At 46.5% G+C, this 70821-nt stretch overlaps 2 protein-coding genes across 11 annotated transcripts; both read left to right on the forward strand.

Annotated features, from left to right (window-relative positions):
- Window positions 1–638: 638 nt before the first annotated feature.
- Window positions 639–8729, forward strand: LOC142017233 (scavenger receptor cysteine-rich domain-containing group B protein-like). The gene is made up of 4 exons (XM_075002022.1): window positions 639–1018; window positions 5346–5663; window positions 6178–6495; window positions 7276–8729. The coding sequence occupies exons 1-4, from the start codon at window positions 955–957 to the stop codon at window positions 7416–7418; spliced, it is 843 nt and encodes a 280-aa protein (XP_074858123.1). The 5' UTR covers window positions 639–954; the 3' UTR covers window positions 7419–8729.
- Window positions 8730–21466: 12737 nt separating this feature from the next.
- On the forward strand, window positions 21467–54904 carry KEL (Kell metallo-endopeptidase (Kell blood group)). 10 transcript variants are annotated; one of them, XM_075002046.1, is made up of 20 exons: window positions 21467–21692; window positions 21967–22138; window positions 31234–31375; window positions 32299–32358; window positions 32905–33105; window positions 34042–34166; window positions 35079–35210; window positions 37097–37162; window positions 39453–39662; window positions 39960–40105; window positions 40549–40678; window positions 41270–41380; window positions 43450–43548; window positions 44295–44372; window positions 44881–44984; window positions 45580–45690; window positions 50239–50306; window positions 50578–50744; window positions 51862–52041; window positions 53239–54904. In XM_075002046.1, the coding sequence occupies exons 2-20, from the start codon at window positions 22112–22114 to the stop codon at window positions 53413–53415; spliced, it is 2334 nt and encodes a 777-aa protein (XP_074858147.1). In that variant the 5' UTR covers window positions 21467–21692; window positions 21967–22111; the 3' UTR covers window positions 53416–54904. The 10 variants fall into 10 exon arrangements, with proteins under 10 accessions (XP_074858147.1, XP_074858137.1, XP_074858190.1 ...); XM_075002036.1 differs by having other exon boundaries at window positions 21467–21680; XM_075002089.1 differs by having other exon boundaries at window positions 21467–21680; window positions 39567–39662.
- The last annotated feature ends 15917 nt before the right edge of the window (window positions 54905–70821 follow it).

The following is a 70821-nucleotide window of genomic DNA, read 5'->3' on the forward strand; positions in this document are numbered from 1 at the left end:
GCAGCACTCTTGATTTCCACCAGCATGAAGAGAGAATCATGCCCCATACAAGGTGAATTCAATAATGACTGTAAAAATTCTGTGCAGTTCAAACTTCATGAGTTACTATAATTATTAGTAGTCCTTTTTTAATGCTAAGTTCCCAAGGCCTCCATAATTCTGTCAGCAGCCTAAGCTCCCACGGCTGAAGGCTGATCACCCAGCCAGATACCAGTAAATCAAGTTACTTCCATAGCCTGCACTTTGTATGAGATAATGACAAAGTGGGGATTGTGGCGATTTTATTTTCCTTGTTACATTGCATGTGTTTCTTATTGTCCTGTAGTAACCGGCAGTTTGTGCCTCAGTTTCTCTAGGCATTGCATCAATACCTAGCTGGCGATGGGAGTTTGGGGATCTGATGGTTTCTGCACATATACAATGGCCATACCTTCCTAATCTGAGCCGGGAATGGGGAGTGCAGACAGATCACACCTCTTGCCCAGAAGCAGCGGTAGGAGGAGGGGCCTTGTTGTTTGAGTTTGAACAGAGCAGCTGCCAGTGATGCAGTTTTTGACCATCTAGGGAAGCAGGAGCAAGGGTCAGGGCCCCAGCTCTAGCCCCCTCTCACCAAGATGCATTGTATTGTCAGTTTCTGCTTTCCTGTGCTGACAATTCTGTTCTAAGCTGTGTTCCCTTTGACTAATACACCTTCTGTTCCACCTGCTGGCTGAGAGTCAGATCTGGTTAGAGAGGGGGATGCAGGACTCTGTGACTCCTCTACGCACCATGAGAGAGACACTGGTTGTGGTCACAAGCCACTACACTGGGGTGACTGCAGAGCTGAATGGCAGGAAGTTTAGACAGAGTCCAGCATTCACACTCTGCGGAGGAGATATAAACTATGTTAACCATGGTCTGAAGTCCAGTGCTCACACAGCTTCTCTTCTGCGATAGCCTGAGTTAATTTGGAGAATGATGGCGATCTTGAGATTCCTCCTACTCTGCCTCATCTCTGAAGGAGGCCCCATGGCAATGGGTGAGTCAGCTGTTTTTGTCAGTCATTTACACAAAGTGGATGGCACCCTGCTTGTGATGGAAACATCTTGACTTCTCATGTTTCCTTTCAAAAAGTAGGGAGCTATAATCTGAGGGTGCGAATTCCCCTTGGGTGGGAAATGTGTAAGTAGGGAAGGGTCTGATCTTGTTTGTAAGAGAAACCTGCCTGGATTTAGCTGAAGGGATGATTTTAAACCGATTTAGTAAAACCAGTGCAAAGGGCTTTCATTTTAATTTAAAAGCGTCTTGTTTTACTTAATCTTAATTCTTGTTACTTGAAAACCAATATGTCAGTTTTGGAGCTTTTATCAAGAACGGCCTCTCCCCTGCAAAGTTGTAGCAAACTTTTGAAAAAAAAAGTGTATGTGTGTATATATATATATATATATATATATATATATATATATATATATATAAAACATTTCTCAATCAACTGTACTAGACATATTCCGGGGTGAATACTGACTTGCCGTATAAAGCTTTTTATTGAAAACAGAGATGTAACCATACGATTATGCTTCCTTACTCAGTTCTACTGCTTGCGTTATTTGGCCTATCTTTAAATGTGCACGCTCAAGACGTCATCGTCAGACACAATGGACTACCTGCTACTAAATAGTGGGGAATGTGTAGGAGTCAGAAAATGTGTGGAAAACTGGAAATTTTTCTAGGATATTATTTTGTGAAAACTCTTTTAATTAGTTTTTAAACACCTATACCATTAACAATTATTAGGATTTCAGTTTCAGTTGCTTTTCCTCTTATAAAAGGGATAAAGTGATTGATTATAACACCGTTTCAATTTTAAGATTGTCTTATTTCTCTAACTTTTATGACTCTTAAAATACGACAATGTTCACCAACCCCTCTCATGGCTGGCAATTCTTCCCACGAAACTTCTGGCACATTTGTCTGACTCTTAATTCTGAAGCTGAAAACTCAAGTGGTATTAAATCGAATCTGTTAGCTAAGTTAAAGTCAGAATGAAGCTAACATCCAGTGATTTGTTTGTTTCAAAGAACCAACTTTTTCCTATTATTGATTCAAAAAAGTCCATATAATATTTGCTTAGACCATTAAAAATTACAGGACTCTATCACCATTTTTAAAAAATTTCTATCCTTTAAAATATAAAAGAATCTGGCTTGATTCCAACAGCTACAATATTCAGAAACATCTTCAGTTTGCCAGAAATAACAATTTCCCAGATTCTTTTAAGAAGTTAGTTTATGCTTCAAAGGGACTATAAAAAAATGTGAAACGAGCGAAAGTTTGAACACCGAGTAGAAGTAACTTGTGTTTGTAATCACAAAGAAAAATTCAGCTCTAGTTTGGAGGTTGGTGACAATGAGCTTTAAGATAATTAAGGCAAGTATAAAGTCATTACTCCCACACAGGCTTGGCAGAGACAGTTCTCTGCCTTTTACAATGCTGTTTCATTTATTATTTCTTTGCCACAGTCTGTCTTGATGGACCTTATTTGTTGTTCTTTCCCAGAATGGGTGCCCCCCTATCTCTACCAGGTAGGTTATAATTTTTGATAAACTAGAATTGCCACAACCATGCCCCAGGAGAGGATTTCATCCCTGCAGAAGTTGTAAGGACCATACTGATAAGTGTGCACCTGGGTTAGCAATTTTTTTTATTAATATAAATAATAAAGGATTTTTCTTAATACAGGCGGTTTGCAGGTATTATTGTTTCATGCTATAAAACAGGTGACAGAAATGATTCTGAGAATTACTGCAATTAGCCTCTTACATGTAGTTTGTGTCAGTCCTTCTTTATGCAGCCAACATGGTTTTGCTCTTCCATACTCCCCTGAGCTTGCAGCTGTCTTAGAGGCCTTAGTGCTTTCTGTTCTGGGCATGCGAGCACACAAACTGTCAGAAGGCAGAAGTAATTGTCTTTGACAGTAGATTGTGGCTACACACTGACCATTATATTGCAAAGGCCCAGCTTTCCCTTTGTTTTTTGGTTTATATACGATGACTAATGGGACAATACACACATAAAGAAAAAAACTTTACATTCTATACAATCAGTGCTGTTTCAGAGGAGTGGCATGGTTAGTCTGTAGTTTCACAGAAAAAAAAACAAGCAGTCCCGTAGCGCCTTAAAGACGAACAATTTTTTAATTAGGGAGTGAGCTTTGGTGGGTAAAACCCACTTCAGATTGATCTGATGAAGTGGGTACTACCCAAGAAAACTCATTAACTAATAAATAAACTTGTTAATCTTCAAGGTGCTACAGGACTGCTTTTTGTTTTGGTGAAGCAGTACTGTGTTTCGCTCCGGCCTATGGGTCCATGGAGGCGAATCTGTCACTCCAGTTGTAGAGTTGTGATGGCTGAAGTCTGTGCTCAAGTATGATATATTTAGAAAGTTTGGAGTTGGAAGAATTTGAGGGAGTTAGGGAAAATGTAAGGAAATTGCCCAGCCTCCAAATTACACCTCCTCTGCTTTATTCAGGGCAAAGGTGTGGGGGTGTGTGTGTGTGTGAGAGAGAGAGAGAGAGAAAGAGAGAGAGGGAGAGAGAGAGAGGTTATGTCAGCCAAAACCCTTATATTAATTATCGGCCCTGCATTCATCGTATGAATTGACAGTGCCTTCCAATTTTATATTTAGTTCTCGAAGATACATATGTTAAACTTAACTTGGCTTTTTGCCAGTTCTCTGTTTCCTCCAGTCTTTGGGCTTTTCAGAACTTGACTGTAGGCAAAAGTACAGAAACCTTAAGCTCAAAGCAGAAGATGCCTGCAAATAACTTAAATGGCATTTGTTCATATAACAGATATAACCCATTTGTTCATTTGTTTTAGCATTTAAAGAATAACCAGAGTTTTGAGAAATACAAGGTTGGCCATCACTGGTGTCCATTTCCCAGCTATAGAGATGGCCAGTTTGAAAGGGAGGTGGATGCTAGTATTTAAAGAGAGAATTGTCTTGGACCACTTAGGTCTGGCCAAACTGAAGGCTTAACACTTTATATTGTCCTATAACCACTACTGCACCTGAGAAACAAGTGGCTATCTCGTTTCTTGGTCTAGATGTTTTCTATCCCATTATCAGAACCACCATATTTGCAGTGAAGTTGAAATGTTCCAGTTAAATGGGCTCTTTCCCTATTCTTCTGCTCAGCCAGAAAATAAGAACACAAAAATACAAAAGAGGAACTACTTTTGACAGAAGTAAAATAATGTACTCCTAGTTTTGTTTTATTTTGTGTGGGATTTTGAGGGGTTTTAAAGTGAAACTGACTTTAGGGAAGGGTTTAGCTTGTGTTTTGAATCTGTGTTTTTAAAACTGAAATATGTTTAAATGTTTTATTCATTATTTTTTATGCACTGGCCTACGGCTAAGGAACGATGTTAATAATTCCTAACAACCTTCGAGGGTCAGGTGATTGACAGGGATTTGGTTTCACTTTTTGCCCGCACTAAGCAATGCATTCTTTCTAACACGTAATATATAGGCATACAACATAGAGGGGAGAAACACTGAGAAAATTTTAAGCCTGCAAAAGTCAAAGGAATCCTCTGTCTCTTTGTGTAGTGTCTTTAAAGGATAATCTGTTGTCCAACAGCTTTCTCAGATGGTGTCAAATACCCATGTTGGAAAAGAAAGAGCCCCTTTTGGGTCTTCAGGTTCTGTTGTTATAGGCCGATCATAGGTCTTGAGACAAACACGCATGAAGCAGGTGAGAGATGAGACCAAAATAACAGAGGAAAGTGCAGATTCTGGCTCTAGTGTTTGTAGCTTGGTTTCTGGACGTTGCCCCATGCAGCACACCCAACAGATGCTGAAAAGCCAAGTTTGAGAAACTATTGGGCTAAAATGCTCTTCTTTTCATCTCACTGATCTGTGGGACACAATACTTTCTCTGTGTATTAGGCTGCTCACTACCACCTTTAACCTGGCATGCTGGTCACGTAGAATAACGCTTTGTAGTAGTAATGCTTTGCTCTTATGTAGGAGATTCTTTTACTATTCAAAACACTTTAGGGCTGTGGATAAATTTAATTATCCCCATTTCACAGATGCACAGAGAGGTTAAGTGATTTGTCCAAAATCACACAGTGAATCCTTTGAGGTATGTGAGAAAAAAGGATGTATTTGCCAGACACCAGGTGACCACATGGGGGCAGCAGACAGGAAATGAATGAGGAAAGGTGGTTGCCAGCCCTGAGAACTACTTCAGATCAGATCACCCCTATGCTTAAACTGACAGGGACATTGGAGAGTGTGAGAAATGCAGCCCTTGGACAGGTGCACACTAACTCATCTGATTGCCTCTCTTCCTATAGGTATTTCTAATGTGCGACTTGTTGGTGGGGACAACCCCTGCGCTGGGCGGCTGGAGGTGCTGCATGGAGTCACTTGGGGCACAGTGTGTAATAAGCACTGGGATGCTCACAACTCTGTGGTGGTGTGCAGACAGCTGGGGTGTGGCTCGGCATTGGAATCTGCAGGGCTCAGCTTTGGACCAGGCTCTGGTCCTGTGTTGCTGAGGGCAACATTCTGCCATGGTACTGAGCAAAATCTCTCTCAGTGTTTGAGCCGTGGGATGGAACAGGAGTCCTGCACTCATGCTCAGGATGTCGGAGTAACATGCTTGGGCTCAGGTAACCCCATTCTTGCCATTAACTGCTAGAGTGCAAGCAGTAATGAGACCATTCCCAATTCCTACTTAATCACTCTCCAGGGGCCACCAGTGTCATCTGTCACCTCCTAGGGGACAGAGCTGTGCATTGCCATGCAGGAGACACAGATCTGGATCACCTGTGCCAGATCTCTTGCTTTCCCTGGCCAGGGCCAATGGGGGTTGGGAGTGTCAAAGCAGACGAGTCTGGGGACCCTAGAGCTGAGCACCCTGAGGTGCCTTATGGGAGATCCAGATTCATTTAGCAATTTGAGAATCCTGCTGTCCTCCTACAGCTGCAGCAGGTGTTGGGGCAGCCTGACAGCTGAGTTGGCTGCTACCTAAAGGCTAGCACTCTCTGTCATCATGCTGGGGGTCTGGGCTCAGTTTTCAGCCCCGATTTCCCAATGGATTAAACTCTGCAGCTGCTCTCTACTCCAAGGCAGGGCCCCCTCAACCTGCAGCAGCTCTCCTCAGCCTTGCCTGTTCTTCTGCAGGTGTTTCTGGTGCACGCCTGGTGGGTGACCGAGGCCCCTGTGCAGGGCGTGTGGAAGTATATCTCCAGGGTCGATGGGGTGCTGTGTGCAGCCTGGGCTGGACCACCACATCCTCCTCCATCCTCTGTAACAGTCTGGGCTGTGGATCTCCCCTGGAGACATCAGCTACACCAGCACCAGTGTCGGGTCATTCGTTGGCACTCCATGGCCTGCTCTGTGGCCTTGCAGATCGCAACGTCTCTCAGTGTGGCTCGTGGCTGTCGGACAGGAAGCTCCACGCTGAGGCGAATGCTGTGGTGGTAGTCTGCTCAGCCACAGGTGTGACACAGGGACGTGTCTTGATCCCACGCTGAGCTCTGTGATTGAGGAACCCCTTAGTCTTCTCCCCAGTCCAACGGAGAGTAGGCTTGAGGAGGGCAATGGGGAAAGAGAGAGAAGGTGGGAATGAGTTCCTGAGTCATGTAGTCCCAAAGAGGAGAATATAACCAGGCTAGCAAACTTGTGCGACAGATGTGTCCCCCTCCTTCCTGCCTCTTAACAGTGGCAGTAAACCTTTGGGGTTAGCATGTGGGCGCTGCATGGTGCTGGTGGCCTGTGATACACAGGTGGTCCGAATAGATGATCTAGTGTTCCCATGACTCTATGGGAGGACTCCAGGGTAGCAGAATAAGCCTGGGAAAGGTGAGTTGTTGGGGAAGAAATCTGAGAGCTGAGAGGGGGTTTTGCATGTTTGGGAGAATGGCTTTAATATGGCTCTTCACAGTCCTGGAAACTGTAGTTTGGGTTCTTTGTGTGACATGCCAGAAGAAGGAGGGCTGCATTTGGGAGCTGAAGGTTTCCCAGGGCTGAATTTTGTGATGCAAGTTTTAAATTCAGTGAAGAGAGCCACAGGGCAGTTGAAATGTGAGGTGAAGGTTCTAGTTTTGGAGTGACAGGTTTGGCTTTGCTCACTTTTGTTTCCACTCTGTTCCTGCTGTCTTAGACGGAATTTTCAAAGTGAAATTCTTTAACCGGTGCTAATGTGCACAGAACACTGTTTGATGGCCCTTGCGTTTGTCCTCCTGACTCCTCTCTTCCTCGATCTTTCTATTTCCCCAGAGGGTTTGGCAATCAGTTCATCCCAGGACCTTGTCTTCTACTTCTGGAGCTCCTGGATTTTCCGGCTGTTGATCGCCACGGCTGTGTTTGTGTCCATTCATCTTGGAACCTGCTTCTTGCTTGTCTACCAGAAACAGACTTAAGTTCACAGTCAAAGTTCCTGGATGACTCAGAACAAATGGAGAATGGGACGTAGAGCTTTTTGTTTCTTGGGCCCCAGTTTCACAATAGCCCCAGATCAGGAAATCTTGACAGCTCAGTATGATTTCAGAAAGAAATAGCATTAAACCATTTTGCTTGGAGTCATGGGGTGCTAGTTTAGCAGAGCTGCACAGGAATTAGACTATTTTGCTCAGTGAAACATTTCAAAATTTGTTTTCTTTCTAAATAAGAATTTCTCACTAAACACAATTTTTTCAAAAACAAAAAAATCCAATCAACTGTAATGTTTCATTTCAATAAAATCAAAAAGTTTCATTCCAATTTAGACTTTTAAAATAAAAGAAAATACAGTTTGATACAATACGATGTTTAGAATTAAAAAGCCAAAACATTTCATTGTAAAAATGCCTTTGCAGGTTTTTGTTAAATTAAAATGTTGTACAAATCCACATGTAGCTATGGGAAGTTTCACTTTTGACGAAATAACATTTTCAGACACAAAAAAAAAATCTGTTGAATAATTTTTGACCTGCTCTAGTCATGGATAAATTCCCTCAGCAGCTATCAGACACCTTTACACCTAGGTACCATCGCATTAGTAAATGTGACATTTCTGGGTTTGGAGCGGCTAGAGGGAGCACAGGTGCAGAGAAGGTGGGATGTAGTTTCCAAAGATAAAGAGGGCTACTCCCAAGCCAGTAGATTATTGTGTGTTTATCTTGATTTGTAGAAAAGATGCAGGTTCTCAGAGCAAAGGGCATTGCAATTTTGTTCAGCATGGCCCCATAGCTCAGTATGCAGCACAACTCTGGGAATCCAGAATTCACCATTGCAAGAAATCATTTTACATTCTCAGCTGATCACCTAATTTCCATGCAACACCACAACTGCACATTTCTTCCGGCCCATTGAGGCTGGTCCATATATGCTCGGAAGCAAAAGAAATGGTGGCCTTGTAATTGTTATGCTAGCTAATTTAACTGCAAGTACTGTTCTTTCTAGCTAAACCTGTGTGGATTCTTCCTAAATTAATTGCCTCTCATGCTGTGGGTTCCTTAGGTGTGTTACGTTAAAAAATTATTTCCTTTTCCCATTTACAGTGTGTCTTTTTTTGTTGCCATTGGCCTCTTAGGGTACAAGTACACAGCAGCCTTATTCCAAAATAAGCTATACCAGAATAGCTATTCCTAAATAGCTTATTTCAAAATAATGCTGCTGCACACAAAAATACAGTTTGAAACAGCACTTAAGTATTTTGAAATACATCATCTAAATACATATGCAGTGTCTACACTAGCACCCTCCTTTCAGAGGGGGCATGTTAATGAGGGATTTCAGAATATGCTAATGAGGTGCTTCATGAATATGCCGAGCTTCATTAGCATAATGGCAGCTGCATGTGATTCGAAATTGCCACATTCAAAACGCACGCTGCCTGTATAGATGAAGACCTTTCAAAAGGATACCCTGATTTCAAAAGCCCATTCTTCCCATTTGGTTTTGGAAAAAAAAGGCTTTCAAAATCAGGGGGCCCTTTCAAAAGGCCCCCATTTACACGGGCAGCTTGCATTTTGAAAGTGACACTTTCGAATCATGCACAGCCACCATTATGCTAATGAGGCACTGCATATGTATGGCAGTGCCACATGAGCACCTTCAGAAATCCCTCATTAACATGCCCCCTCTGAAAGTAGGGGGCTAGTGTGGACATGGCTGTAGAACCGATTTCAAAATAGGGCCACTGGATGCCACCACAACTTGGGAGATGTTATGGTCCCCAACAACCAGGTGGGTGAGCAGGCACCTAAAACATGCCTTGAGGCATCCACATCCTGTCTTGGTTGAGGTGGGCATTGACAAGTTCATGGCTGGTGTCCAGCTGGCCTGTGTAGGGCTTCATGAGCCAGGGCTTGAGGGGGTAGGCTGTGTCCCCCAGCATGCAGAGTGGCAGCTGCATGTCCCCAACTGCCAGCTCATGGTAGAGCATGAATGTGCTTACCTCCATCCTCCGGCACAGGCCAAAGTTGCAGAACGCACAGGTGTTGTGTGCCTGGCCCGAACACCCGATGTAAATGTCCATGAACTGTCCACAGTGGTTGACCAGGGCCTGCAGCACCACTGAAAAATATCTCCTGCAGTTGACATACTTGGCCGTGCTATGCTCCAATGCACAGTTTGGGATGTGGGTCCCATCGATAGTCCCAACACAGTTCGGGAACCCCAGGGTGGCAAATCCAGCCACGACTGCATCCATGTCTCCCATATGGATGACCCTCCACAGCAGGATGGTGTTCATGGCCATCACAACCTGCAGAGGGAGGGGACTGAAGATACGTCTGGGACTGAGGGAGGGAGTCCCTGGGCCCCGGGGGTGGGCTCTGAACATTTCAGAGGGCACCAAACTGTGGGGTGCACCTCCACTGATGGGTGTAGAGGACCATACAAGGGTTACGGTGGTGCCCATGTCAGCTGGGTATAGGGTGCCACCCAGCCCATCCCTGCCCCCAGTTCTGCTCTAGTCATGCCCCCAGCAGCATCCATGGCTTCAGTCCCCACACCTGGCCCTGTCTCCAGTCACAACATAGCTCTGATCCTGGCCCCACACCATCCCCCAGCCTCAGTGGCTGGCTGTGGCTCTGTTCCCATCCCAAATCTGAGGCTGGGAGCAAAGCCAGAAACGGAGCCACACCTGGCTGCAGGTCTGTCTGCTGGCCCCCACAGTGTCCCTGGGTAGCTGCAGCTCTGAGCCTAGCCACAGCCTTGGCTTCTGGCTGCAGCCCAGCTTTCAGCCATCCCCAGCTGTGGCCTGAGCCTCTGCTCCCCCTTTCTCCTAACTGCCCCCTACCTCCCCTGGAGCCAAAGGCCCACTCTGTGCCCCCGCTTCAGAGGGTGGGGGGCAGCAACAGGGTAAGAGGAAGCAACCCTCAAAAGTTTGGGGACTGTTGTATTAGCCTCTTTGCAGCTGCATCTTGTAGTTCTAGCCAGAGCACAAACATCATGATACAAACTCTAAGCCTTACGATGAAGGTGAGTTTTTACAACGTTTTGTGGAATAGCTTCAGTGGCTCACTACCATGTTTGCGAATTCACCTATAAGCACGTGAATGCCTTGGATCTTGCCTGAAGTGATGTTATAATTAAGACAGATTTGCTCTTTGAAACCTTGCCCAATGCACCAGTAAAACCAGGAACTGAAGTTTTGAAAAGTTACGAAAGGCATTCTCTAGAGCCAAGAGCTATGCCCAGGGAAATGACAATAACAAAAAAAGATATGTGCTTTAAATTTTGTAACACCTTCTCCCTCTTCCTGTGCCTTTCATCTCCTCCCTTCCTCCTGGCTTTCATCTCCAACCCTCACTAATTTCCTGCTCTCCTTTCCCTGAGGCCCTGAACGTTCTTAATTTTCTTCCCTCCCCATCATTATCCACCCCTGCTCTTTTCCTGGTGGTCATATATCATCTGCTTTTTTCTCTCTGAATCACCTTCTTTTTTCCCTTCCTCCTGTTTCTCCCACATACACCCGGACTTTACCTTCCAATCCTGCTCCCCCCCACCCCTGTGCTTTCCCCTCTTTCCTGGTGTCTCCTGTTCTCCCAGCTCCTTTCCATTTGCACCCTTCTGGTTTCATTCCTTTCTATGGAGATCAGACTTCCTGGTTCCAGTCTCTGCACCTTTTAATTCACACTCAGCTTCCTGGCCCAAGTGTGATCTGGGTCCAGACTAGATTGGTTGGTTCCTTCTCTCCAAATAGTCCACAGAAATTACCCTATTCCACCCTCTCTGCCCTAGATCGATTGTAGGCTTGTCTGCCACCCCTTTGTTATGAGCTGGACTATCCTATGGTCATGCGTTCCTGACATGAATACTAGAGTTTCCTTTCCCTTTCCCCTGCTCTGGTGTCTGAGATTCCTGCCATTTGAAGGTGGGGCAGGGTGGGGAGCCTCATAGGCTTTCTGTCAATATACCTGGTTGGAGGTGAAGGAGCAGAGGGGGGAATGAAAGCAGAAGAGGTAAAGTACATAAAGAGGGAGGAGAAATATGGATGAGAGCAGGAGCAGAGGGCTGCCTGGATGTCTCACTGAGTCTCCACTGCCCCTGAAGGGCTCTGTTGCCCACTGGCTAGTTAGAATGGAGTGACAGAGCCTGAATGGCATCCTTGCTCCTAGTCTACAGATAAGAGGTGAACTTGCCCTGTTTCTAGGTGTCTCCCTTCCACCTGTCAGTGTGGAAGCTTCATGTCACCTGTGTTACCAACTCTCTTTCATCCCCATCTCCTCCTGTCTGCACTCTTGCCAGCTGTCTCCGTATTTGGTGTTCTGCTCTACGGGTTGATCTGTACTATAGCATTAGTTCAACATATGTCGCATTAGGCTGAATTTATAATATGCACGTGCATGCAACTGAGCCCTTTCCACTGAAGTAAAGGGCTTGTAACACCAATGGCTGTACTCCAGCTTCAGGAGCAGCATAACACAAGAGTCAACTGACCTGGGTTGGCTTACTGGTAATGTAGACAGAGCGGTGTGTAATTCAATTGGACTGGCCTGTAGGAGGTGTCCCAGCACGCTCCGATGGGACCACTCTGAACACCACTCTGAACTCCAGGGCCAGGTACGCAGGAAAAACCTTCGGAACTTTTTAATTTCATTTCTTGTCTGATCAGTGTGGAGCGCTCATCAGCACAGCTGACTGTATGTGCCCAGGGCTACCAATGTGCTCCAGCATGGAACCTGCAGGGAGACCCTGGATGTAACCGGTGTGTGGGAAGAAGAGTCTGTGCAGGCAGAGCTCTGAACCAGCAGAAGTAGTGTTGACCTCTATGCCAGAATAGCACAGGGAACGGAGGAGAAGGGCTGCACGAGGGACACATGGCAGTGCCAATCACTGCTGTCTCTTTTCCGTGTTGGTACGCATAATAAAAATGCACGGATTCAGGTTGAGAAGTTTTCAGTCCCTCGTCACACTTTGATTGGTGGGGGGTGTAGTTTGCAGGGCAGTACCCCTATACGTGGGAAAAAGAGGGCTGCTTGGTTAAGGACAACGCACCTGTCATATGGGGGTTGGGTCATTTTATGAAACTGGTTTTCAAAGTCTCTGGAGATGCAGTGCACCTTGATGGCATCTTTTTATTGTCCTGGTATCTGACTGGCTCATAATTGGTAACCAGGCCAACTGTCTCAACCCCCTACCCCACTAGAAACCTTTCCCCCTTAGTTTCAAACACACTGGCTACGTCTACACGTGCAGCCAACATCGAAATAGTCTATTTCGATGAATAACGTCTACACGTCCTCCAGGGCCAGCAACGTCGATGTTCAACTTCGACGTTGCTCAGCCCAACATCGAAATAGGCGCAGCGAGGGAACGTCTACATGTCAAAGTAGCACACATCGAAATAGGGATGCCAGGCACAGCTGCAGACAGGGTCACAAGGCGGACTCAACAGCAAGCCGCTCCCTTAAAGGGCCCCTCCCAGACACAGTTGCACTAAACAACACAAGATCCACAGAGCTGACAACTGGTTGCAGACCCTGTGCCTGCAGCATAGATCCCCAGCTGCCGCAGAAGCAGCCAGAAGCCCTGGGCTAAGGGCTGCTGCCCACGGTGACCATAGAGCCCCGCAGGGGCTGGAGAGAGAGCATCTCTCAACCCCCCAGCTGATGGCCGCCATGGAGAACCCAGCAATTTCGACGTTGCGGGATGCGGATCGTCTACACGGTCCCTACTTCGACGTTGAACGTCGAAGTAGGGCGCTATTCCTATCTCCTCATGAGGTTAGCGACTTCGACGTCTCGCCGCCTAACGTCGAAGTTAACTTCGAAATAGCGCCCGACGCGTGTAGACGTGACGGACGCTATTTCGAAGTTGGTGCCGCTACTTCGAAGTAGCGTGCACGTGTAGACGCAGCTACTATGAAGCACATAGTAAGCAGCAGCCATGGGAATATTGCTTTCACTGAGGTCTAATCTAGTGAGCAAACTGTAGCAAGGAGCCTTTCAATGTCCAAATGCACATTCTACCACCGTGACAATTTTACAGTTGGCAAGAAAGCCCCGTCGCACAGCTTGCTGAACAGACTGGAGTTCCTAACGATGCACCTCACGCACCTTTCCTGACCATCCCATGACGATGTCAGTGGAAAAACCATTGTGATCCACCTACACCTGCAACACCATTGAAAAGCACCTCTTGTGGTGTATGCGCTCTGTGGCAAGATGGTCTGGTGCCAAGATAAGGGATGAGCATTCCCTTTATTACCTCGCAGCAGTTAGGGAACCCCATCATGGCAAATTCATCATGAGAAATGTCCTGCTCATTTCCCAAAGTCACTGTCCTTCCTGGCAAAAGAGTATGGATAACTCTGACTCCTTGGATCACAGCCGCCCCGTGTGGTGAATTTACCCACTCCTTATTGATTCCCAACTAACTGGTAGCAGTCTGATGTGGCAAGCTTCCTCGGGGCTACCACCACTTCCTTAATTGTTAGACCAGGTCTCTTCTGGTATCGCTGTGTCTCAGGGCCGCAGAAAGCATTTCACACAGTTCCATGAATGTGCCTTTAAACATGTGGAAGTTCTGCAGCCACTCACGTTGGCAGACATATGTGGTCCCACCACTCACTGCTTGTTTCGTGGGTCCAGAAGCGGTCTTCCTCCCCCGTCAACGTTTGCATCTGGGTCGGTTTGCTCTGTAACACAGGCTGTTATCTGAATTTCTCTGTTCCATGGCTCCCAGAAGGCACGTGTGTGTGCCACCACAGCATTCTGTGCAGCAGTTCCTGATTAGGCTCTGCGAATATGGTAGGATAATGCAGGAGAGGTTTGTGATGCTCACAACAACAGGGGATAGCTGAGTGGGGTCCATGCTTGCTGTGCTATGGCAGCTGCACAGGTAACCCAGGCTTAGGGAAAAGGGCCTTTAAATTATTATTTACTGTGGTGTTTCAAGAGGGAGAGAGTCAAGTGCATCATGGTAACCTGACAAGATGTCCTTCCCTGAAAATGTTTTCATCCCATCATGCATTGGGAGACTAACCCAGAATTCCAATCATCTCCAGGAACTGTGGGATAGCTGCCAAGGTGCATCCATCCCTCTGTGAGCTGGTGCAAACCCTGGTAGTGAGGGTGTGATACCCCAACTAAATGTGTGTGGTGGGAATATGCAGTATTAACTTTGTTAAATGGGAGGCTCCATGTTGTCAAATAAAATAGACTTCACTTTCTAGTGTAGACATGCATTGAGTCTTAGGTCCTAGATCCAAGAGTTACCGGAGAATCTCGGCTTTTATATAAAAAGAGAAGGAAGTTTCTAGTTCTCAAGGTTGCCAAGAAAAGTTTGAAAATGTCAACCAAGTGGCTCTGAAAGGCTCAGTAAATAATATTTATAAACAAACAAGCAAACAAAAATCCCTCCTATTTTTCACAGCAAACTCATGATTTTGTGGGTTGGAAAATCTACTGTTGTATGTCTGCTTCCCAGGCGCTCATGCTAATGGACGCAACCCTTTTCCCAATGTGGACAGGCTACAATACTGTAGCAGAGCAGAGACCATTTTACGTGTGCAAAATGGGGGGTGGGCCCCTCAGGGAGAGCATGAAATTTACATATGGGGACACAGCATGATTGGTTGCTGGGTTTCAGGCTCATCCATGTCATTAACACTGTTGAAATATGTTCCTGTTTTTATGTGTGTTCACATTTATATACCGATTAATAAAGTGTTTACATTCTACAGACTTGTTTTCTTACTCGTGCGCAAAGGGTTTTGTTTTTCGTATGAACATAACTGAAATTTCCATCAGTTTGGATTAGATTAGACAGGTTAGGGGGGCCCTGCTAATTGCAGGGACAAAAAGTGGAGCCCAATGTAAAAAGTTTGATCCCCTCTGCTCTAGGACGAATTATATTAGCACAGTTCATAACATGGGGCCACAGTTTGTTTTGCTTGCAGGACAGCCCTGCACTGCAGCCTGGGGACTGGGAGAAGCTGAGAGGGAGAAGATGGGAGAAGAAAGGAATGCAAAGCCCACTCAGAAGTAGAATTCTTGTACAGGAAAAAGGAAGAAAAACAGTACTGGCACTGCTGCAACTCCTGCCACTAACCCAGACCTCAGGGGATCACAGCTGTCCTCTGCAGCTCACAGATAAGAAAGAAGTCAGCTGATAAATGTTCCTGTGACGTCTCCCCCTCTCACACTTCTGCCTCCACCACTGGCCAAGAGAAAATTTCCAGGGAAAAACATTTTGGCCGTGCTTTCCGTAACTGATAAGGTGTCTTCAAAGAAATTCATGAGTTAGCAGCAAAAACAATGTCACGTATGCAGCACGTTTCCTCCTGAAGGACCCCAAGCTCTTTGCAGGCTGTATGGGCATCACTTCCCCATCACTAACACAGAGCAGACCTCAGCATCTAGTTTAACACACACATAGGCGCACTACACAACAGTATAGGGGGGTGACGAGCCGAAGACTTCAATATCCAGTGGAAGCATGGGCAGGTGTGGGAGGTACTGGGAATTTGACAAGGACACCTGGCTTTATATCCCCTACTCTTGGAACAAAACATGCCATTGAATCTTTAGTGACCCAGAATTGCTTTATATCACATCTGAGAGACTTTCTTTTCCTTCCTATTGAACTACTAGTCACTCTCCCTTGCAAAACAGCACGACGCGGGGACATACCCCTACAGTGTCACCCTCTGCAGTGCCCATGAGCGCCATTGTGGGGTACGGGGGTCGGTGCTGACTCGGAGCACCCCAAATTCAGTCACCCACAGTGTGCTGCAGCCCAGCGCCCTCTGGTGCCAGGCTTGGTCATTGCAGCGAGTGCCGACAGGGATTGCACTGCAGTCAACCCTCGATTTAATGGACTAATGAGGGGGAGGGGTATCCGTTAATGGCAGAAGTCCATTAATTGCAAGGGTTTACTTGTAGTCATATAGCCCCTCCCCCCCAGGCTTCCCCAGCCCCTTCCCCGTACTGGAAAATGGGCAACTCACCAGTGCTGCTGGAGCTACTGAGCCAGATCTGCAGCCGCTGGAGCCTCCTTGTGTTCTGGGCCACTGCCATGGCTGGAGGAGCCAACCCAACTGGAGCCCCTGCCGCAGCCAGAGCCGCCAAGCGCTCCCCCGACTGGGTGTGGGGCACATATGCGAGTGCCTTCTGCCCGCTGATGCACCCCACCCCGGTGGTAGGAGCATGGGGCTTCTCCTACAGTCCTGTCAGCGGCTCCATCTGTGGCACGGCAGCCCCAGCTGCAATGGGTCCTGCAGCCACTCTGGAGGCCCTGGTGGCTCCTTGGGAGTGCCCCAGCAGTGGCAGCTCCAGTGAGTCATCAGTATTTATGCCTTTTCTTGGTGGGGGCCAGGGGGAGAGGCTGGTCGACTCAGCGGACTTTGGGAACAACAGAGGGCTGGTGGACGTCCATTGTTCCCAAAGTTCCGCTGAATTCCGGGTTTGCTAAATCGGGGGTTTATTGTACTTCCTGAAGTGCCCAAGATCTTCATGGAGGTCTCCAGTCCAAGAACTGCTGAAGATCAGCCCCCACTTAGCTGAAGAGAGCTGAAGCAGCTCACACTCATTTCAAATAGTCTAGATACGGTATCAGGAAGAAGACATAGCAGGGTTATGATAACAGGAATAATATTTCTCGCACTGGTAGGACAGAGAGAAAAAACCTGTCAGTGCCTACTATCTGCTGAAGAGATTCAAGGAAACAAATTACTGCTGATCTCGTGCTTTCCTTGATGTTATCCAATACAAGGGCACCACTTCGAGAGGCGGGGAGCAGGGGCTACAGCTGCAGGAGCCAGGACGCTGCTTATTTTTCTTCCCCTTCTTCTGACTGTCAGGGAGCAGGGGGAAATGCACAGTTTATGTGCATCCCTCCTCAGCTGTATGCCTGCCCCTCTTCTGTCATAGTGAGGGGAAGGAGAAGAAGAGCAAGCAGTGTCCTGGTACACACAGTTCTTGCCCCCCGGCCTCCAAAAATGGCATCCTTGATCGAGTCTCGATTGTTGGCCAGTCCAAGTTTCTTAGCAATTTGAAAACCAAATGAGCTACATGAGCTCCCAAAGACTTTGGTCAAAATTGCAGGGCTTAAATTTTCATAGATTATTTCCCAGATAACCCTCGCCCTTCCCAACGTGCTAAAAATCCTCCAGGGTGCAGCAGGGATGGGGCATACTCAGGGCTCTCAGTTTGTGGGAGGCTTAGCTGTTCAACCTTGCATGGGGGTTGGGATTAAGGGTTTCTATGGTGAGGTGTAGCAGAACTCTGGACTTAACTGAAATGCAAGTTATCATAGGTTTTAGTCTCATAGAGCAGACACTGGGGCTTGGGACTTCAATTGTATGGGAACTGCTAGGGCTGAAGACTTCTGCCCTGCGGGCTTAAAAATATTTACCAGATCTCCACTCTGGACTCCTCTGGCTGAGTTTGAACCCTGCAACATTGTAAACGTTTAGCATCTCTGAAAGCCAGAACCTTTCTTCCTTTACTTTGTGTGTGTGCTTCAGATGGTTTTTGTTGGCAGCTACAGCTCCATCTGAGCTTTCAATGCTTTATCAAAGCTTTCAAAGCTTTATCAAACTTGTTTTTCAAGGGTGTGGGTGAATGTCGAGGAAAGGAAATAAAATATTCTATAAAAGATAGGGCCTAAGCGAGCATCAGTATTTCTGGGTCAGGAAAGTCAAGGCTCTTTTGTTAAGCAGCAGGATAATTAATCTTATTTAGCAAACCAATTTGTTTTAAATTGTACCATGCCCAAATCATTAGAGGCATTTTACATACAAAAGGGGAAATAAGGTCTGGACCTCAAAGAGCTTACAAAGCCCAGGGCCTGTTGACTGGAGAGGAAGAGGAAGAGGAAGATATGACTTTACACAAGCAGATTTATTCAGACTTGCTTGGAGCCTTAACTCAATTAAGGGCCTTTTTTTGTTTTCCTTTTTTTTCAAATAAAAGGAAAATGTACATGTTTTATTTAAATGATTGTAGTTTTCCAAAAAATAATGTGATATATTATGAAGTTAAATGTTATTTTATTATGTAAATTTTTATTTTTTATTTTGGTGGTCTTAAAAAAAAGGAATCTGCATACCAAACATGGTGGTCCTAGCTCTTCCCATTTAGGAGGAGTTATTGATCAACTAGACAAAGTAATAGACAGTAATAATAGACAAACACTCTAAAATATATAGCAGATTCCTTAGTTACTATGGTCTCCCAGGTACCTCAGTTACAGAAAGCTGCACTTTCTTTTGCCCGATACCGATGAACTGGGAGAAGAGACTTCAGGAGCTGACAGTATTTGCACAGATCAGCAAAGAGCCCTGCTTTGCCAAAGTGATCAATTTTGGATGTTTTGCATTAAAATTCACTTTAATCTTGGAAACATAATAAGGGTAACAACATTTGATTATCCCTATGACTAAAGAGAAGTAGAACTTACTATGCCTAATAAATGGGGTTACTCTTACTGTAACCTCCCTCATTAGGCCGGGAATCACAATGCCAAACCTAAGTTGAACTATTCCTACTAGGTGATGTGAACTTGTTTAAAGACTCTGTATCAGGAAATCTTCCTCTCCGGTGTCTAGATGCAGAGCTGATCAGACTGAAAGGAGAGCCCTTGTTTCTGCCCACTAATTGATCACTAAAGGTGAAATCAGTGATGGGTAGGGCTGGGGGTTGAACCTTTGACTTTATTTAGGGACAGCTTAGCACTGAAATGCAACACAATGGACAGAATCAGAGAGGTTGCTCACTGTCCAGCGATATTGCTAAGATCTGGACTAAGTAGTGGAACAATCACATCTAGATGAAAAAGGAGCAGTCAACTATGAGCAGCAGGAAAGGCATTGCTGAATGTTCCCGTCAGGGTGGGAGGTGAACCCACATGAAAGCGCCCTTGACTTCTGGAACTTTGCTGACTTTGGACAACTGACTGTAAGTGGGATGCAGCATGTTAAATGGAGTTGTCCGTATGGTGGGAACCTGAAGCAAAAGATATTGCCTCAGATATTGTGGGGCAGGTGTTTGTTTATAGTTTGCATATTTTTGAATAATTGTTTCAGTGTTTTCACAAAATTAATGCTGAATTACTTCCCCCTTGTTATTCAAAGATTCAGTACTTGTGTGAGGAGAAGGATTGGCTCTTTGCAGTCCTCAGGGGTGATGTTTAGATTTTCCAGAGTTCTGGGTGGAGGCTTGAAGAATTTATGTTTTGTAATATTAATAGGAACCTCTAGCTAAGAAACCTGGCCCTTCTTCCTGCCAGCACCACCAGGTGGAAGCAGGGGGTGCTGGAACAATCTGGGTATTAGGTGTGCTGTAAACTGTGTGTATGATGGAAATCCCTTCCAGCCAGTAGGTGCAGATGCATAGTTTTATAACGAGATCACTTACGAAGCTGAAACCAATTACTTACCTCCAGTTTCTTGAACCCTTTACATCACTCCAGGTCACCCTAACCAGCTGATGGATTTGACTAACCTGAAACATGGAGGCCCACAGAGTGGCATGCCCAGTTCCAGCACCTATGTGTGGGAAGGTGACAGAAAGCATAAGTCAGTGAGCAAATCTGGCTAGTTTATTCACAGCTACTGAAAGGTATCTGATTTGAGAAGGGGTTTGAAACAGGAGAGGGTAGCATGGGGAAACGATGGATGAGGGCATAGAAACAAGTGTGGCAAGGGGACATGAAAGGATCAGCTAGAACTGCAGCTTGGGATGGGCATGGAGCAAAAGTATTCATGAGCTGAGCAGTAGATAGTAGTTAAATCATGAAAAGCCTTGAAAGAAAAGACAGAGAGCTTGAATATGAATATAAATAATGCTGTAGTTCATTGTGCCGGCTGTCAGGGAGAGGGCCTGCCAAAGTGAAGACGCAGTCATGAGGGGTGATGGTCCAGTCTGTCTGCGAGGCGTTCTGAAGAAACACTGAGTATTGCAGTCTTGCGATGCGAATGACTCTGTCATTCCCCATAGACTGGTTGGGGGCAATAGCTTGTGTTGCTCAGGGCACAACAGGGACTGTGCTAAATAAAGCGACTGATTCCTACCTCCTGTTTCAGAATTCTGGTTCATTGTTTAAGGGCTCTTAACAGGATGAAGTAATTGGGGGTCTGACCAAACAGCTCTCAGGTCAAACTAAGTCATGTGTCCTTGCATCTGCCGAAACTGTTCTGAACATCTGGCATACAATGCCCTGGGGCACAGAGACTTGATTTGGGGTGACCCCAGAGCTATTGTGTCGTACACAGCAAGTTGCATATCCAAGGACCATTTGCCAAATGAGGGTAACACAGGGTAAAACTCTGCACTAGAAGAAAACTTCTACAGGGAACTCCATGTTTCAGGCTAGTCAAACCATCAGCTGGCTATGGTGATGAATGACTTGGAGTGACCCAAGAGGTTCCAGGAGCTAGAGAGTAGTAATTGAGTTCAGCTTCTTAAGTGATCTAAGTGTACAACTGTGAATCTGCATGTTCATTTCACAGACATGCAAATAACTTCATGGGTAGATTTGTAGGCGTGATGGTGGGGGGTGTGGGGAGTGGGTCTAATTCTTAGGAAATGTCTGAACTGGAATCCAAGCCTATTTGTGCCTCCCAAAGGCAACGTGGGAAGGCATTCACCTGGAGAATCCATCAGAGTGCAGTGTGAGGGAGGACCTTGCCAGTGGACCTGAACTTGTGTCTAATCTCTCTGTAAATGTTCCTCCCCAAATAGGTCTAGCAACCCCCTGTAACTGTCCTCCCCATCACTGACTTTCAGAGGTCTTAGGGGAAGTAACCTAGACTCCCAATACACTGATGAAACTTTCAGTGGGGTCACCAGTGCTTTCTCCAAATGGAGGACATACCCCTCTTAAATTTCCCCAGTTAAGGGTTTCAGGGAAATGACTTGCTGCTAATTTGTACCAGGCTGGAACACACACACGGTGCCTCTGGAACGGATTCTGTGTGCAGAAGGAAGAGACTCAGAATTCTATTCCAGTTCCTGCTGCAATTAGATTCTGGTGGTGTTATGAAAGCAACAGGAGAAACACATCTGGATTTCTGCACCTTGGGGGGCAGGGAGGAGCACCAGAATCTGTAATTCTCATTATCTTGGAAGTTAGCCAGAAGCCTCAAGGCCCAGAACAGCAGGTTCGAACAGGCAGTGAAGATATCAGAGTGAAGCAGGCATGTGGAGTGGAAGGAACAACAGGCCAGTTGTGGGAGAAAGGAAGAAGCGGTGAGTTGGCAGGTGAAATAATTGCATATCGGCGACTGTCATGGGGTCCTGGCATGGTGGGGAGGAGGTAGGTGCACAAAGTAGCTTGGTCATGTCCATAGACTGTGGTGGAAACTTGCTCCCCCAAAGGGAAGTACAAGACAAAAATGCACTGTCGGGGGGAGGAAGGGGTGTCAGGAGAAGAAGGCGGGCAGAGGGCTGAAGAAATGTGTTCATCTCTCTCTCTGCCTCCTGTTTGCTTTAAGGGTATTTTTCAAAGCCCTTTTTCCCATCTCCTCCTCCTCAGAGCACTCAGCCAAAGTGGAAAGGAGAAACTTTCTGTGATCTGAACTGTGTTCTTTACCAGCCCTTGGGGAGAAGTAAGGCATAAACAACCCAGGAGCAGTGACAGCTGCAGCAGCGACCGCACAGGAAGCAGGAGAGTTTCCACAATGAAAGGCATAAAGACTCCTCAGCAGGTAGGAGACAAACACCAGTCCCCTATTCATATCATTTCACTCACTTGTGTTCCCTCCCTGTGTCTCTCTGTCACTCTTACCCTGCTTCGTGCCCTGGGGGTGGGGGGGTTGAACAGCAGGACTCAGTTGCTGTTGAGAGCTGGAGCCTAATAGCACTTGCTCAGATCCCAACACCAGAGGTTCAGGTTCCAGCACAGAGGTCTCTGGAATTTTAAAACAAGTTTCAATTTTGCTTTGCCTTGCCTGACTTACGCAAAGAGAGAACCCCTGGCTCCTCCTCCCCGTGGCTGATGAGACAAGATGTCTGAGTTTTTTGTCTTTGTATGTATCTGTATCCTCTGCTTTGCCAATGTTTGTCTCTAAGTCTCTTTCCATGTCAGTGTCGGAGTGAGTGATTTTTTTTTCTGGGGAGGGGTGGGATGATGTGGGAGAGAAGCTCATTTTGTGTAGTTCCCAGTAGGTAACTGCTGCTAGAAATACCAGCTACAATCCAGAGTCATCCCAGATGGTAATTTTGCCTCTCAGTTGGTGGCCAAGGTTATAAAAAATCGTTCCCATTGGTGCCTATTTTGAAGTTATGCTGAGACATAAGTGAACAATTTGCAACAAATAATATATCGGATTAGTTTTTTATAGTATCCACAATTTGTCCACAAACAAATTGCAGAATTCCAGATTCTCTTTTTTTCCGGAACTATTTTCAGTTTTTTTTTCCAACTCTTTGTTTGTTTTAATGTGGAGACCATTCTTCTAATGGAAATATTTGAAAATTGAAAATCACACATTGGCTTAATTATATGTCGTGCAGCATTAAGTATCGGAGGGGCTCCTGTGTTAGTCTGCATCCACAAAAACAACGAGAAGCCCTGTGGCATCGATGAAGTGGGCCTTTGCCCATGAGAGCTTTTGCTCCAAAAAATCTGTTAGTCCAAAAGGTGCCACGGTCTTTCTCATTGTTCATGTGGTATTGCTTCTCTTTCCTGATTATCTGCCTTATATAATTAACCAACATAACTGCAAATTTTATGATCAATCTACATATGGCAAGTGGATGTAATTTTGTTAAAGATCTAAAATCCGAACTGAACAGAAAGAATACCATGTGAGTTATGCGACTAATCAACATAACATGAATTTCAAAATGTCTATTTGGTTAGAATTAAAGCTGTTGAATACAGCAAAAGAGAGTTCATAACCCTTTGTACGTATTCTGAATGACCATTCCATTTGTTAGGATTCATGCCCATATTTGTTTTCTAGTCATACAAATGGGGTTTTGTTTGAGGAATGGCTGTTCACATACAAATACCCACTTTCATATAAGGTCAAGAGTAGTTGTCATTCACTATTTTAATTTTTTTATCGACTGTTCACACTTTTTCAGTCTCCCAGGCCGCAGTTTAGCAAGCCATCTCTACTCAGCAGAGCACTTCAGCGTGTGCTTCACTTAAACATGTGCTTCGATCCCTTTGCTTTTACGGGGATTTATGTACATTTAAGTGTGTAGCTCAACAGAAATGGTTTTAAGCATGTGCTAAAGCGGGTGTGCACAAAGTCAGAGGCAGGCCCCCTAGAGGGGTGTGAAATTTTGTAGTGGGATGTGCAGCACAGTCAACTGCTGGGTCTCAGGCCCTATTAAAAATGTTGAAATATATTTCTGTTTTTATGACTGTGTATTCACGTTTATATACGGATCAATAAAGTTTTTACGTTCCATGTACTTCTTTTCTGGCACATGCCCAAAGGCTGTGTGGTTTTTTTTTTTCATATGAACACATCCAAACTGCACTGTTATTTACAAAGCAGAGATCAGTGATTCCGAAGTCAGAGCTGGGGGCAGAGGGAGTGACAGGGAAAGAAAAAATTCTATCTGGTGTTACGGACCTCTTTAAAGGGTTGCAGAAGTCAATTAACCGTTTTCATTCTCCGGTGTTTAAAGACAGTGAACTCAACACATTTGAAAGGCCTGGTTCTGTCTGTTAGTGGTTTCTAGAGCAGATGTCCCTGATAAGCTAATCTAAGGTGGTTGAGCTTTACAGTTGGTACAGAAACAGCGTGTGGTGAGACCACAACACAGGAGAGGCAGAAGCAGCGAGATTTCCCACTGCTCAGTGAAATCACTAAAGAGCCGAAATCACTGGGAGTTGGCCTAAGTGGTTAATCCTCAGAGCACAACATCATAGTGATGATGGCAGTGACAGTGAAAGAACTGAGGCAGAAAGTTCACTGATATTCAGAAGCAGAAGCACCACTCAGCTTCTGTTGCCCCTCCGGGGTGGGAGGAAAACCCACTCAAACACATCCCCAGACTCTAGATGACCTCCGACAACAAACTGGGAACCAGATGCAGTGAAGGGAAAAAGGCAATGTCCTATCACAGACATTTGTCCCTTGGACTTTCACACAAGATCAGGCAGTCAATGAGAAGAGGGTGATCAGGGAGGGTGTGGGGCCGTTACTGGAAGAGGGAGGTAATTTTGTGACAGAGGATGTGGGAAAAGCTGAAGTATTCAATGCTTTTTTTGCCTGTCTTCACGGGCCAGGTCACCTCCCAGACTACTGCACTAGGCAATGCAGTATGGGAGGAGGTGGGCAGCCCTCCGTGGGGAAAGAACAGGTTAAAAGCTATTTAGAAAAACTACACAAATCCATGGATCTGGAATTAATGCATCCAAGGATACAGAGGGAATTGGCAAATGACACTGCAGAGCCTTTTGCCATTATCTTTGAAAACTCATGGTGATCAGGAGAGGTCCCAGATGAGTGGAAAAAGGCAAATGTAGTGCCCATCTTTAAAAAAGGAAAGAAAGACAATCCAGGGGACTATAGACTGGTCAGCCTTACCTCAATCCCCGGAAAAATCATGGAGGGGATCCTCAAGGAATCCCTTGTGCAGCACTTAGAAGAGGGGAAAGTGATGAGTAGTCAACATGGTTTCGCCAAGGGCAAGTCATGCCTGACCAAGCTGATTAGCTTCTATGATGAAGTAACTGGCTCTGTGAACATGGGGAAATCAATGGGTGTGTATCAGAGAGGTAGCCATGTTAGTCTGTATCTTTGAGAACAACAAGAAGTCCTGTGGCACCTTATAGACTAACAGATATTTTGGAGCATAAGCTTTTGTGGGCAAAGACCTGCTTCATGAGATGACTTCTTGTTGTTCTCAATGGATGTGGTATACCTTGAGTTTAGTAAAGCTTTCAGTACAGGCTACCACAATATTTTTGCCCATACGGTAAGGAAATATGGATTGGATAAATTGACTGTAAGGTGGATAGAAAGCTGGCTAGATGGTTGCGCTCAATGGGTAGTGATCAATGGCTCAATGTCTGGTTGGAGGTCACATAGATAAGTTGAAAGGTAGGGGTACACAAACTGGAAAACTGGGCCAAAAGTAATCTGATGAGGTTCAACAAAGACAAGTGCAGAGTCCTGCACTTGGGACAGAAGAATCCCAAGCATTCCTACAGCTGGGGACTGGCTGTGTAAGTAGCAGTGCAACAGAAAAGGACCTGGGGATTACAGTGGATGAGAGGCTAGATATGAGTAAACAGTGTGCCCTTGTAGCCAAGAAGGCTAACGGCATATTGGGGTGCATTAAAAGGAGCACTTCCAGCAGATCTAGAGAAGTTATTATTCCCCTCTATTTGGCACTGGTGAGGCCACATCTGGAGTACTGCATCCAGTTCTCCCCCCAGCTCCACAGTATAGAAAGGATGTGGATGCACTGGAATGGGCTCAGCAGAGGGCAACAAAATGATAATGGGGCTAGAACACATGACCTTTGGGAAGAGGCTGAGGGGTTTGGGGTATTTAGTTTGCAGACGAGAAGAGTAAGGGGTGATTTGGTAGCAGCCTTCAACTTCCTGAAAGGGGGCTCTAAAAAGGATGGAGAGAAGCTGTTCTCAGTAGTGACCGATGACAGAGCAAGGAGCAATTGTCTCAAGTTACAGAGTGGGAGGTGTAGGTTAGATATTAGGAAACTCCTGGCTGGGATGATTTAGTTTGGATTGATTCTGCTTCAGTCAGGGGGCTGGACTAGATGACCTCCTGAGGTTCCTTGTAGCCGAAGGAGTCTATGATTCTGTGAAATTTCCATCGGTTTGGATTACATTAGACAGGTTGAGAAGGCCCTGCTAATTGCAGGGACGAAACGTGGAGCCCAATGAAAAAAAGTTTGATTACTACTGTGCTAAAGTATTGTGCTGGACTGGGGCCAATGTTCTCTCTGGTCTTTTATGTCCATATGTGGAATAAATTTTATGAGCACTGAACGCATATGCAAATGTGAACTAGCCGTAGAAATACAAAACCTAGTTGGGGGCTCTCCGCTAATCAGTTGGGTTGAATATGAGTTTCTCCTGAGCAGCACACAGGTGCACAGGTTATGGGGAACACTGACTGGAGGCCCAAATCTGAGAGCATAAGTATTACCATGTGACTAGAAGCAGGTTTAGTGGAAGTCCATCGGTGCACCTACAGAAATCAGGCCCAAATTTATAGAATAATAGAAGATGAGGCTTGGAACAGACCTCAGGAGGTCTTCTAGTCCAACCCCCTGCTCAAAGCAGGACCAACCTCAACTAAATCATCCCCAGCCAGGTCTTTGTCAAGCCTGGCCTTAGAGGATGGAGAATCTACCACCTCCCTAAGCAAAACATTCCAGAGCTTCACCATCTTTCTAGAGAAATAGTTTTTCCTGATACCCAACCTAGACTTACTCCACTGCAACTTGAGACCATTGTCCCTTGTTCTGTCATCTGCCCGCACTGACAATAGCCTGGCTCCATTCTCTGTGGAAGCTCCCCCCTCCACCATGCAATTGAAGGCTGCTATCTGATCCCCCTCACTCTTCTCTTCTGAAGACCAAATAAGACCAGTTCCCTCAGCCTCTCCTCATAAGTCATGTGCTCCAGCTGGAGCAGGGACACTGTTTGGAATGCGGGGGTCGGGGGGCTCTGGATGGAGTTACAGGTTCTGGGGTAGGGCCGAAGATGAGGCATCTTGGACAGAGTAGGGGCCTTTAGGCTGGGGCCCAGGGGTTCAGAGCACCAGGGGTGTGTGTGGACTCAATGAGAAGAGTTTGGGTGCAAGATGCTGTTCAGGACTAGGGCAGAGGGTTGGATTGCAGGGGGGGGGTGCAAGGTGAGGAGCCTGGGAGAGGGCTCAGGCCTGTGGCAGGGATGTATGAGGGGGTTTGGTGTGCAGGTGCAGGCTCCAGACGGTGCTTTCCTCAGGTGGCTCCTGGGAGTAGACAAAATATCCCTCTGATTCCAAGGCATAGGGGCACCAGGGGCTCAGCCTGCTGCCTGTGCAGCTCCCATTGGCTATAGTTTCCATCAAACAGGAGCTGAGGAACTTGCTCTCTGCATGGAGGAAATCTCTGCACCTAGGGTCTATAGAGACACACCAGCCACTTCTGGGAGCCATGTGGAGCCAAGGTAGGCAGAGAGCCTGCCTTAACTCTGCTGTGCCACTGACCAGACTTTGAATGGCCTGGGCAACAGCTACCAGCACTCCTATTGGATCAGTTGCTCTGGTTGAATACCTGGCAATCCTGTCCGTATCAGCATATGTGAAGACTGTTCCCCACTCTGGCGCTTCAGGTGCAGAAAGGGAGGGTCCACATGAGACTTTAGAATACCCTTAAAGGCTTGTGCTAAAACTCCCCCAGGTCACAGATTCCCCAGCCTTGGATTGGTGTCACTACCACAACCCACATGCAAAACCCCTTTGAGAACCCAAGAAGGTGCACTTGGGAATTCCTGCCCACGAGTTACCCTCGAGTTCCTTTAACCCTCCAACCAAACAGAGCTTCAAACCTCAGCTGCTGCATTCAGCTGCAAAGGGAACTTCAGTGTCTCTTAGTATTTGGCTGTGCAATGTTAGACACGTGCACACAGAAGCTCCTGCTTTCTAGGGTACAGGGATCAGGTCATTGTCTTAAAACAATATTTTATTAACAAAATCAAATAAATCATGCACTTGGCCAAACGTTGCTTCGTTGTTAGGTGCAACAGAGAAACTGTAAAAAAATGATTAAAACACAGAGAATTGCTTCCCTGGGATTCAGTGGAAAATAACCTGATCCCATCTACTGAACATTCCCCTGTTCTACTCACATATCTGTAGTTTCAAGACTTGGTCCTTCCCTAGGCACTGATGTTGCTGGATTCTCCATACCTGGCTCCCTGGTGCCTGACAGAGCTCCCAGGATCTCAGTCCACACAACAGGAAGAGTCTCTGCTCTGTTTCTGGTTCAAAAGCTCAGTGCTCCCTCTCTCTTTCCATTGACTCTCCTGGCCTCCTGACAACTCATTTCCTGCATCCCTAGTTTTCCAGGGGACTCTCTAGGACCCACAGTCTATGGTTCTAACCTTTATAGGTAATGCAATAGGGTTAGGTCTGAAGCATTAACCCCTACAGAGAAAAGACTTTAGCTACCTGAACGGCTGGAACATTCAGAAAATGATGTTACCACCACCACTCCTTCACCACAGAATATACAACCTATTGAGGAGAGGAATAGATTCCGTTTCTCCATGACCCACACTGAAATGGCCAGTCCCCACAACATGGAGCAGCACTGGAAATGCAGAGCCACTCAATCTCTTGTAAACCATTCTCATGCCTCATTCTCTTCATACCAGGCTAGTGAAGGCTCTCAGTCCATCCCCTTCCTCAGTCACCTCCAAACCATCCAGTTTACCCATTCACTCCTCTGTAACCTGAGCCAAGGTTGGAATAGGCAGTGTGATCACGATAGGCTCCCTTCCTCATTCCCCTGTGGGCCATCCAGCTGTCTTGCATCCCACAACTTCAGGCCAGTTTGGAATAAGATATAAAAGCCTCCATATGTCCTTGCTAAATCCCTTCCAGTCATCCAGATTTGCCTGAGGTGAGAACAGACTAAAGCCAGAGACTGAGAAGTGAAAAGCCCTTCCCTCTCTACAATTCCCTTTGGAGCTAAGGTCATAGGTGGTTAGTTCTGGGCCATATGTATCTAGCCAGGAGAGGCAATGGAGTCATTTGATGGTTTTGTATGTTCTGAGAGCACTAAGGGAACATGTCAGTGTCCCTCCAAGCAGACCCAGGGTGTTATTTCAAAAATTTAATGTTATTCCTTCAAACCCAATTTGAAAAACAGATAAGCTAAATCTGAGCGCAATTGTTGAGGAAATAAGAAGTGTTTGGGGAACATTCGTAACATTTGTTCTTGTTGGCCATGTCTACACAGTGCACTGCTGCTGGTGGGGTCATGCAAATGAGGGCATTTGATAATGCAAATGAACGATCATTTGCATAGTTGCGCACCTCATATGTATAGTTGCATGATATTGCTGTCCTGGCAGAGGCTTCTGTCATCGCAAAACAAGCCATGTAGACAGGCTTTTGTCAGCCCACATCCTTGTTGATAGCGCCTTATTCCTCATTTTTTTTCAGGAATAAGGGGCACAATATCCCAGGATTTTGAACACTTGTAATCAGGCTGCCAATCCAAAAAAACAAGGACACGTATTGTAGGGGCAAGAAGGAGGCACAGGGTATGCTTTTGGAGAACATGAAAGAACTGCACCCAAAAGAAAAGGGGACCCCCCCCACTCCTGTCTATTCTTAAGCTGTGCAAATTCTCCCTCCTCTTCCACTTTTTTCCTCAGGCTGTCATCACTTTCATAGTAAAACCCAGCATGTGTTATTGGGGGGCAGGGGCAAGGCGGGGGAGCTAAAGAATAAACCATTTTTCTCCCTTTGCTGTGTTCTGTCCGGTCACTTTCTATATTTTCTACTCTATATGTGGAGGCCCAGCTCCTGTCTATTTGATTTCCTTTCTCCTATTTGAAATCGTGATTTAATTAGTAGTGTGCAGGTTATAAAGGCACAGGTACGCAGCAATTGAAAGCCAGTAGGAGCTGGGCACCTAACTGCAATGCCTGGCTTTGAAAATCCCCAATGAATAATCGTGCTGCATTGCAAGGATGTAAAACATGAAGTGTGTGAAGCATTGTGGCCCAAATCCACAAAGATATTGAAACAGGTTCCTAACTTCCATTGAAATCAATGGGGTGGGGTGTTGAAGCCTCAATACTTTGCGGATCTGGGTCTATAACCCTGCTTTTTGCTCTTCTCTTTCTATTATATTCTGTTCTCTCTTGGATATTATACTACTCTTATTCCTGGAGCATATGTGAAACTTCTAGAAGTTCATTAAACAGCATGACTAATGTCTGCCAAGTGTAGTTAGCTCCATTTTACTCTCCCATGGGGAGAAGAGTGTGCAAGAGAGTGTTCATTGTGGTCGAGTTTTTTGCTTAGTTTTGTGCCATTGCTTAAATATATCTGTTGTTCTGTTTATGGTAAAGAAGCCATGCTGAGTAAGTGCACCTTGTACTTGGAGCAGAAGGTGATAAAGTTTGGGATGGTCCTTATTTTCTAGAGAAGCGCAATACACATCTCAGACCAAGACAGACTCAGACATCTCAAGAAAGCTCTGTCTCCTGCACTGATGACCTTCCCCTTCCCCTTCTGTACAATCTCCATATTTCACTACTTGTGTTTTCTGTTCTGATCTTTCCTCAGCTTTTATTGTGATTATTGCTAATTATTGATCATGTTTATGTCGACAGTGCCCAAAGCCAACCGAGGTTGGGTCCCCATTGTTCAGGGTCCTGTGCAACCCCAGTGCAGCAGGTGGTCCCTTCCCCAAAGAGCTCATAGTCTGAACAGACCAGACAGGTCCAGGGTCGGGGGGTAATGTAATAAAATGCAAGTAGAATGAACAATGGGATGTCTGCATGTTAGTGCCGTGATTGACGGGGGTGGAAAATGGAAAGCAGAGGAAGGATCGCTGCAGCTGGAAAGGCAGGGGAAAAGGAAGAGGTGCAGGAACTTGTGTTGCTGGTTCTGCAAAATGTGGATAGAAGTAGAAGCAACTGAGGAACTGGTTCAATTACTAATGTTGCCAAGTCCCAAGTCTTCTGTGTCAAGAGTGGAGGAACGGGTGGAGCTGGGGTTGGGGGGTGGCATGAGACCTGGAGTAAATTTAACAGGAATGTTTCACTCCCCGTCTCCTCTCTTTTCTTCACGCCCCTTTTCAGGTCTGTGAGGAGGACCAGAGAGGGGCTGCAAAGAAAGGGAGATGCCTACGGGGGAAGAGCCTGCTCCTGTGTGCTCTAATGCTCAGCACTGTCCTCGGGTTTGCGTTGCTTCTTGCCTACACCATCCTGACCTGTGACCAGGGTACAAGACCTGACAGTCCTTCTCCCTTCCCCCGTACCTGACCTGCTAAACAAGACTCCTTCCTCTCTCTTCTCCCTTCACTGCCTCCTTTTTGGGAGGTCCAGGCCCTGGATGATTTCTAAGATATAGGAAAACATAAATGTCTGAAGTAAATAAATTGTAATAAAGAGCCATTGCCCTTATCCCCTCCAAGCCTTCCCTGCCATGTGGAAACTTCCTCATTCCAAACTTTCCTGCTAACCTAGTGTGGCCAGGCCCAGCTTCCCTGAAAAGCAGCACTGCGCCTTCTAAAAGCTATGGTGTTACTCCTGCCTCTTCCTTCACACCCGCAGCATCTTTATCCCCGACCAGAAGTAGTCTGTCTATGAGTGACCCAGCAGAAATGGGGACAAGTTTGGAATTTAGGGCTGGGGCTGGGAATTCTCCTTCCTTTCTGTCCCTGTCCGTAGCACTGATAGAGTTCCTGTCAGAGGCAGAACTGAAAGCAAAGCTCAGGAATCCAGATCCATAAGCAGCCCACTTTTCTAACCACTAGACAAATATCCACTATTTGGATATATAGAAGAAGAGGCCAAGTCACACACATTCTCTTCCCCAGTTTATTTATCCTACTCTTGGCTGGAATTTCCCTTTAATTCCTGTCCTGCCCTTTCCCTGCCTGTGAGGGCCAGGGATTCGCATCCTAGAGACCACTAGAAAGGCTGTATTAGTCCTAGCTCCCACCTTTTTCCAACATACATCCTATCAACCAGTGGAGAGCTGAGCCCTACTTGTACATTATTCAGGGTTTTGCTTAAGCGAGTTTCTATGTGTCAAACAATGGCCTATACCTTGAGACATTATGCCTCACCCTATGGCTTTGTATAGGCAAAAACTTGCACGCATTTAACTAAAGATGTATTATTATTATTTTGACTTGAAAGTGGCTTATTTCAGCAGAGAAGTGACAACTGGAAAGCAACATAAGCTGCTTGTAAAACATGGTAAGTGTGTCTTACCCAGGAATTTACACTGGCTTAATTAAACCAGTTTTTAAAGCAAGGTAAGTTGCACTGATGTAACTATTCTTTGTAGAAAAGGTCCGATAGATTCACTTTTGGGAAATGCTTCCTGATATATCATTGTTCAAGTTTACCTCCTTTCCCCATGTTATGTCCTTCTCTTCCTCTCTGCTGGCCCTACAACCTTTCCAAACTTGTAGTTATATTCCTGGGAAGTCATTGCTTGGCCAACTCCCATTGACACTCAGTGAAGGTGGTAAGAAGATGGAAATGTGTGCACCTCCCACACCCCAGCTTCCCACACCTATGTTTGGCACTGGTTGTCATCCAGCCCATAAAGTCAAACTTCGGATACTCTTTCTCTTCTGGTCTGCTATAATTTCTCAAAGAATCCAACACTGACAAAAGCATAGGTTTTTGTACCACTAATAAAACTTCAAAATAATCTCTCCCCTATATTTTTTATGGTGTCATCCTGAATTTCCATCAGCCTGCTAATGATGGCTCCTGTCTTTGCTTCTTGCCCAGAACCTTGTGACACCGAGGCATGTCTCACATTTGAAGCCAGACTGCTGGAGGCAAGGAATACCACTGTGGATCCTTGTAAGGACTTTTATGGTTATGCCTGTGGCAACTGGGAAAGCAATCGCTCACTCAGTTTGACTGAGTCCTCAAATGTATTTGATGTCCTGCTGGAAGAAAATGAGCTGATTTTGAAGAGGCTCTTAGGTATGATGGGGAGATGGATGTACTGCCAGCACCCTCTGTAGCCACAGCAGTGATTACTGACATATGACAGCACAGTTGCTCACAACAGGGACCAAACTCAACCCCAGCCCCTAGCATCCACCAGCATGGGACCACACCTTCCGCAGCACACATCATCACATTCTAGTCAACATAGTCAGAGTAACAACTGTACAGAGTCTTGTTTCAGCCTCTTCGTTGCAAGCCATTTTCCTGGCATCTCACTCTGGAAGTAGCCACCCCAATCAGGGAGCAACACAACCAGCCATACAGTGACATATAATCACTCCCATGTTACCACCCTGTCACTTCAACCAGAGATACACATCTCATAGAGGTGGAAGGGGCACTGAGTCCACTCCCAGGCAGGACTGGGGACCCTCTTTCTTTTTTTTTAGAATCTTCTACTTTGCCCCAGATCCCTAAATGATTCCCCCCTTCAGGATTGAACTCACAACCCTGGGCTTAAGCAAGTCAATGCTCAAACCAGTGAGCTATCCCTCCCCCTGTCCTAAATGGGGACAAGACTCTCTCTTGGGGTTTTCTCGGGCTGATCTGTGGCTGTATCCTTCTGTCTCCTTGAGTTTGGACATCATCATGTCTCTTGTTTATCTCTGGGCCCCTAGAAACTTCAGCAGAAACTACCTTGCATGCAGCTAAAGATACTACTTTGGTTTTGATGATTGTGGGTTGTACTTTTTGTGTGGAAAGTTCAGATTTCAGATGCGCTGGAGACCTTGATGTTTACCTATGCAGTCTCAGTGTGTTACATTTTTTCATGGGTTTTCAAACAAGCTGTAATTCCTGCTTCCGGATACACATTTCCTCTTACCAGCTCCTCTTCTTCACCTGATGCTGCCTCTTGGTTCTTCTTTAATTTTTGGCTCACTAATGTTTTGTCTGCTTTCCTTTACCCAGAAGTTCCACAGCTCGGGGTTGGAGGCTCAGCCAAGGAGAAAGCCATCCGATTCTACCACTCCTGCATGAATACCCAACAGATAGAAGCAGATGGGGCTCAGCCCTTGAAGGAGCTCATAAATCAGGTGTTTGTTGCTCATACATACTATATCTGAGCATATGTATACTAGTGGACATCAGAAAGGAGCTTTACCCAAGAAATGATAGAAAACCATGAGAGGGGAGGGAGTGTAATAATATGCTTTGTTATTTGCTCCTTTGTTATTGCACTTGCAACACCAGGTCAGTGGTGACTAAGGTGTCAGTGATGGTAGGTTGGTGGCTTCTGTCCTTGGAATAAGCCTAATTGGCAAATGACAAGACTCTATGGCAGAGACGTCATTCCCCTAATAGATACTTTGGCTCAGTGCTCAGGTTTGGTTTCAGTCCCTGAAAATGTATTTATTACTTTAATGTCCATGCAGGCACCTGCAGCCTTGGAGTTTTAGAATTCCTCCCATTATGCAGAAGGGGCACTTTTCTTAACAAGACCTCGGTATAATTCAGTGAGCTCCAAATTGCAGGTTAGGTAACCCTGCAAAAGAGTTGGAATTTTAGAGCCAGTGGAAGGTACGGTCTGATTTAAGCACCCAAGTTCCGACGTATGAAAAATGAGTCCTAACTGCACTACCTGAGGGTTACAGTAAAGTGCAGACACTTCCCTTTCACCCTCCTCCCACCTTTATTTGTCAACTGTGGCCATTTCACATGGCCCCCTCTTTTCCTCTTGCTCTCCTCTGCCCTGTATGGCAGCACTGTGTTATTCCATTAAGTGACGGGGGCACTTCAGGGTCTCACAGAGAGTTTGAAGATTTCCATGGAGTTAGTCCCATTCTTTTTCTTCATCATTTGTACAGCTCTTGATCCTTAGCTGTCACATTCATCCTGTTCCAAGGGCTAGAGGAGAGACTGTGGACATCAGTATACAGCAGCAGTTCCTGACACTCTTTCTATGGGTGTAATCAGCACCGTCTTTCTGTGTGTCACTCTTTCCTCAGATTGGTGGCCTCGGGAAACAGACAGATTTTAACCAGACTCTGCAGACACTCATGGGCAAATACAATACTTTTCCCTTCTTCAGAGCATATGTGGGACCTACCCCTTCTGACCCTCACACCTATATCATCCAGGTGAGGAGATGATGAGTTTGCAATCGGAAAGGACACTCAGGATAGTACCTGTGCCTTTAGGACCAAATAACTGCTTCAGCAACTGAGAGAAGCATATCTTAGGACCAACGTGTCCAACATGCTAGCCACATGTGGCTACTTGGCCAGTTGAGTGTGGCTAGTTGGCATGAACAATAAACATATATTTCAGAATAATGTGCCTAGTTTTCTTCAGAACTGGTTGGACACCACTGGACTAGAACCAATATAAATATATGGTCTTCTTTAAAGGAGCTCTGCAAATTTATGCAATTAAAATAACTGAGAAGAACTGTTTTGCCAGGCAATTATAACCCAATTAATAATATAATGAACTCACAGAATTCGCTCCTGCAGAATATCGTTGATGCTAATAGCTCAGTGAGACTAACAGAGAGCTCGGCACTTCCATGACCAACAGTAACACCACATACAGGACAAATTGTTTTGACTATCAGTCCTCATGCGCTGGGATGACAAGGAGTCTTCGTGGCTCCAGTTTTATAATACTCTATAATAAGATACAACGTTGGTCTTTTTTAACGGTCATCTATCAGAGACTGCAGACCAGGCGCTCTTTTTGTACCTGTTCCTGTACTTACATTTTCCACTCACGTCCTAGTTCTGTAATTAGTTTTTCAAAAACATAGTCTTTATCATTCATTTCTGGAAATTAAGCTCAGGGGAAGCATGTGTGGGAAAGTTATTTCCCTTTCTCCCACCCTTTTCTGCCTTTGTCTATTTTGATTGTAAGCTGTCTTGGAAGGGGCTGGCTTTTGTTATGTGCATAGCTCAATGGGGCTCTGGTCTGAAATCCACTCTTTTGACATCACTTGAATAAAAATTTATAAAGTGCTGTTATGCACTGCATGAATTTTATCATTATTGTTATTATTAATAATGCCACTTGACCATGTATCCAGTGAAGATCAATCAGGTGCCACAAGTCCTTTGTCGGTCCCCTTAGGGGTTCTGCACCTCCTGGAAGTTTCTTGTATGCCTCAGAGAGTCACCATAGCCCTTTTGCTACCTTGGGGCTTCCCAAAGACAAGGGCCTCCATTTACCGTGTCATTCTAATCATGGGTGAGTCCTAAGTGAGGGGAAAACAAACCCCTGCAGCAGCTCTTTGGGCTGCTGCTGTCCTTCCAGCAGGGCAGCATTCCAGGGGAAGGGTGGGGGGAGCTAAGGCCCACCCACTACTTCAGGGCTCTGGCCCAGTAAACCCAGGAAAGAGGCAGCCAGTGGGGCTTCTACCCCAGCCCCAATGCAGCAACCTTTCCCTGAGCCACTTCACCCACGCCTCCCCTCTGTACCTCGCTGAGCTCCTTCAGTCCTATGGTTCTCTAACCTCCAGCCTCTCTTCCTTGCACACCTCTCAACTCCTTCCCCCTTCTGCCTTGGGGGAAGCCTTTTATAGGGAGCGAGGAGGCCTTCACTAACAACAGGTGCCTGATTAGCCCCTGTCACTGAGGAACTCCTGATGAGCCCCAGCTGCTTATCCAGTCTGCAGGGCTGCACCCTCTGTGAGCCTAGGAGAGGGAAAAAGGCATGTATCCAACTCCCAAAATGCTCACCCTCCATCAGGCTATGCAGCCTGTGATCTGCCACACAGTATAGCTTGAATTTAAATGTCAGATACCACAGATTTCTTCCAAATGAACTTCAGTTTCAGTTCAGACAAAAAAATTAAGTACAGAAACTGTTTCGAGGACACTTCTCAATAAAAGAATCAGCTTATGACAATCATAAGCTGCTTGCAGAAAACATTTTTGAGCAGATAAAGAAACAAAAGTCAGCGAATAAAGTATTTTCCATCTCTAGTGTTTATGGTATTAACCACATATCTTTTCTTCGCTCCTTTCCTCAGATTGATCATCCAGATTTTGAAATGCCACTAGAGAGTGACTACAATGAAAAAGCAAATTATCCTGAGGTACCATATCAAAGGTTGCGGCATGGCAAAAACATGCCTACTGGGTTCAAAGACGTCCTTTGAAATGTTCCCTGGTTCCTAATGGCTTGTGAGTGGTGATCACATGTGCTCAATGTCTGATGAGAGCACAAGGCTGTTTTAGGCCTTGTTCACACTAGAACAAGAAGCAGGAAGGGATTATAATATTGTTGCCTAACAGTTTTTGTTGTGTCCTGGTGGAGAAAGGACATGTTGTAGGTTTTGTAAATGTGTTACCTGGATAAGGAGACATGAGTTACCAAAGCCTTTTCCTGATTTTACTAGAACTTCGTAACCTGTTAGTTGAAGTACAGTACATTTCATCCTAGTGTGGATGAGAGTCCTTGGAATCAGTCTTTGAATTCAGTCCAGAAAACTGAATTCCATGTCAGTCATCTGGATCTTCTCTTCCTTCTGAACTGAATCAGCTGAGCTGGTTCCAATTTACTGAGTGTGGGTCTTTCAGAGAAGACCTTGAAAGCCAAAGTTCTCTTTTCCCATCATGGAGGTTTAAGATCCCCTGCTAAACCAAGTGGTAATGCAAGTCTGGTGAAAATGTGCATTCTGTTTGTCTTACCACCTGGAATGGTTCCCAGTTGGTGGGTGTTCATCTCAGGTCAAACTGTAAGAAAACAGGGCAGAAACTCCAAACAGGTGGTGCCTTCCATATAATTAGGATTTACTAAGCCAGGAACAAATGTGCATTCCTTGATCACCATACCAGCCTTATCATGGAGTCATAGACAGCCTCCTTAAGCTCTCCAGCCTATCTTGCCACCCAAACAAACTGAACTTTGTTATAAAAGGTTATATAAAGCAAAAATCACATCATGCTGGGATCAACCACACTTACCTCAGATTATCTGATACTTTGGATCTCGCATCAAAGACAAAGGCTAGCAGCCAATTTTCTAGTAAACTAACTAAGGATTTATTATCTAAGAAAATAAATGAGAATTAGTGAGAGGTTAAAGGAGGTAAAATAAATAAGTACATTAATAGGTGAATCGACATTTGTAAGTCAAAAATAGTAGCAGTTGGTGTAGTAAACTGCTAGTTGCCCAAAAATCTTTTCAGAGTAGTTTGATGATTCTTTCAATCTCCACTTTGCATTTGTATCTTCCTTGTAAAAATCCAAACAGTATTGAGATGAAGGTTATTCCTTTGAATCTGTATTTATAGTTTCTGCTCACAGAAGACAATGTGAACGGTGTCTTCACTGAAGTGGGCCAGTGAATTTCCATTGTCAAACACAATGGCCCTTACTTTGAAATTATCACTTGTCATTTAGATTTACAAGGTTCCAATCATGTTGGATAGGTAATTTAATTACAGGGATATACACAGTACAAAAAGTAATGTAATAACAAGCAACAATCCTTCATTAGTTTTCATGAAGTTTACACATCGAGTGTATTCTCATCTTAACATGAACACACATTTTATATATAATGTAATGTGACAGCAATCAACAGATCATATATAAGCAAAGACTAAACCAAGTGAATTGATCGAACTACACTACAATATCTTTAACACTCCTTTGGCATCTACTAACATATGAATAAACAGGCCTGTGGACCTGTCCTCAGCTGGCACCAGGGAAGACAGCATCACTCTGTACATTGTTGTTTATTGCTACTTCCTGCAATGAAATAGCTTGTTTAATCCCATGCCAAAAGGGGTGGCATTTCAGTGCTAAAATGATCCCTGAGTTTAAAACGTTTGTAAAGCCTGAGGGTAGATCTACACAGCACAGTTATTTTGAAATAATTATCCTAACAGCTACATATAATTTCAAAATAGCAGTTGGCTTATTTTAAAACAAGTAACCTCATTCTACAAGGAATAGAGTCTTTTTCTAAATAAGCCACAGTGTGTCCCATGGCTCGATTTCAAAATAGGCTCCATGTTGTGCAGATACTGCATTTTGAAATATTAAGCGATATTTAAAAGCACAGTTTTAGGTGTAGCAGCATTATTTTGAAATAAGATATTTCAGAATAGCTCTTCCAGACTAGCTTATTTTGGAAAAAGGATGCTGTGTAGACATACTCAGAGAGCACCATAAGGTATTATTTCTCATAAATACTTCAGTTTTATTCGCAGATCCAACAGCCCTACTCGGCAAACCTTGCTCCAGGCAGCTACACAGGAACATGGGGGTGAAAGGAGGTGTTGAGCAACCCTGAAGGATTGAGGTCTGGGTGGGCTGGGATGGCTCAGATCCCAACTCATAGCTCTTTTACTAGTTATGGGTTTTTTAACATAGGTTGTCCGTGTGTATTTCTCATACCTGATGAAGCTGGGGACACTGTTGGGATGGCCACAGAATGTTACCTCCACCTTCATCTCCTTAGCCTTGTCATTCATCTCCAACCTCCAGAGGAAGGTTACTCCACTGCAGGAGCGGCAAGAGAGAGGGATGCTCTTTTATCGCACCACTATCGGGGAGCTGCAGGTGTGTGTCTTGAACTCTCAGGTGGGTGAGCATGTGTGGAGCTCCTAATAGAGGCCAAGCAGCAACTGCCCGTCTTCCTTCCTAGTCTTCTCTATCAGTGAATGGTTAGTGCATCCCCAACCTGCTCAGGCTCTTCTTCCTTGGTTCCAGGGTCTGATTTCCATTCTCAGCACTCTCAGCCCTGGTAGCTCCTCTCCCTGCATTGTCAGTGCCCTGGAATCTTACTCTGAGGAGGTGCCCCTGGTGTTACCATAGAGACAGTCCTGATGATAGGCAGGGAAGTCACATTTCAGCATTTCTGTTGGGCTTTACCTTTAGGAAAAGGCACCTGCAATCGACTGGCTGTCATGCCTCCAGGCAGCCTTCCATCCCGTGCTGCTGAACAGCTCGCAGCCAGTCACAGTGCATGACATGGATTATTTAGAAGGCATGTCGCAGCTGATTGGAAAATGGCAGGCGGAGAGGTAGGAGCTGATGTCTGATGCTGTAACCATAGCACCTGGAGGAGGGTCTGATAGCTTCAGCTGTCAAACAGAATATGAATGGACTTAGTGTTCAAATGGGAGCGGGCCAAGGAAACACTAAGGCATTGCAGGAATCCAATGGGTGACCCAGCAGGACCGCTTCCCTGCCAGTCGTAAAAGATCCTATGGCACGTCCTGCAAGTTTTGGCCTATTTCCTGGCCCAGCTCCAGCTCAGGAAATTCTATTTGGCCAAACTGAATTCTCCCTGCAGTGCTGGGCAGAGGCATTGTTGATCACTTCTTGTCTTAGGCGGGTAAATGGTACTGCTGTTGGCAGTTAACCAGCCGCCACAGTTTATCGAAGATGTGGCTGCATTTAGTACTGGATGAAGTGAGCCCTACCTTTTGGTCCCTACAAATGTATTGTATTGTGTCTTTTCAAGAAGGGACCTACAGAGCTATATGATCCTCTGCCTGGTTGGAAATCTTTCCCCAGCCCTCGACAGCCGGTTCCAAGATGCACGAACAGAGCTGTCTGAAAAGCTGCATGGAAGGACAGGGAAATCTGTGACTGTGAGTCAGCTTCCCTTTAGCTCCTCTAGCCCCCATGGCAGCTCTGTAGAAGCTTTGCTCTGACGGATCCCCACCCTGCCTGCTGTTCCCAAGCTCTAAGCCTCACAGTGGAGTTTCTCTTGTCAGAGGGACAGAGTGGAAGGACGCACTGGCTGGGCTAGCAGTGTTACTCCTATTTCCCAGCAGTTACCTGCCAGTGATTACGCATGGAGGAAGCTAGCCCTCTACTTGCTGCACCCGCAGAATCCAGTCCATACTGAGAGGCTCCCACAAAGACAAGTGTTGGAGAACAATATCCAGTTGGGCAGGTTTCCTTTTTCTGTCGCTCCCAGGCAGGATATGACTTCCCCGCACTTACGGAAGCAAAGAGGGTGAACTGGGCTCGAGTTCTGTGTTTTCTGAGATGCTCAAAGGGTTTCATTTAGGGTTGATAAAAATCTAAGTAAAATAAATTATATTCTTGATTGTTTGCTATGATCATTACTAACCACGTACAGCTAGTCCTCTGCCTCCCTCTCTCTCTGCGTTTTGCATCCTCCTCTGGATTTTTCTTTCTTTGTCACTGTTATTCTCTCTCTGCTTCTTTCCCAGGTACTGGACCATCGCTGGAGGAAATGCCTGAGTGACACCAGCACTTTCTTTGAGAGTGTCCTGGGGGAGATGATAGTGCAAGACATTTTCTCTCAAGAGACAAAGGATCTCGTAGGTATTCTTCTTCCTCCACCAAAACACAAAATTAGCTCAATGTTCTCCTCTTGCCTTTCACATATGATACACTGGTAAAGTCAGGTCGCTTTTTTATTCCTTACAAATGTCCCATCATTCTTTGGAAGTGAGGTAGATTATTGGCGCTTCAATACATTTATTGCTTAAATAGTCAGTCCTAGGCCCTCCATCCTTATCTTCATCCCTTCAGTAACAAAGCATGACCCTACACTAACAAACTGTTGTGTGCAGCCCCAGCAGTCATATGGAACCAAACAATAACAGACCAGTGCATCCAGCCCCAATACACACTAATGACTGTATAATAACTAACCTGTGCAAGCAGGCCCAGTACTTGTATGTGATCCTACAGCAGGGGTGCATGAAGTAGGGGAGCATGACATTTAGAAAGGGGGGTGCAGTGCAATTGGCTCTCCCCACACCCCTGCAGCTTCTGCTTTTTCCTGCATGGCTTCTGCCACTGCATCAGCAAGGGACCACTCTCCCTCCCCCTGCCACTGGGACAATCAGAGTGCACAGAGGCCCTGAGGCAAGCAGTGGGAGAGCCAGCAACTTCCCAGCTTGATGAGCTACCGTCCTGGGGTCCCTCCTGGGATCCTCCCACCAAGCACCCTTCCCCCTTCAATGCCCCCCGGAGCCTCCCAGCATCCCTTTCCCGAGCATCCCACCCGCTTTCTCAGTCCCCCCTGTATCCCTTCCTGTGATCCTCCCACAGGCTGGGGGGCCATGGCTAATGGCAAGGCCAAAAACGGGGGCACGACATAAAATGTTTGCTCACCTTGCCCTACAGTAACAAACTAGTGCAACAATCCCATAACCTCTAGTAACAAACCAGGAGACCTGCAACAGTTCGTGAGTGTGCCTCCAATAAAAAACTAGTGCATGCAGCACCAGTACTGTCACATGGCCCTAAAATAACAAACCCCTGCTATAGCTCTAATGTCCTGATAAGTGGTATGAACATATTTATAAACAACCCTAGAATAACACAGCAGTAGGTGCGATCCCAGCTCTCAGGAACCACCTAATGATAGCAGACTAGCACGGATCACCAAGTGCTTGTGAACTAGTCTGTACTAGCAAGCCAGTGTTTCTGGCGTTCTGAGTGGGGCAGAGAACCAATGAGGCTGCATACCCTGGGAAGGAGAAACTTTTTGCTATGGGCTCAGATTTTCATTTCCAATGTGATGAGCACAAGCACTGAATTTTTAAGGGATTTGCAATGTGTGAAACACGCCATGAAAAAATAACCCAGGGTCACGGGACAATGAGAGATTGAGACCTTGGAAGGAAAGAGCAATGAAGGAGCTGAGACGAGGAAAGAAGGATACCGGATAGCTCCTTGTGCTGGGCATCAAGCATTAGCTCTCTTCTTCCTTGTAAGGGCAGCGATTGAATGAATTTGCTGGGCTTCTTCCGGGGCAGAATTTCAATTCCACTGTGGAAGCAGCATAGGTGTGTGTGGACCTGGCATGTAGGGAAGCCCCGAACTGATGGACTAAATCGGGGTGGGTAAAGTGGGAAGTGGGCCCCTTTGGCGGGTAGGGGGGCTGAAATTTCATAAGGGCAGGAGGGTGCAGCACAATCGGCTGCTGGTCTCAGGCTCATCTGTCTCATTAAAATGTTGAAATAAGTTACTGTTGTGATGTCTGTGCATTCACATTTACATACAGATTAATAAAGTTTTTATATTGTACAGACTTATTTTCTTACACACTCCAAAAGGTTTTTTTTTTTTCTTATGAACATAACTAAAATTTCCATTGGTTCGGATTACATTAGGCAGGTTGGGGTGGGGGGCTCTTAATGGCAGGGACAAAAAGTGGGATCCGGTGTAAAAAGTCTACTCACCCCGGAACTAAATCAACCCTCAGAAACAACCAGCAGAGAAGAAGGTGAGATTCTGCAATGGAGGGAGAGAGAGGCCTGGAACTAAAAGGATATGCATCCTGATCGTTTCTTTAATTCAAGCAGAGGCAAAGATCGGTATTTCTAAGGAACAACTGCTATTCTGCAGCCCTGAATGTCTCTCTTTCCCTGGGCAGGCTGAGAAGATATTCTCAGAGGTTCGAGGTACACTCTTCAGTCGGCTGGATCAGGTGGAGTGGATGGATGAGCAGACCCGACAGGAGGCCAAGGACAAAGTATGTGTGGAAGACATGGGTCAGAGAGGCTTTCTATCTCAGAAGCGCCTGGAGAAGGGCTGGGTGTAGTGTTCCCTGCAAGCTGAGCACTTGGCCAGATGCCCAGGAGATATTCAAATGCCACCCAACTGATTAGCAAAGTGCCCAGAGCTGGTAGCTTGTGTTTCTATTGTTAGTTCACATCTGCACATGGCTTGTCGTGCAGAACAAAATTTATTCCTCCCATGAATCGAAAAACAAAACAAAACAGCAGGAACGCTGGTTGGGTGTCTGCACCGGCACATAATTTGATATGCATGCACATGATTCCTTGTGGCCTTTTATACATACCTGCACAGCACTTCTAGGTGGATACGCATTTCCATCATGGCCACAGGGTCACACACTGACATGTATATACACAGAAACTCAGTGTTTAGCCAAGTAAACCCACAGCTGCACATGTGCCAATAAGTATGAACACCCATAAGAGCTGTACAAAACACAAAGCTGCGCTGGTGTAAGCAGCTGCAATGTCCTGAGCTTCATGAAAGCAGAACTGCCTTGGCCTTAAGGCCACTGACTTGGGAGAAGAGAAGAAGAAGGGGAGATGTGTTACCTGGAGGAGTCAGATAGCCCAGCTCTTATGTGTACAGAGCTAATTTATAAGTCCCACTTATCCTGCCCTGAAACACGTTATAGCGACATTCAAAATGTGAGGAATCCTCTGGGTTATGTGTATTTTATTTTATTCTATTTTATTTAAGGTTTCCAAGCTTCAGGTAGAAATCGGCTATCCAGACACTATTCTCCAAACTGCTGAAATGGACCAAGCATTCCAGGATGTGAGTTATACAATGCAAACATGAGTGTTATGGTACTTGCTATATACCTGTTTCACACCCAGGAACACCTTCTGCTGCAGCACAAGGGATCACAGCACACTCCATACAACTAGCATACCTTCTCCTTTCCCTCCAGTGTCTTGTTTTGAGAGAGGCTGGGTCTGGAGAATCTGGGAGGTCTAGCTAATACTCCTGCATCATTACCTCCTCTGCTTCCTGTTGGACAGAAGATGTGGGAGGAGGGCACACTTCAACCCTGAGGAAGACATGCTCTCCTTTGCCTGTGAACATATCTCCTACAGTTCTTTCTCATGATTTAGGCTGCAGACAAGGGGGTGGGGGTTGGGAGAGCGAAGAGAGAGTATTTGATTGTTCTTGATGAACCTCATTTTCATGTCCAGTGCTGTCCCATTTGCCCTACCCTTTCTCTGATTTGTCATCTCCCTCTTGCTGTCTCTCACTTCTGGGTCCTTTGAAATTTCCTCTTATTGTCTCTCTCTTTCCTCAGCTGGAAGTACGTGACAATACCTTTTTGCTTAATGTGGTGGCCTGTGTGAAAGCTGTGAGGGAAAATTTCTCCCTGAGGCTCCTTCATCCCCATAAGCAGGATAAGTATGTGTCAGCTGATGACGGACGGTGGAAATGATGTGTGGTGGGGGACAGGTTATAGTATGTATGTAGGCAGTGGAAAGGATGTGTAGAAAGAACTGATAGGATATAGCAGACACAACAAAAACAGGGAAAACAGGCATATACCATAGGAATGGGGCCAGATAGTGGGGAGGAAGGTTGCTCTTGTAGTTAGTGCTCTGTGCAGAAAATGAGCCAAGGTGGGTTCGTTTCCCTTTTCTGCCACATACTGCCTCTGTGACCCTCAGGCAAGTCCCTTAGCCGCTCTGTAAAACAAGGCTATTAGCACTGGCCTGTCTGATAGCTGTGTGGGGAAGGTACATCCCTAAATGTCTTCAAGGAACTTCACTATGACAGTGACAAGTGCCCAATAAGTAAAGAAAGGCAGATGGAGTGCTTGCATTGAACATATGAGGCAGCGAATAAAGTGAGCCCCCAGCTCTGCCTCCTTGCTGCGTGGGAGTTCTTTCTTTGTGTCACCACCATTCCCAGAGAGGCCCTGTAGAGACAGAGGTCAGAAGAAAGTCCCAAATCTTTAATAGCAGGTGTTCTCTCTCCTTTCTTTTTCTGCTTCTAGTTGGGAAGTCTCCCCTTGGTCTGTCCATTCCTACTACTCGATGAGGCACCATGCCGTGGTCTTCCCCGCAGGAATTTTCCGCAGCCCAGCCTTCCACACCGAGTTCCCCAGGTACTGAGGGGCTGCAAAGCCCCCGGCACGAACCTCACCCTTTGGCATGCTGGGTTTCCAGCATCCTGGCTCACTGCGGAAGGTGAGGGGAGGATCCTGCTCCCACTGAACTCAGTGGAAAGTTGGCCACTGGCTTCAATGGCACTAAATTCAGAGCCTAAGTGCTTTCCATGTGGGACTGAGATACGCCATCTCTTTTCTGTCACTGACTAGCCTCAGGTTCTTACCCTGAGACTCAGGCTGGCTGTCTTCCTGGTCCTCCCAGACAGAATATAGTAGAGCAGATGGAAAAAGCTCATCACGGCAGGCTGCAAAAAAGACAGTTCCTTGAGCCCACCTCTATTTTGAGTCACTCAAAGATGGGGATATGTTATTGTCTAGATTCCGCAAGACTTGGCTGAGCCCTGGGCAGTGGGAAGGGGCTTGATTCCAGGGCCCCCAAAAAGGGCGGGGCTTTAGAAGGGCAGGTTGGGTCTAGGGACAACCAGCCCTCAGTATCTCCTGAACAGCACCATGCCTCCCTCAGCTAGCCCTCAGTGCTGCTTGGACTGTGCTGCGTGGGGCTCCAGCAGTGATTTAAAGGGCCCAGGACTCCAGCCACATGGTAGCTATTACAGTGGCAGCCCAGAGCCCCAGGACCTTTTAAATTGACAAGTCCTGGAGCAACTGCCCCCTTTGGCTCCACTTGTTGGTGGCCCTGATTCCAAGAATAATTCCTGTGAAAACTGTACAAGATAGAAGCCTTACTAGGCAAGCTGTTGTCCAAAGTGTCTTCAGATGGATCAGAGACAACTCAGCTCCTGCTTTATAAAAAAGGCCACCTCCACTAAGTGCCATTTGTGCATTGTGAAGTTTCATGTGCCTGCATGTGAACCATCCAACAATACCATTCTGTTCCTCTGTTATAATGAGGGCACCTCTGTTGAACAGCTGTCACTGTGTGTCAGGTCACTATAAAAAAGTGTGTTATGCCCATTTTTTCTCCTTGAGAAAGATTTGCATAGGGAAAATAATCCTGAACTCATTAAATTTCCATTGTGCAAAGACAGGCCCTCCCCAGGGGAAGTTATTTGAGCTGAAATGAAACAGTCTGATCAATATAATAATGCTTTTTAATCTTGGTGAAAATCCCACCCTCCATCTCTTGAGCACTCCAGGTGCCCTTATTGACTCATAATACTCTTAACAAGACTAAGAATGAGGCACAGTTTAAATGAACAAGAGCCAAGACAAACATACTTTTCTAATGTTCTGCTCCTCCACTTAATAAGTGAGTCATTTCTGAATTAGCAGATCTGCCCCCTTATATCCTGTCTGATCTGCTGACTAAATTGGCTATAATGGAAAGAACTTGGTTGCCAATGTTAGCCCAGCAGAGCCAACATTAAAGGAGAGAATGTGAAAATTGAATTCAGGAGTCAGACATGTAGGCTTTTTTTTTTTTTTCCAAAACTACAGTTTGGGGTTGAGTAAAACATTTCAAAAATTCATTTTGAATTTTCAAAGATGTTTCAGGTGCAATACAAACAAATAAATGAAAATATTTTTGTTTTTACATTTTTAAATGCAAAGTTTTGATTGTTTTCAATTATAAATGACTTCATTTTGAAGTTTTCCTTAACCTTATTTAAGAATATTTCATTTTTTAAAAAAAATGAGAAAACGAGACATTTCATAACCGCACAGCTAGTTTTTCCAACAGTTTGCCAAAACAATTTTAAAATTCAGTTCTGGTCAACCACAAAAGAAAAGCTAGTTTTGATTTTTCAGAATGGCCAGCAAATTTGGCCAGCAAAATCAATTCTACAGCCAGCTCTGGCAGGTAATCTTTTGATGCGAACTGAGGGTAACCAGTGAAGTGATGTTTACTGAGTCTGTAGAACTCTTAAATCAAGAGCCATAAGAGAGATGTGAGCTGCTCTGATACATTTCAAAGACCTATTAATTCTGAACTCCAGTGGAGATCACTGTGTAGATGTCAGTATACTTTGCTTTTTCATTTTTGATCAGTGCAGGTGTCAGGGCTGCCTCCCCACTCTGACATTCTAAGTTCAGAAAGTGGGGTCCCTCCAAACCTTAAAAATACCTGGCCTATAAAGGTGCTGCTTAAAAATCTCCCCAGGGTCACAGATTCCCTGACCCGGGCATGGGGGGTAGCTGCCAACATCCAAGTTAAAAAAAACCCTTTACCTCAGGAAAGCGCACGTGGGCATGTTTCCATATGGGATAAGCCCCCAGTTCTTATCCTTCCCTTAGGAGAGAGCTTGGAAACAAAGAGCTGTAATCTAACAGCTGACCTTTTGGTCTAAGGCACGAATATACATGGATCTTCTCTAGGACACAGGGATCAAATCATTGGCTTAAAAGAGTAATTTACTCACAAAAATGAGAGGAAATAACTCAGACATACCAGTCGCAGCACCAAGTATTACTCCCCCGAGATTCAGCTTAGAAGTTACATAATACAGGGGAAAGAATCAAGTCAATAACAAGATCCACTGGAAAAAAAAAAGACCACACTAAATTCAAAATAATCATAACCTGATTGTGCCTAACTATACATTTCCCTTCTACATACATGTCATTGGAAGATTATGAGATGGCCAGGATATTTACTGGATTCATTCCAACTGCTTAAAAGTAATCATCCCCTCAATTCTCTGCATTGGCCACTCAGACAAAGATCCCTCAAGCTGCAATTGTTCTCAATTCAAAAAAGGCTTTCTTCCTCCCATTTGCTCACCTGACAACCCCCTGCAGTGAGTTATCTCTGTAAGGGTTAACCATTTCCTTGCATTCATTCATGACAGCAGGTAAGAAAGAAAAGGGATGATCATTCTGTGGAAATCTGATTGTCATTGGACACACTTTGGTGTTTCAGATGGATGGAGCTTAGTTTGTGGGAGTAGCACAACTGTTATTTCCAGTGAAAACCCTGATTATATTACTGTCTGTCTTGTGTATCATTAGAAGACTTATTAATAAGCATCCTATTGCAATTGTTCACCAGAAGGTCCCCATGGTCTTTCCATTATAATGTCAGTTATCATTTGTGCATCTCTTCAGCACATAGTGGGATTGCATAGATGTCACTAACATGGCATAGCATGAGGAAATTGGTATTCCATAGGAATTAATGAGAACAGAATAGGACATGGGGAATCCTTCTTAATATTGAAAATGTATGAGTTAGAAAGAATTCAGCTTGACTTGTTTACACCAGAATAAAAGACTTGTGGCTTGACAGTGGCTGACTCAGGCTGTGCAATTTTGCAGTTGACGCTAAGCTAGCAGAAGAGGTATATACACTGGAGGTTAGGGACAAAGCCTAGAGTGACCTGGGTAAATTATCGGATTGGGCCAAAAGATATCTGATGAGGTTGAACAAGTGCAGAGTCCTGCACTTAGGATGGAAGAATCCCAAGCACAGCTGAAGGCTGAGGACTGACTGGCTAAGCAGCAGTTCTGCAGAAAATAACATGGGGATTATAGTGAACAGGAAGCTGGATGTGAGTCAACAGTGTGCCCTTGCTGCTCTGAAGGTTGCATTAGTGAGAGCATTGCCAGCAGATTGAGGAAAGTCCCCTCAATTCAGCACTGGTGAGACCACTTCTGGAGCACTGCATCCAGTTTTGGGCCCCTCTCTCTAGAAAGGATGTGGGCATACTGGAGTGAGTCAAGCAGAAGGCACTGAAATTGTTAGGGGCTGAGGCACATGACTTGACTTATGAGGAGAGGTTGAAGGAACTGGGCTTATTTGCAGAAGGAAGAATGAGGAGGGATTTGGTAGCCCCGTTCAACTACCTGAAAGGGAGTTCCAAAGAGGATGGAGCCAGGCTGTTCTCAGTGGAGGCAGATGATAGAATAAGGAGCCATGGTCTCCAGATGCCAGCGGGGAGGTCTAGGTTGAATAGTAGTAAAACCTATTTCACTAGGAGAGTGGTGAAGGTCTGGAATGGATTGATTAGGGAGGTGGTGGAATCTCCATCCTTAGAAGTGTTAAGGCCTGATCTGACAACCTTAGCTGGAATGATTTAGTTGGGATTGGTACTGCTTTGAGACAGGGGTTGGACTAGATGACCTTCCAAGATGTCTTCCAACTCTAAGTGTCTGAGACTATGGCATGGTTGTGGCTAGCCCAAGTCAGCTGACTCAAGCAGTGGAACTAAAATTTGCTGTTTAGACATACAGGTTTAGTCTGGAGCCTCCCCTCAGAGCTTCACTTCAATCAAAGTCCAAAAGTCTGTACGTTTCGTGGTTCTTCAGTGAGCCCGAGTCAACTGGCCCAGGCCAGCTGTGGGAGTATAACAGCTGTGTAAACGTATCCTGGGGAATTTGCAGTTCCAATAGTGGTAATACCTTTACCTGCACATTTGCGGAACACATTGCTCTGGGGTAACATGCCTGCAGCCCCTGACATGGGTTTTAAAACATCACTTGCCAGAGTAGTGTCACACTTGGTGGAGCAGAACTGAATAGACACACCCTCTCTTCCCCTAACTCCAGCAGGTTTAGCAACTGATAATGTTTTTCATTTTGTGTTTTCAGCGCTGTGAACTTTGGAGCTCTGGGGGTCATCATGGCACATGAGCTGCTTCATGCGTTGTATGATTACGGTGCGTATTGTGAACCATTCGGGGTGCTGGTGCTAGAGGTAACGGGGCTGCAGCAGCAACCCCTGTCTTGAAGTAGTAATAACAACCAAACATGTAATCCAGTTGGTTCCCTCTACTCTCATCAAGGCCCTGATCCCTATTTAAATGTACAGTGAAAAGTCAGGTTGTGTAAATTCAAAAGGTGCAACCCCAGACCACATTCATTACTAATTGGAGCACTGGCTGAATCCCCTGCTATAGCATTTGTCTTCCTGGTTTTCCCTGTCCACAGTGGTGCCCGAGAGCTGTCCTAGATGCAACAGAGAAGCATTAGAGCAAGGTACAGACTGCCTGGTGCAACAGTATGAAGGCTACTCTCTGCAGGGCCTGCGAGTCAATGGCACTTTCACCCTGCTGGAGAATGCAGCTGACATAGGGGGACTCGCCATTGCTTATCAGGTATCACAAACTATATTCTGTTCTAGTCTTGAGATTTGACACAGCTCTGCCAGTGCCCCTCAGCCCTGTCCTGCAGCCCCTCTGCTATCCCAGCCCTGGGCTCCCCACACAGCTCTGCCAGTGCCCCTCAGCCCTGCCCTGCAGCCCCTCTGCTATTCCAGCCCTGGGCTCCCCTCACAGCTCTGCTAGTGCCCCTCAGCCCTGCCCTGCAGCCCCTCTGCTATTCCAGCCCTGGGCTCCCCACACAGCTCTGCCAGTGCCCCTCAGCCCTGCCCTGCAGCCCTTCTGCTATTCCAGCCCTGGGCTCCCCACACAGCTCTGCCAGTGCCCCTCAGCCCTGCCCTGCAGCCCCTCTGCTATTCCAGCCCTGGGCTCCCCTCACAGCTCTGCCAGTGCCCCTCAGCCCTGCCCTGCAGCCCCCCTGCTTTTTGATTTCTCGGTCATTCTTTGTATGGAAAAAGGTGGTAATTATTTCAAGGTGATACAGACCACTAGCATCTAAAGTGATGTCCTTCTGTTCATTTCTCTTGTGACCTGGATGAATCGGTACCCATATCTACGGAGGTGAAAGAAAATCCCTCATCAGTTTCCCGTTTCTGGGGAAGTTATACTGTTTGATTAAATAATGTCTTCCTGCCTTTGGATCTTTAGACAGAAGATATTAGCGATATATAAAGTATGACAAGGATTTCAAGCATAAGTGACTCAAGTTGAAATAGTTTTCATGCATTAACCGGACATTAAACATCGTCGTCTTCTGACCCTCTGCTGGCACTCTGTGGTATTGTCTAGAATAGGCAAGCACAACAGCTTGATTTTCTCCCTTGCTGGAGATGGGGAACAGGGGGGATAAGCCACCTGAGAGAGTAAGGAGACAGGATGGGAAGGACAAGGATACTACACTTTCTCTGTGGGTAAGTAGGTGGATGGCTTTCTCTGTCCCTGCATAAGAACATCAAAGGAGCACCAGTAATCCTGCTGGTTCCTGCTTTCAGCCTCCCCCTTCTGAGTTTAATTTTAATGACGGCATTTGTGGAACACAGTCTGAGGATTTGTTTTTCTTTAAATATTTAATCTCTCTCTCTCTCTCTCTCTCTCTCTCTCTCTACCCACACAGGCCTATAAGAACTGGCTGAAAAAGTACAAATGGGAGAGGAGTTTACCCAAGAGTGGATTGTCAAACCATCAGCTCTTCTTCATGAGTTTTGCCCATGTAATGAACACCCTGCTCATCTTGTTCATCTTGTTTGTCACAGCCCATCTGGCCTCTGAATGTATCCTCTTCTCTTTCACTCTGGTTTGTGTGCCTGATCAACACCATATCCCTACCTCCTGATCTGAGTCTCTCTCACCCCTACAAAGCACAGTCACTAAGTGCTGATCAGAGGCCTGTTTGAAGACATATATCTTACACTGGGCTCTGAAGCAATATCGGATAGTTAGAGGGACCAGGCACAACAATAGCTATCTACTTTCCATCATTTCAGGTTTATCTAAGAGAGTAGTCACTGAAGTGTCTCAAAATCCTTGGATGTGATGATTGACAATAATGAAAGAAAAAAAACTGACGACATATAACTTGCCCATCAAAGATAAGATACTTCCTTGGAAAGAGAAGGGGGAAAGGAATGTAGGTATGAAGGAAGGAAAAGCTGGCAAAAGTGACCCCCCATAATGGGAGACAGCTGGTCAAATGTTTTGGTGATGGGGGTCGAGTACAAGGATGGAAGAATGAGTGAGTGAGATTTTTCAGGTATCTTCCTCTTAGTAAATTTAAAGCTTATATAGAACCAAATGCTTGATCTGCAAGTGAGGTGTATCTCACAGATCATGTGTGTCAGGTTCTCACAGAGGTTCAGGAAATATTGTATTCCACTCTCTCTGTAGCTTCAGGCTGCTCACTGAGAGTAGCGCTGAGAAGCGTACAGAAGAAGGTGACCCAGTCCTGTGGCTCTGAAGGCCTGGGTCACTCTGGTAAGGCCTGCACTAGGAAAGGGGATATGTCAGCTGTAGGACTAGCTATCAGTGAATACAGGCAGGATTAACCAGAGTGAGCAACTGAGCTTCCAGCAACAGTGATGAGTCAGTATGAAAGAGATCCCGTAAATCACCTTAATAAAGGCTGGAGTCTCCCCTCCAAAGAATGGCATATTCACAGCATTGCCTGTCCTATCGGTGCTTCCCCTGCCAGTCACCATAATTTCTGCCTCTGATTAAATCAACACGCTGAAATTATAAAGTGAAGAGTGCAGGACAGGTGGGCATGGATGGACTGAGCTCTTCCCCTTGCCGTGCACTAGGAAATAGCAGTATCCAGCTGTGAAAAGAAGGACCTTGCCCAGCACAGCTTTCTGTTTCCCTTGTCCCTTCATGCTCACATTGCCCAGGAAGGGCGACAAGCTGGAACCCCTGAGGGCCTAGGTGGAGGCCTGTGAGACAATTCAGCCTTTGTGATCTTTCTTGGACGCTAACACAATTGTCTGTTTCCCTCCAGGGGATGTGTGGGCACCAGAGCCCTGAGAGACTGCGAGCCTTCCTGCGCAGGGACCCCCACAGCCCCCCACCACTCCGTGTCCACGGGCCCCTCAGCAACAGCCAGGACTTTGCCAGGCTCTTCCAATGCTCCAGCACAGCACCAATGAATCCAGCCGGCAAGTGTCACATCTGGTGATCCCGCAAGGCGTAGAAAGAGACTGGAACTGTAGAATTCAACCCCACTGAAAAAGGGCCTGCTCTCATACAGAGACATGCTGGAGTCTAACCCATTCCTCCCCATCCCTTCTTCTCATCCTTTCCCCCGCCAGCAGGCCATGCTGGCAGAATGCTCCAGTCTAGGTAGCAGGAGGGAAGAGATGCTGTGCAGAACAGTGTGTGCAACTCCACAATTGGTCCCCTTGCCCTGCTGCATTTAGGCAAAACTTACTCTTCAGAGCATGGGAAGTGGGAAGACAGACTTGCAAGGTCAGGAGACAGGCTGCACTCATTAACAGCTCCCGGGAGAGCCTCACAAGTCTCCATGCACAGCTCAGCTCCCACCCTGGGCCACCAGTGATAGAACCCAGCCCCCTCACTCTGAAAGCACATGGTGGGGATTCACTGGCTGCTGCTTCCAGATGGGAAGGGGAGACATTTCATTCATGTGTATTGCTAAAAACTCCACCTTGCTTTGTTACTGCGCATGTCTCCTAGCTCTGCCAATAGGCGTGGGATAGTCCTGGCATTATGTTCTCCAATTTAGCCTCTGGCCCTGTGTAGCTTTTTGGGAACTCTACCCTCTGTTATTATCATGTCTGATCACTAGGGCCCTGACCCAGTGCCAACTTGAATAGGAAACTCAGTCCCATTAATTTCTCTGGGCTTTTGATCCAACCCCAGATAACACTCCTTTGAGGGAGCAGCTGCCTCCCTTCTTTCTTAATTGCTCCCCTGCTGGCTTCTGAGCTGCTGGGAAGGAATTGCTCTGCCTGCTGGCTTCCGGCTGGGAAGGAAATAGCAGCAGTAGCATCTATGCTCAAGCTTCTCCTTACTCAGGGCAAAAGCACACAGTGACTGAGAGATGAAAGGCTGGAAGAGGGGTGCCTCTTCTGCAGAGAAGAGGAATGGGTAAAGCAATGCCTGGGCAGGACAGGGAGTGCAATCTCAGAGGACATTGAGGTAGCAATGGTGCAAGTCGTACAGTTGCACCAGGACCCTACAGCCACTAGGTAACGGGGAAGGACAGATGGAGTGGTTCTCCAGCACGTCCCCAGGAACTGCAGCCAAAGGAGTTGTGGGGACAGTGTCTGCAGACAGCAGCATATGGAGAAACCTGGCTCCCTCCCTCTAGGAGATGCTGTCTGAGAGGTGTGCTGGTCCCTTTGGGAGCCAACCAGTGCAAACACCCCCATCAAATCCCCTCCACACCCCAACCCCTTCCCCCAGCCCAGAGCCTGCACCCAAACTCCCTCCCAGATCCTGACCCCACCTCACTCCTCCTATACCCCAGAGATCTGCCTCCGTCAACTTACCTGACTTTCCAGGGGGCTGGACTTGATGACCTCCTAAGGTTCCTTCCAGCCTTACGATTCTATGATTCTATGACTTTTATTTTCATTTACTGCCTAACACTTATAGCAGGATGAAGAACAAAAAGAATGAAAAATGTGTGTGTGGAGGGGGGAGATGACAGTGAATATTCTTTTTCTTGGCTGGGTCCCTGTGGGGAAGGGGAACAAAAACGGAGCTGCATACAGGGCCCTACTAACTCTATATTCAACACTAGCGGGGAAGGACGGATGAGCAGATGCCAGCCAAAATTAGGAGTTGCCTCCTGAGCCTGGGGAAGGGGTACTAGTGAATGGTTTGGAAGCTAATGAACAAGGGTCTGGGGGGTGAGCTGTTGATGGGCTGTGCGGTGTGTGGGAAGGGATGGGGGTGGTGGGGGAGCTGTGGAGGGCAGCAGATGTCAGGGGTGGGGGTGGTTTGGGAGCCCTGATGAAGGTAATAACCAGACTGTTAGGTTTTGGAATGGAGAGATAGTCTAGTCCTGCACATTTCCCCATGGGGATCTTCTAGGCCCCTGGGCAAGGTGGGGAAAAGGGGGGCAGGGTCTTGGGTAGAAGGGGTGGGGCTGGGTGAGCAAGCCATACCCACCAGCTAGTGCTCAGAGCCACTCAGAGCACATCTCCTGGGGTTCTGGAGCACATCAGCCATGGTGCTGGCAGTGATTTAAAGGGCCTGGGGCTCTGGCCTCCACAAGAGCCAGGAGCCCTTGTCTCTTCTGAATAGCTGGACCCTGGGGCAGCTGCCCCCTTCCCCCTTCTCCCCTTCTGGAGATAATAGATAAATCTTGTTCCCTCTCACAAAAGGGCATTAAGGTAGATGGGGTAGGGTCCTGTTTAAGGGGAGGTGTGAGTGGGTAGGGAATGGTTTCCAGGGTTTATGGGAGTCTCCAGGGGCCAGGCTAACCATCCAGATCTGAGAATGCTTCTCTAGATACCAAACTGTTGAGGTTCTCCCATCTCTGGCTTTTTGGGAATTTTTGCTATCCAGATTGGGGGTTTTGCTGCTGTTATGTTTTGTGACATCATTCTCTTGTAACCACACATCATGGGGTAATGCAGTTTTTAGGGAGCTAAAAACAAAAGCTGCAGTGGATTTCAGGAACAGCAAGAGAACTGGCATTTAAGAATTTTTCCCAGCTTGCAGACTGTTCTTAGGAACAGTCAGTTTGTGGGCCCAGATAATTAGACCTATATTTAAAAAACAAAAGCCAAACAAACAAACAAACAAAAAAACAAAATTCACTGACATTGGCAAACACCCTCCCCCCTCCAGCTCACAGACACCTGCTTGCTTTCTGAGGTTGTCTCTGGGAAATGTTTTAAATGGTGGGAGCTGTATTATTCTGCTCATTATACTACCAGTCAAGTGATTCAGTGGGAATAGATACGGGCATGGGGGTGAACATCTCCTCACCAAAGAGTATCAGAATTAAAGCTGTCCTCATCACTGTGACATCAGCAAGGAATGTGGTAGATTCTCAATATTTGATGCATTTGAAATCAAGACAGGACATTGTTCTTAAAATATATGCTGTATTTCACACAGGAAGGGGAAGTCCCGTGGCCTGTTCTATGTGGGAATTCAGAGTAGACGTACACAGGGGTCCCTCCTGGCCTTGGAATCTATGTATCTAGTGCTAGCCCCATCCGTGTAGGCCAACCCGGGTGTTCTGCGGGTGCACGTCATGCAAAAGATGATTCCGTTGTTTTATTCTCACCAATTAAAGGCCAAAAAGAGTTATGTGAATAGAAAGTCCCTGTGTTCAAAGGGGAGCCTTTGATAACACTTTTGACTGAAAGCTTCTAACTGAAATAATTTTTAAAGTGTAGTATGTACTGTTACTGCTGATTGATTTATGTTTGAATTACACTCAGCACGAGAGAACGAAAATAGTGTCAAGTTTCACTTTTTTCATCAGTTTTATCTGCTCTCAAGCTGTAATATCAGGGTTGCAAATCCTGCAGGAGGGTGTTTAAATCTAAACAAAAATCTGTATTCCTGCTGGGACTGAACAAAGAAAATCGTAGAAACATTTTTACCACTCTTGAGAAAATGGTGTATATCAAACTCACAGTTTCTCTCTCTCTCACACACACACACACATGTATTAGAGTGTTTGGGTCTGTGCTTCTGTGTGTCCATTTGTACAAGAACTCTTCTTAAACTGTAAGAGCTGGGACCGCCAAATTAGGTATGCCGCTTCCCCTTACCCTAACTTAAACCCACGTCAGAGTTTGGTTGTACCTGGAAAATGGGAAGTGCCAGGAATAAGACTCTTTTCCAGACCATGGCCAAGGAAGGAGCCGAGGGAAGCAAAACAGAGGGGCACTGAGAGGAGATACTGAGAATTGCCACTGGGGGCAGCTGTGGCAGCAAGAGAGTGGCCAGCAGGGCTGGGGCTCCACCATTTTGCCTGCCACAAAGACTGGGTAAGTAACTCCCCTGCTCCAAATCCAGAGTCTGACCTCCCACCACCCAAAAGAGCCTACAGTCCTCAGGGAAGCTACTGGGGGTTGCAGATGGAAAGAGGGGGCAGCCCCCAGAGCCTGGCTTCCCCAGGTAGTCTACAGACCATGCGGGGGTAGTAGAAGGGGGTATCACCCAGACCCTGCCCCCACTCTACAGCCTGCAGGCCACAGAGTGCATTTGGAGGGGAGACAGCCCCTGGACCCTGTCCTCCCTCAGATGGCAAGAGAATAACTGGAGAGAGGGCAGTCCCGCTGGAGTGTGCTCCCCTCCAGGCAGCCTGCAGGCCGTGACGGGCAGCTGGAGTGTGAACAGCTCCTGAAGTCTGGACCTTCCCAGACAGAGGGGCTGTAGGAGGGCAGAACCCTGGTTCCCCACCCAGACAGGCTGCAGGCTGTGAGGGGTGGGGCCTACTGGAACCTGTCGACAGACCCCAGAGCCTGGCCCCTCCATGGGCTGCAGGCCAAAGAGGGCAGGGGTCCAGGAGCAGCCCCCAGAGCCTTGGGTCCACCTCAAGAGCCTACAGGCCATGTGGAAGGGGCTGCTGGAGGGAGGCGTAGCTCCAGAGCCTGCCCCCTCCCCCAGACAGCCTGTAGGCGGGGAGGGCTGGGCACTGGAAGGTGGGGGACAGCTCCAGGAGCCTGTCCAGCCCTCGGCACATCCCGCTGAAGAGGCTGCAGGGTGAATGGGGCCACTGGGGGCTGCCCTCAGAGTGCTGCCCCACCCAACCAACTGCTGGAGGCCCACTTCAAAGTAAGTCTTTGCCCACGAAAGCTCGTGCTCCAAAATATCTGTTAGTCTATAAGGTGCCACAGGACTGCTTGTTGTTTTCGCAGATACAGACTAACACGGCTGCCTCTCTGACACTTGTTACTATTACACAGTTAAGATTATTTCCAATAAGAAACAAATTTGGATTTATAAGGTTTTTGTTTTATTTTGATTACTTCATGAAAGTGTTGGCATTTCCCTGCCTTCCCTCCACCCCTAATATTTTTTCATTTGTTTTTTTTCCACCTGAAATTCAGGTCTTGTTAGTCATGCCTTTCTTGGAAGTCTATCAGACTATCAGAGAGCTAGAGAGATTACGATGTCAAAAAAAGTATGCAGATGAATTCTCAATAACTGAGATAGAAAGAAGGACTGTTTTTTTCCTCAGGCTGTTGAAAATAATTTGTTTGGTCGTGGGTGCTTTTGTTTTCCTTAAATCTCTATTTACCTAATTCAAATATCTGAACAGTCTTGTAGATTGGACATATCCTGCCCTTCAGCGTATGGACTGTGAGAACTCAGATAACAGGAGTTTACTGAGTGAATGCTCACAACCAAACAAAGCCCAAGTGTAGTACAGTATAAGCAAGAAAGCACATATAAGTCATCAGCATCTACATATCAATGCCTTCCAATACAGACCTCCAGCAAAATAGGAAAAGCCAGCCTCTGTTTTCCTGATATTTCTGAGGTGTTTCTTTTTTTATTTTTGTTTTTAAAGAAGGTGAATACCTTCCGGCTTAATTACCATTGGAGTTATCTGGGGACAGCTATTCTTGCTCTGTGTCTGTACAGGGCCTAGCCACCGAGTCCTGGTTCACAAGGGGGAATTTCACCTCAACAAATCCTGTCAGGTCTTCTTTGTCCCTCACAAAATACAGGAGCACAGGGATGTTGCTATCCTTTGCAGGTCGCTTTTAAAGTATTTACTGATTCCACACCCAAACTTCTCCTCTTCATTCAATTTTGTCCCACTACTACCTAGTTCAGTCATTTCCAAACTGCCTGAAAAATACTCCTTTTCCCTTTGCATTTATTTCCTTTGGCTACTACAGCCTGACCTAATAAATTATTTTGTTAGTCTTTAAAGTGCTACTGGACTGCTCTTTTTGTTTTGACCTAATGAATTGTGAGTGATATATACTGGGAATGGTTCAGCTCATTTTGATTCACCCCACTGTACTGTACTTGGGTCGTTGTCACCATCTTTGTTTTTTTTTACATTGTATGAAGAAAGTCTAATGTTTTGCAAAGGTTTTATTTTCTTGTTCGGGTTTGCATTTAGAAAGATCAGCTTTATCTTTTACAGTTTTCTCTGGAGGACTTCCTGTGGAATCTTATAATACCTGTATTGTGAGCTTCCATAACTCAACTGACATGGTAGACAACCTTTGTACAAAATGTTCATTATTCATTGGATTTAAACAAAAACAAAGAGTTCTGAACCATCTAAAATCCTTTCCCTTCGCAATTGCTCAGCTTCAGTCTCCGCTGACTCTTGTAATGTCATTTTTACTCTTGTTATCCTAGATCTGTAGAGTCTTGTAGGAGGGACAAAACCTGAATTTCTAATGTAAAAGAAGATGAAGATGAAGAAGAAGTAAATAACCGCTTCCCGGTCAGCAAAACTTGGCATAAGCCCAGTTGTTCAAAATCCTGTACAGGTAAATTTTAATAAATGTCATGTGCTTTCATGTGTTATTTTGGCGGATTTTTTTTATAATTTGTTTCTCAAAATGTATTTAATTATTTTACTCAAAATTTTAATCATCTAAAAAGATGTCATGTTCCCAACACACCTATTTTTGTTATTTAAACTGATTCATATAATAATGCAATAACAATATGTAGTAATACATAGTAATAGTCATAGCAATGTATGTAGCATAATTGCTTAAGCCTCTACGCAGCTATTCTTTCGAAGACAGAAACATCTTCCAATAGGGACCATTTTGGGCCATTACAGAGTTTGACTTTATTTTACAGGGCATAGTTGAGCTGTGGGAATCATTGCTTGAACATATGTTGGAGATGCAGAGTATCGTGGGATTTAAAGCCAGCTGAGGCGTGTGTGTGTGTGTAATAAATTATCTGCAGTGACATGGCATAGGATCAGCTCTTATAAGGAATATCAAGCCAACTGTTTTATGACTAAAACAAACACTAGCTGCCTGTATTAAGAAATACCTTCCCCTGTAAACAGTGTTCCCTGTAATTTTTATCATCCAGGGGTGGAATAAACATCGTTATGTGCACCAAGACCATGCAGGTGTGCACCAGCAATAGAAAAACATACTGCCCATCGTGGAAGGGCTGTAGCTGCTCTGCTAATCAGCAGGGTGGCACCTGTGTCTCTCCTGGGCAGCTGCCCAAGTGCTCGGCTTACAGAGAACACTGCCTGGAAGCCTGTTTTTGTATAGCTATGGTGGAGTTTGCAGCTTCGTGTGAAGCGTCTCTTGTTGGAGATTCAATACCAGATCAGACAGCTCAGCAGCTGCCCTTTATGTGGCGAGTTCCTTTCATTCATTCTCATCACCTCACCACGCAAACAGCACTCCATGTCATTCATCTAGACATTACCGTATGCAGGGCAAGTACCTACAGAGTGAGTCACTCCAGATCCCTGCACTGAGTGGACAACTCGGTATGTGAGCTTCCACGCTGGAATTCTGTGCAAGGTCTCTGTCACCTTAACAGCACCAGGAGAGAAAAGAATCAAGACTGTAACCCATAGGTAGGGGTTCCGGTATGGCAAAATGCATAAGCCCCATGAGAGCCACCTGGCCCAGCTCCCTGTGGAGTGCTCTGTTCTGCTGTCAAGAGCAGGTGGGAGACAGGATGGAGATCCTGAGATGGAGAAGTCTGGTTTATAAGAGACTAACACAAGCTTTGGGTTGAGGATTTATTGCTGTTGTCAAGGGGGTTGGAAGATGAGACAGGACTGGCTGATGGGGAAGGTGTCTGCTGTTGTCACAGTTCCCTGGGAGGAGGGTTGAGGGGAGAAGCACGGCTGCCTAGTAGGCAATCATGAAACGCAGGTAAATGTTCAGGTTGTCTTCATCCATGAGCATGGCAATGATTTCTGGTTCTATGTCCCGCATAAAAAAAAGAGCAGGATGCTGCCCATATTCAGGGAGATGGCTATGTCCAATAGCAAATCCTTCACCACTCCGTTCCTCAGTCTTTGTGCCTCCTCGCTCTGCACCATGTCAATCACCTCCATGCCTTCCCCTGTTGACGAGGCCACAAAGGTTTCTTCCATTTGCTCCCAGCCTGCAATCCGAGAGGAGGACATAAGCACTCCTCTCTGTCTCTTTCACTCTGTTCTCCATCCTCTCTGTTCTCTCATTCCTTTTGGTCTCTCACTGCTTCTCTGTCTGTCTCTCCTTTCCTTCCACTGCTTTCTCCATTCTCTCCCTTAATTCCTCTTCACCCCATCTCCATTCTCCCACTCCTTCACTCCCCCTGCAGCTCTCAGGCACATGCATCCAGCTCCCCTCCCTGAGTGCTTCTTATCTTGTCTCCTTTCCTCTCTCTTCTGAACTATCTCCCCTCACTACCTTCCTCCTCCCCTTATCCCAGCCCTCACCAGATTGTTCTCATAGCTGCCAAAGTTTATGGAGCCACTTGTGTGACATATTTATGGATGTGTGTGAAGAGAGTGAACATTTCTGCACAGAAGAATCATCTAAAGCTAATCAGTAAAAGTTAATGCTAGAGAGTGAATGCCGGCACTGCCATCCCAGGCTACGAAGGGACTTTCACCCTCTTTTATAGATGGAGAAACTGAGGCAAAGAGGAGGGACAAGACTTGCCCAAGAGTCTACTGTGAATCAATCGCAGAGCTGGGAATGGTACTCAGGAGGTCCAGGACTTTGCAGGAGCCACATGACCATATTTGTCCCTACAGCATCTTCCCTCCACACTTTCCCTCTCTCAACAAGCACCACCCATCCAGTCCCTCTCATCTTTATTTCTTTGTGGTCTTGCCTCTCTGTTTGCTCTCACCCAGCCCTTTCTGCTCCCTTTTCCTACTGCCCTGCCTTCCACAGCCATCTGGTGCCCCTCAGTTCTTGCACATTTGGATTTCTTTGTGAGCGCTGATCCCAGATCCTTCACTGCTCAGCAGGCTGCTACTGATGCTGAAATGTGTCCAGACTCACAATCAGCTCACCTCTCTCTCATTGCACATGTGGGGCAGGAAGAAGAGGCCAAGTGAGGGTGGGGAAAGGAAAGGAAATCTTGGATCCCTGCTCATAGAAACTCTGAGAGCAAGTCCTGCGGGGAAGTGGAGCTGAACAGATGGAGGGGAAACCCTGCTTGTAAGCAACATTTCAGCTGACTTAAGTGAGGGACTGTCAGGAAAGTATCTTTTACTAGTAATATTTGTAGCACTGACACTCTTGGATAGGTCAGCAGCAGCAGGGAACAAATCTGGGAGCTTTGGATCTTAATGCAGGAACCTTTGCTGCCTGAACAACAAGACTTAGATTTTTCAATGAAGGTTTTAGCAGGTTCACCAATATCTAGCTGGCCTGGCCATCGCTAGAGAAAGACAGAGTCCCAGACAGGGTACACCTGTCATCTACACCTTACAGTAGCACCCAGAAGCCATGGTCCACTGCAGGGCACCATTGAGTTGAGAAATTGCAGATATAGATATCTAAAAATCAAGCTTCTCTGAAATCCCCTCTCCTTATACCCACCCTTCACACTGGCAGCCTTTCACACCCTCCCTCTCCACATCCTTTCTTCCTTCTCACTCTGCCAGCTTTAACAGTCCATCCTCTCCCTGTTGGCTCTTCACATATGAAAACCAGAACCAGCTCCTCTCACCTGATGGTGGGCTCCTTCCCTCGTGCTTCATGTCCTCAGCTCCATGGAGCATGGCCTGGCTTTTTGATGGCATGACGGCATTAGAGAACATCAGGAAGTGTGTGGCCAGGAGCAAGGCCAACAGATGTATGGTGTACCCCAGGGAAACCATCAGGATTGGATCACCCCACCTCCACTTCTCCTGGCCAGCAGGAGATGCCTGTACTCATTGCCCCTTGAATTAATGAAGGACTCAGGAACATCCCAGCAGACTGACTTTGGCTGATGGTGGACTATGACATCACGAGGCTCTTATGACACACTATGATGAACTATTTTATTATGCACCTGCCCTGTGAACAGGAGGAGTGAGGGGAGAAAATAGTCCCCTTGAGAACGGAGCAAAGACTCGTAGCGAACAAGCTCTTAGAATGTGGAGAGAATGGGAAAGTGTGTTGGGAACCTGTAGGATTATGACTTACTTACAAGAAAGGTTGTGAAAAAGCAAAAAGGGAAGCAAAAATAATGGATCTAGAAAACTGTCAGACCATAATTAAAGGGAGACCACTAATCTGAAAAGAACACTTCACTCCAGACATGGTGTACCTACTATTAGTATAAGTTTTACTTGATACACTGTAAGATAAACACCACACAAGTCATTTTGTGGGGGAGGAGCAGGGAGGGTGGGGCAGGGTTGTAGTTTCCCTGTATTACCAATTAGATATAATCCCTGTTGTTTCTGTGGGTCTTTGACATAGCACCAGTGGAATGAAACGCACGTTTAAAATTAGGAAAAGCCATAAAAATGTCAGAGGGACTCAAGGGCAGAGAAGGGGCCTTAAACATTTTACTTAAGGAGGTGACTAGAGCTATGTCTACACTATGAAATAAAGTTGAAAATATCAAAGTCGACTTCGTAACACTGCATTTTATAATGTCGAAGTTGACTGTCTGCACCTCCACACAAAGTCGACTTAGTGCATCCACACTCAATCGCCAAAGTTTTACTGTTACAGCAGTGCATTGTGGGAACCTATCCCACAGTTCCCTCAGCCCCGTACCATTCTGGGTTTTTTTGCTGGTGCTCAATGGTAAAAAAATTCCCCACAAGTAGTTGTGGATGTCTGATGTCGTCTACCCTGTGGCAGACCACAGCTGACAGGCTGCAAGAGCCTGACTGAAGGGAAGTATTGTGGTGGCTGGATTAATGCCTTCTTGTTTTCCAAATAGGTCCTTAGAGAGTGCAGCCCAGCACCCAGCTAAGGGAGCTGTGGCTCGTTATGGCCCAGACTGCAGGAAAGGTCTGCTGGCTGTTGCCAGGGAAAGGTCTGCTGGCTCACTATAAGCAGGTGTCCGACTCAGGCCAAAAGGGGACAGGAATGGAGAGGTGCATGTGGAGGAAATGCTGGAGGGCTGAGTGCCAGAGAAGCAGACCAGCCCAGTCCAGACCAGACCAGCATGGTACAATGGGACAAAACGGGGGGTAGCAGTGGGTGAAAAGGCCCAGGGAAAGGTTGCTGCATTGGGGCAGGGTCAAAAGTCCCACCACCCACTCTCCCCAGTGTAGTGGGTGGGCTTGGGCTCCCCCCACCCTTCCTCTGGAGGGTTGTCCCACTGGGGGAACAGGAGCAGCCCATGGCCTTCAAATGGGAGCTGCTTTGCCCACTCTTAGGAATTGTCAATGATGAGAATGGCTCTGTAAGCAGACCCTGGCCTTGGAATGCCCCCAAGACAACAAGAGAGCCTCAGTGAGCCTCTGAGGTGCACAAGAAACCGCCAGGAAGCTCATAACCCCCTAGGGGACTGACAGGGACCCTGTCACAACCCACACTGCGTTCCCCTCATTCCCCCCTCCACTTTGAAAACAAATGGCCATTTTTGAGAAGGAAGGAAGAAAAAGTGGGGAATCCCAGAAGTGTTAGTGGTTGTCATTACTCAGAAGAAGAGAAGGAAAGACCGAGTGCCTTGGTTTCCAGTGGTTGGTGTTTCTTCCCCCAGTGAAAATACACCAGATAGGATCCATGCCACTAGCGAAAGACTTCATATTATTCTCAACAAAGGAAGACACAATGAATATGTGGTAGTGTAGTGGCAATGCATTTGGCTGAAGGAGCCAGGTGGGAAGTAGATAGAGAAATGTGTGAGTAGTCACCACACAGAAATGAAGAATGCTCTAGGGAGTCCATTGCACTGATGTCTCCAACTTGAGGCGAGGAGACCCTCTTAGCTCCTGGCTTGGTTATGAATCCCCAAGACTAAATAGAAGAGAAGGAAAGAATGCCAGAGGGCTTAGATGTCTAGTGGCTGTTGGAAGGAGCTCGAGAAGAGAAGGAAAAGCTAAGGATGCGTTAGGAAATAGAAAAGTTAGGGAAAGAATGAAGGGGTTCCCTTGCCTCTTCTAGTAAAGGAGCCCAAGCGTCAGCAACTGCCTGTGTGTGAGAGGGAAGGGAGGGAGAGAGCCTGCAAGCTCTATTCTGTCACCTGAAATCCTCTCCCGAGCCACACGATTTGGGAAGGGTGTATGTGCTCCAGCTGACTGTGCCATGTCAACAGGTACTTCAGATTTTCCTGGTGAAAGAACACCTTTCACAGGGCAGGGCAGCACATCAGAGAGCTGTCAATCACACCTACCAGGGCAGTGGAGTCCAATAGTAAAGCAAGGATCGCCACACTTGTAGCTGTCAGCCTTGCACATTTGCCACACACCCCATTCCTAAGAGCCAGGCACCCCCACCCCCGTATATTGCGCCTGGCTCCCCCCAGTCACTGTTGCTGGATCCAAGGTCGCCAGGATTGCAGGCGCCATGCTGGGCCCTGAGGCTGTGCTGCGCCTCAGATGCTGGGGCTGAAGGAGTCATCTGTCTCCCAGCTGGCACCGCAGGTGCCAAGCCAGAGAAACTACGGCAGGATCCGCCTCTACTGCTGTTGCCATGTGCTTGTCCCACGATGTAGTGGGGCATGTGCACGGAGTGGCTGGAAGGGTGCCGTGATCCACAGCTCGCCACACGCCTCTCTCCTGTTCACCACATGTGGTAAATGGGGAGCCTATTGGACACCGCAGCACTAGGGCATCTGCGCTCCAGCTGTCTGTGCCATGGCAACAGGCACCTCAGTTTTCCCCCAGTGGAAAAGCACCTTTCACAGGGCAGGGCAGCACGTCAGGGAGGTGTCAATCCTACAGCTTGGTGATAACGCTGGTTTAAAACCAGACCATGTGCAGAAAGGTAGAGAGAGAATCATGTCAACATGTACCTGAGATTTTCCCTGGTGAAAATGAAGCAAATAGGCCACTGCTGAGGCAGTGGTTCCCCTGAGCCACACGCGTTGGGAAGGGAGAATACTGTAGCCATGTGCCTAGGCATGGGGCCAGCCCAGAAAAATTTATGCTGCCCTATATGGGGCCAGCACCCCCTGCCCCACAGTAACCTGTTGACATTGCTCCATCACTTGTGTGCCTAGGTGGGCAGGGGACAGCCCTGAAAATAGGAGGGGCCATGGCCAGCCCCACAACTATTCTCACCTGATAGGGGCCAGCTGAGGCTCCCTTTGACATGTTGCAGTCAAACAGTTTCTTATTAGCCAGCCCCCCCACCCCCGGGCATGTGGCCTTAGAGTGGGCAGTCATCCCCCAAAAATCTTTGCCACAGGGGGAGCTATGCCCCAGCAGCAGCCCCCAAATATATTTCCCAACAGAGGAGCCATCCCCTTGGTGCATGTTGCCTTATCGGGGCCAGCCAGACCCCGAACATCTTTACTATGGGGGAGCTAGCTCCTCGGCACTTGGTGAGCCCCCGGAAAGCGTGCAGTGCAGAAGCCTTCACTCTGCACAGGCCAGAACATGCTGCTGTCTGAAAATATGGTCTGCACTGCAACGCCGGCACATGGGATGGTGGAGGCTGACCCGCCACTCATGTGGCACCTGGTGAGGAGTTAGCCACATGGTGCGGAGAGGGCTAGACCTCCAACTTCCTGGTGCCTGGCAGGGGGTGGGGTGCCCCACACAAATGTGAAGCACAGAAAAGAAGTTTCTTGGTCTGTCCTGCTACATCCTGTGCAGGGAAGAAGCCTTCACCCTGCGCAGAGCAGGACATGTCATCCCGCTGTCTGATGTGGTACGGTGGGGGCTTGCCTGTCAGCCAGACTGAGACCCTTGCTCTCCTGATGGCTCCAGGCTGAGGCTCTCTTTCATGGCTAGATACAATCACCATGCTGATCAGAAAGAAATTAATTTTAAGTGCCTGGCTCCCTATTTCTTACTTCCTGCACACCTTGAGTGGGGGAGGTGAAGCAGATAGAATGTACACCTGTGGGGCATTGTGGGATACCCCATGGGACACCTCTGGAGGCCACTAAAATCTATTTAAAGTAACACTGTTTCCACACTGACATTAATCCAACCTTTTAAATTCAAACTTGCCATTACATTACAAGGATGATCGGTGCAAGAATGTCGACCTTAGCGCTCATTAAATTCGATCTAACAGTATTTGCAGGGAAATCAAGCTAAGTGCCTTAGAACCGATTTTATGCTGCAGTGTAGACAGATATATTTCAGGATGAAGCTTTAAATAGAAGTCTATGCCGTAAAACAGCCTCCAGATGGTGCTCTAGCACCAGCAGTGAAGAGACACAGGTCACTAAGTTCTTCATCTAAACTAGATGAAGAGGCTCTTTTAATCTCATATCTTGTGTATCCCTGGTGCCTCTAGACCAGCGTTCCTTAAACTATATTCTGCGGAACACTGGGGTTTCATGAGCAACTCATGGGTGTGCCATGGCTGCCTAGCAACTAGCAACAACATGCAGCACATGTATATTTTCTGCTATTAAAACCACGTTACGTCTTCATTGCTATGATACCTGATTATATTACTTCATTCTGTTTTTTGCTGAATATGGGGGCTTTTTGTTTGGTCTGACAACAATTTTCTGAAGAAAACTTTTCATCGGTGTTCCATATAAAAGATATTATTGTTTGGTGTTCTGTGGTCTCAAATAGTTTAAGAACCACTGCTCTAGAAGATTGTCCAGGACAATGGACAAGTATAGCCTTCAGATTTTTGTCTGGACCACATTTATAAGACTCAAGTGATGGGGTTTTCAGGGCATGGCTTGGGAGGCAATTTTTTCTAATAATTTTCAAACTAATGATGTAACTCCAGCTTCATTGGCCCTCGAAGATGCCTACAGAAAGTTTGCATTGTCATTAATAAGTGGTCCCTGCGCCCTTTCTCCTGCAGTGCATATTTTCTTATTCCTCCTAACTGCTTCACATATTCTAAAGGAGCTAGATGCCAGGTCTGGGGAGCTGAGTCCTCGGCTTGAAGCTAGGGAAAAGGAAGCTTAGATTATCTTCCCCTGACTACACAAAACTCTGGCCATAGAACAACTTTATAATGCTTTCATTTAACCCACAGGAAAATAACCTGGCAGCAGTGCAGGTTTGTAACTGAGATTCATACACGGGTGCTGCAGAGACTGCCAGGACTTGGAGCTAATGCTAGCGACTAAAAGAGTTTTGTGAGCAAGCAAAAAAAATCAGGAAGTAAAACTCCAAAGGATATTAACTTTGTGCAGGTTGAAACCAAGTAGTGAGGAAAAGGCAGGTTGCCTAAGCAGCCTCCTCATTCTTAGACCTCATTGCCCTTCCAGCACTTGAGTGCATGTTGCTCTGACTCTGTTCTCCACCCCCAGATGCAGGAAGGTGCTCAGGTCAAAGGGAGCTCAGGGGCAATACAGAACTGGAAGGCATTCTGGGTAGTGGGATGTTTTTGCCTAAGTCACCAAGCTCATAAAACGCTTAACAGAGGGAAATTAGGAAAGAGGCAATAACACAGTGGAGGAGCCTGGTAATTTCATAAGGCTTCCAAGCAGCTAGTGTGGTGCAATCCTTTCCTACATTTTGAAATCTGAACACCTCCCCCCAGCGTCCCACCACCTTTCAGGAAATCGGCTAGTTGCAAAAAGCTGACCCATCTCAACATTTATATCACCTGCTCTGGTCATCTAATTCTTCATGTCCCTCCTACCCCCAGGTTTGGGAAATGCTGGTGTCAATCTTAAAATACGATTCTTCCTAGGCTTTCCAACATGCTGAGATGACCAGCAGCCTCCTTTGGCAAATTCACCTTGATTCACCAGCGGGCCAACTGCCTGGCAGACTTTAGCGACAGTGGTGTCATTTGAGTGGCACGGGGGCAGCAGCTACCCCATGCCCCCCAAGAACCCTGCCACTGCAGGGCCTTGGCTCCTGCTTCCCCTCTACCAGGCGTGTGAGGAATGTAGGACACTTTCTTTACTTAGGCATCTCTGGCTCTGCTGTTTCTCTGAGGCTCCCCCACATTCCCCCCACCTGCCCTCACCTACTCCCTTGAAAAGCTACTTTACTCTTCTCTCTCCTCCACCACACACACACACACACACACACACACACACACACACACTCTAGGAATGCTTCAGTGTAAGAACAGCAGCACTAAAGAATGACCCCCTGCTGGGGTCTCTCCCTGGTGTCAAGAAACAAGCACGCTGTCACACTGCAAACGCTGCTTAAAGCTTTCCTATTTCTTCAAACGCTTCAGTTCTGGGGTAGGGGGCACCTCTTCTTCCATCCAGTTCCATTTCACCCCCATATGTGAGCAGTGCCTTTTATTTAAAAGAAAAAAATAAAAAGGAGGAGGCACTCAGCCAGATCCCTGCCCCCGCCCCCCGCCCTCACCCAATCCTGCAGCTGGAGCTGTGGAGGTGCTGCTACTCAGCACTGGTAAGTACTGACATGAAAAAAAAAAACATGCTATGAGAGACGCTCTCCTTTACAATGGGCTGGGTCAGACTACCAGGTAGCGTAGTATTCATCGCCAGGGATGAAATTAACACTTTTCTTACAGGCAGCGTACTGTCACAGACTTCCTGCTGGGACGAAACGGTGCTCGTAAGAATTCAGTGTTGGGTGCAATGTGGGGGTTCAGGTCAGAGGGATGGGGGTCTGTGGGAGGGTGGGTCCGGAGGCAGCAGATGGGGGTGTGGGACACTGTTTCCTCCAAGGTTTTGTTTCCATGAGTGGAGTGGGTTTTGTCTTGTGCACCTCTACAGAGGTCCTGTGTGCTTGTTCAGATGTGTGCCACCAGGGCACTGTGCCCATCAGTTACTAAAGGAGGTGTTTTTTAAAGTGGGTGTGTGCACATAGCCCCCAGAGGGAAGGGGGAGCCCAGGTGCATGCACACACACACACACACACACACACACACACACACACACACACACACACACACACACACACAGAGGGAATGGGGAAGTCCAGCCACAAACACATCCTCAGCAGGAAGTGGGGAGCCCAACCACATGCACACTAGGAAAGGGTGGACCCCAGCCACACATCAAAGGGAAGGGGGGACCCAAAACACATATACATGCCACAGAGAAAGGGGAGGACAGCCACACACAGGGGGAAGCGGGGAGCCCAGACACACACACTGCCACTGCACCAGCTTGGGAGAGGGCCTGAGAGCTGACTGCCCTCAGCCCCTACTCCTCAGCTCCACCCCTTATGGGGGCAGAGAGATGGGATTCTTCCCACATTGCCCTGGGGCCAGGCGTGGCTGTCAGCCCTGATGCCGCCTGCTCCCAAAATCTAAAATGAATCCCTTGTTTAGCAAGTTCACCATCCGAGCCCCCTGCTGTTAAGTTATTCCTCCCACCCACCACCCCCTCCAGAGATCTGCACCATCTGCAGCAATAGTTCATGTCCAGCTAAGTGCTCGAATACACAACCCAAGCTTTGACCTTGTGTCTTCTCCTGCACAGACAACACAGTGCAGATATTGCCGCTACTTGTCTGTGTTTGGCACCAGGCCAATTGAATGTTGAACCTTTATAATTTTTTTTTTTTCGGTGAAGGGACATGGCTCAGTTCTGCAGTCAGGCTCTGGATTGAATGTCAGATTGTCCAGAGGTGGGATTTTGGTTTGTGTCCTCCTGT

The sequence above is a fragment of the Carettochelys insculpta genome, chromosome 1 (genome assembly GCF_033958435.1).
Source record: "Carettochelys insculpta isolate YL-2023 chromosome 1, ASM3395843v1, whole genome shotgun sequence".
In the NCBI taxonomy this organism is placed as follows: Eukaryota; Metazoa; Chordata; order Testudines; family Carettochelyidae; genus Carettochelys; species Carettochelys insculpta.

Excerpts from the sequence above, each read along its gene's own strand:
- KEL (XM_075002046.1), top strand. The coding sequence starts at position 22,112 with ATGAAAGGCATAAAGACTCCTCAGCAG. Across the intron at positions 39,663-39,959 it reads TGTGTGTCTTGAACTCTCAG|GAAAAGGCACCTGCAATCGA; the intron begins GTGGGTGAGCAT and ends CTTTACCTTTAG. Across the intron at positions 41,381-43,449 it reads CTCAAGAGACAAAGGATCTC|GCTGAGAAGATATTCTCAGA; the intron begins GTAGGTATTCTT and ends TTCCCTGGGCAG.
- LOC142017233 (XM_075002022.1), top strand. The coding sequence starts at position 955 with ATGATGGCGATCTTGAGATTCCTCCTACTCTGCCTCATCTCTGAAGGA. Across the intron at positions 1,019-5,345 it reads AGGAGGCCCCATGGCAATGG|GTATTTCTAATGTGCGACTT; the intron begins GTGAGTCAGCTG and ends CTCTTCCTATAG. Across the intron at positions 5,664-6,177 it reads AGTAACATGCTTGGGCTCAG|GTGTTTCTGGTGCACGCCTG; the intron begins GTAACCCCATTC and ends GTTCTTCTGCAG.